This window comes from Cyanistes caeruleus, chromosome 6 (assembly GCF_971803275.1).
Source record: "Cyanistes caeruleus chromosome 6, bCyaCae1.hap1.1, whole genome shotgun sequence".
Lineage (NCBI taxonomy): Eukaryota > Metazoa > Chordata > Aves > Passeriformes > Paridae > Cyanistes > Cyanistes caeruleus.
The window spans coordinates 26417288-26489376 of record NC_141706.1 but is presented as its reverse complement, the minus strand read 5'-3'; the positions used below and the strand labels follow the sequence as shown (position 1 = coordinate 26489376).

Here is a 72089-nt window from a genome sequence, read left to right as displayed (position 1 = left end):
AGGTCCGCTGAAATATTCTCATCAGCCTCCCTAAATAGATGACTAGGATAATTAATTTCATTTTATCTACCGACTTTGTTAAGAATTATCCTTTATTACATCGTGCACTAGCGATAAAGCTGTCTGTGCTACCAATCTAACAAATTCATTTCTTTTAAGGCTTTCACTTTTCTCTTGTCAGAGTTAAAAATAATGGGGGAGATCATCCTCAGCACTATTCATTCTAACTGCCCAATCTGAAAGAACATTAATCTGCTGTTGGTATTGACCTGCTCTAGTCACAAATTCCAAAAAAGCCCTTAAATGAGACAATGGACAGCAGATTTTTAGGAAATTCCTAAGTCTTTGTGACCATCATTCCATAGCATAATGACTGTCTGTTAGAAGCTGAAATAAAATTCAGACTACCACCACAAAACCCCCATAAATCAGACGCTTGAGTTTCAGAGTAGGACAAATTGCAGAGAGGTCCTCGGTGAACTGACACATCTATATTGCACAGTATTATAAAATTTTATAGAACAATGGCTCTGCACAGCCTGCCTGGAACAAGAGTGTTCATGAATATTTGTTTTCATTCTGAAATGCCAGTTTTGAGAGATCTATTAGCAATCATCCAGACTCTCTGAGTGGTTCTTTCTTTAACAGTAAGTGGGCTGACTTATACAGATGGCAAGAAATTTGAGGCCTGGTCAGTAAAAAAACAAAATCCTTTGAGGCCATGATGGTACAAGAAATACTCAACATGCAGTATAGAACTAATACTTTCTCACAGCCAGCTATCCCCTCAATCTTTTTTTTTTTCTCAACACTAAATGCCTGAGTTAAAAATGAGATCAATCATTTTACTATATCAGCCACTGTCTATGTTCAGATGTTATCAGTTCTTTGTAAAGAAACCTGCAAGCGGAAAAAAGGCAGACTTCTAGAGAAATAGAGAAGATATCAAGGCAACAGAAGGATAGACAATGTCCTTGGACATGCCTGCTCAGCTCTAAACCTGTACAATATGTGAGACTTTGGGAATTCTTTACCCTGCAAAAAACAACTGGATGCTGATAAAAAGATATTTTGGGGAGGCCTGGAAAGAAACAGAGTCTGAATTCTGGAAATTAAAGTTTTAAAAAGGTTAGCAAATTATAATTAAAGCTTTCTAAACTTGTGGAAACTTTGACATTTCCCAATATCACCATTGATCACATTGACATTGAAGCAATCCTGAAATGAACGCAACAATTAACATTGCTTTAATCACTATTATAAACCTCCTGAGAGCAGTCACTGCAATAAAATTGGCATATTAAATATATGAAAAAATAATTGCAGGTGCAACTAAACATGACTAATGATCAGACAACAGCTTCCACACGAAAAGAATATTAAATAGTTTTGCACAGTTGTCAGAGCCAAGATTGTTAGCATAACGGCTTGCTTGTTAGAATAGAGCACAGGGCAGGAGGACGGAGAATCTCCATTAAAATAGTACTATTTGTGTTCTATTTCATAAAATTTGACATGCATGTTTAAAACATGGGTGTTTGCAACTTTGCTGGATCACAAAATATATGGAATGACAGAGCCTGATAGGGATCATCTGCAGTTCTGTGTGGCAGTTTTCTTATGAACTTTAATATACTACACAATTTCCTTTATGGAAATGAAGATCTTGTAGACTTCTGTTGGAGGTTATTTTGTAGATAATGGTATCTAATCTTCTTAGGACTGCAGACCGTGTTGTAAACTTGCTATTTTAGGGCTTGGACTTGAATGTTATAGAATCACAGGATGGCATGGGTTGGAAGAGACCCAAACCCAGCCATGGCCAGGGACACCTTTCACTAAAGCAGGTTGCTCATGGCCCCATCCAACCTGTCCTTGAACAGTTCCAGGGATGGGACAGCCATAACTTACCTGGGAAACCTGTCCCAGTGCCTCACCACCCTCACAGAAAATAAGCTTTCCTAACATTTAATCTAATCTGAAGTCTTTCTTAACATCTATAACATCTAATCTAAATCCTAACATCTATAACATCTAATCTAAATCAATCTCTTGCAGTTAAGTCATTGCTGCTTGTCCTGTCCTTCATTCTCCTGTAAATTGTCTCTTTCCATCTGTCTCATAGGTGCCCTTTAGGTTCTGTAAGGCCACAACAAGGTCACCCTGAAGCCTGCTCTTCTCCAGGCTGAACAAATAAAATTCTTTTAGCCTTTGAATACATGTCTGATTATTTTGTGGCAATCTTTTTTTTATATATAAAATGATGTAAAACAAAAAAATTAAACATTTCTGACAAAGGGTAAATCACAAATCATAAGAAGTTGTAAAGTTTGGGGTTTTTTTTTTTCCCCTCTTCAGAGTAGTTTACAGGATGAAAGAGAAATTGTCTTTATAATAATCTCAAAAAAAAGTTTAAACAAAAAGAAAAATATCTACAGAAGTAATTATTGCCTTTTTTTTTCTCAGTTTTTGTAATTCATGAGGAATTAAATATCTGATACATATTGTTTTTTAATAATTTTGTACAGCTATTTTCATAGAATGCTCAGTGTGTTCCAATATACATAGAAATATGAATACATTACACTGAGCTTTGTTTCAGGCATGACTTCAAAGTATTTATGAAGTTCCCTAGGCAGATATTACTTTTAATTAATATCACTATGTGGAAAACTTATCATAGTATGTGATAAATGCTTTATGTGTTTATCATTAGTGACATATAAGTTTTACAACTGAAAATAATTGTATATACTCATATTGTTATATGTGAATACAAAAGAAAATTCTTGTTAAGGAAGCCAAAATGTCAGCACTATTTCAAAGTTCTCCATTTTGATGTCTCAATGAGGAGCAACTCACTTAGAGTACCGAATTTCTGAATTTAAAACTGAAATTTGTGCTTTTATTCCATCTTACTCTTGCAGATTCTCTTAACCATTGTTATTCTGATTTCATTTTTGAACACAAAAGCAGATTTGAGTAATTAATATTTGAAATTTTGACTGAATACATGAAGTTTTAGCACTGTCTTTAGGCTACTAATATGTACAAGGGTAAAATTAGATACAGCACAAAATTTCATGCTGAAACTCTTACATTCCACAAACCTTAAAAATTATACTATATTGATAAAGACTTGGAATATGATTGTTTATTTCCTTTCATTCTCCCTCTCTTTTTTACCCCTACACCACTTCTGGAAGTGTGAAGTCCCTTAATACAACTTGACATTTTTAGAAAGTTTTGTCAAGATCAAGGGGGAAAAACTGGGGTTTTTAAATCAATATAGAGGCAAGCAGAATTTACATTATTGTTTTATTTTTAATTATGGTCTTAAATTCATTACCTTATAGATCTATTCATAATCCCATGTAATTTTCAATAACAATCTTCATTTACAGCTGCCTTTGGCAGTGAACCTGAACTAGTTTTAGTCACTTTGTAGGATGCAACTGTGATATGAGAGGTTATATTGCAAACATTTCCATAGCAGAGATATAGACTAAATTCTATATTTTTATGGACTCTTGCAAGTGAAAATAAATAGAGAACATAGAGCTAAAATACAGATTAGAATTCTAATCTAGCTTAATATTTACATTGTACATTACCAAACTGAGATTTTATTTACTTAAATGTGATTTTAAGTAATGTTATGTGGAATTGACAATCTGTATACTAATGACTTCTTCAGAGTCACTGCACCAGTGACTACCATCACTTTGTTCCACCATCTCTGTATGCTGTCAGTCACAGGTTTTGAGATATCAATCCTTGTCATTGAAAAACTGTGCTTTGTAAAATTTGTAAAAGGAAGAAATGTTGCATTTAGGGGACAGGGATAAATACATAAACACATATATACATATGAATATAAATGGAAACGGAAAAATTTAATATTAAAGGAAAAAAGGATAGGTTTAAATCCTTGTATGTGGGACAACTTGCTTAGTCAAAAATCTAGAAATGTTTAGCATTTAGAAGCATAGCTCACTAGTGTGAAGCAGAAAGGGTTTTTCTGTTGTTTGGTGAATCCTTTGTTCAAGGTATTGTCAAATTCCTCTGGAATGGTGAACTATTAAATCAGATTGGTACTTCTAGAGTGAGGGGTTCTGTTTCTTCTTTTGAAGGTAGCTGCACATCTTGATGAGGGAAGTTTCAGAGACACAGGACTCTCACAAGTAAGAATAAACAACTCATATAAAGGAGCTACAAGTCTGAAGCTCACAGTGAGACAGATTTTAGAGAAAACCAGTAGACAGGACTGAGAAGTGATATAAAGGAAATTACCAAAGTATTGGGCTAAAGCTCTTGACGCTATGAAAGTCAGAGCTGGCTGAAACCATGCTTGAAAACAAGGACCTACTTTAAAAGAATTTAGTAGGTAATGGGTAAATTACTTATAAAGTGGTTCTTTCTTTCTTTCTCTCTTTGTCTCTAGTCAGATTAGTCGAAATCAAAAATGTTAATTATTAGAATATGCTTTTTAGTAAAAGTTCTGTTGGATTTGTGGTCCTATTTTCCTACACGGTTCTGTCTACATTACTGTGAATATTGGCAAACTCTGACAGAGCTGTACATATGTAGTGTAGAGATTTTTCCTTCTCTACCACTGAATGCTTTGATCACTTTCTTTTCTTCTTTGGCCTGGACTTTGGTTAACATCCCAGCTAGCAAATACTTAAAGCCAAGGGGATGAATTTTTATTTTTATTTTTTTACTTTTTACTAATGTGATAATCTATGTGACAAATTTATATGACATTTATATAATATTTGAGAAATTTATATGACATTTATATAGTATTTAACAAATGTCCATAAAATCATGTTCCACAGCTTTGTGATAATTATGACTTTTCAATTTATTGCACTTGAATCAGTGATTATATCAAAGAGGAGATTTTTTTTCTCAGTTAATAATGTCTCTTTCACTAACTAACAATGATATTTGTAATTAAAAAGAAATACATAACCCTATCCCAATAATGTTTAAACAGGCTGTTATAAAATAGGCATTAATGGAAACAGTTTTCCTAAAGGAATTTACTAAGCCAAGGAAGGATCCACGCCTAGGACTAACTTGCTTCCTATGGCAGAAGTAACCATTAAAGGCCAAGCAGTATCTGATGTATTTGTTTTATCAATAATATTTTTCCTTTTTCTTCTTTTTTTTTTTTTCTTTTTTCCACTAAGATTTTCTCTTCAAAAGTCTCGTCTGGTCATATGATGAAAAGCAAGGTAAAGAATTACACATACAATTGCTACCAAGAGAGAAGATGTTCATTTACAACCCATAACAATTATGTAGATAGACTGTAGGCATAATAAACAGCCACAGGAGGGAGGGAGAGACAAACAATTACTCTAATGGAGAGGGAGATGTTGTGATTAACATTAAATGCTACCCACAGTGAGAGATCTGCAGGAAGAGTGACATACATGACAACTATATGAGACACACTTGCCTTCTGGGGAGGCAAGACAGTGAGAATAAGAAATAGGGTATTCCACATCAGTAGAAGTAGCTCCCTATATTTATGAAGTTGTAAGAGTATATCTGCTTTCCACCAAAGGCAGAGCGATTTCTTTCTGTTGAACTTTCCTTTTTAGTGTCATTTTCAGTTAGGAAATAAAAGTATCTGACACAGCAAATAATAATTGGACAGGGAGAGAAATAGGAATGGAGAAAAGAAGAAAATCCAGCACTAGAACTCCTATGCAAATTTGTTTAGGCTACTCATTACAGATCATACTGAAAATAAAAGCCCATAATTTTGTCATTAATCTGTAGACACAGATACATTTTTTCCATGGAAGTGTTTTCAATAATCGGTATATTATTAGCACTTCAGGTAGAACACAGTTGCTCTTAGAGTGAGGTTAAGTAATGAGCATACAATTAGGAAGGAAAACCTCATCTGTTTGCAAGTGTTTATAATTGTAGGCATTTCACATCAAATTCCTGGGCATTAAGACACTAAATAAATGCAAGATTCAGACAATGTACTTATCTAAACAGGAAATATATTTGGCTAAGATGCATATATTATAGCTTTATTTATACATTTTAATACAATTATGCACAAGTTCATAAATGTGGAAAGTAATCCATAACAAAAGACAGAGCTGTTTTCCTCTACATAATAATTCACCGTAAGAAATTAATGAAGTTTTTAAAAAATGTATGCTTGAAGTACTCTTCAGGTAAAATTGTTGTTATTTAAAGCAAAAAAAGTCTTCTTAGTAACACAGTTCACTCAACCCTGTGTTGTAGCTGATCTCACTCACATCTAATCACTCATTAATTTGGATTAAATGTGAACTAGCCACGGCATTCAAAGCTAACTTGGAAATTTAGACAAAGACTTTGGAACTAGATTTTCATTATCCTGAAAATGACACCCATACCTAAGACTAAAAGTGAAAATATGGGAACATGTAACCCAGCTGGCAGTATTTAACCATTATAATTTAATTAAGATTTGATTTGTGTTGATGATAGATTCCCATTTCAAGTGCTGTTTTATCAAAAGTTTTGCTAGTTCTATTTCTGTGCCTCTGGATATAAATAAAAGTCTTGTCTTCAAACCAAATAATGTCTAAAGACTGGTAAAAACAAGTTTGGAAAAATAAGGGGCTTTAAAAGTGTAAGGAAATAGAGAATTTTTTTGTTCCATTCTAATCTTCAACTATTGGACTCGAATTGATTAAGATGACTTCTCTGGCCTCAATGAATTGCTGATGCTGAGAAAAAGAGAAAATCTCAAAAGCAAATCAGAAATGAGTGCTAACTTAGACTGAATCATTTAACCTTACTTTCACTTCTGTGAGAACTCTAAAAGTCCCAGACAATGAACCTAGATGGTTCTTACTGTCCTCCTCTAAACCTGCAGGGTGCTTTTTTCCTGTTTTTATTGTCATTACATGCAGGTATGAAAAGAGCTTATTCTACACGTCCAAGTATTTTCCATTGTGTACCACTGGCGTGACAGAGTAGATGTCAAAAAAGGAAAAATTCATTTTCCTTACAGCTTTTCCACCTTCATAGATGTCTATGTTTGATGGGCGTGCACCTTCCTTGGTTTGTTCTGTACATTGCAGTGGCGGGAAAACCGCGACATGATGCTCTGACACAATTTTACTGCCTTTAAAAATCTCCTGGATTTTGGATCCCACTGCTCCTCTTTAGGGTATTATTGCCAGATAGCCTGCACATGTATATCCAGAGTGATCCAGATCTAACTGAGTGAAGAAAGCAGTTTTTTTAATCTCAGGCAAAGTGCATTTCTCAAGCTTTCTACAAAATGTTAAGTAAAGGCCAATACTGCCAAGACACAAAAGATGACAAATACAGCTTTAAAAACTGAACAGTGAGCATGTTATTGCCAATTTTGTATTATTTTCATCTTCAGGTATTTCCACAGTATCTGATTTTGAATTCCCTTTTTTAAAACAAAACAAAATAAGATAAAATAAAATAAAAAGAAATCTGTGAGGTTTTGTTAATTAGGAGTTGATTTATCAAATTTGCTGCAACTCATTTTGCAGATTTTCCTCTGGTGAAACAGATCTTGCATTTAATTAATGGATGATAGTGCTGATAACAAGGACATTTTAATCACTGAGTGCTGATCATAGATGGTTTGCCTGTTTAATTGAATTGTTACTTAACAGCATATTGTCTTTCAGAACGCTGTGATTTGGATTCGAAGACGGAAGGCACATTGTTGGGTGAAGTGAAAATCATGTTTATTTGTTGGAACTGTCATTAGCTTGTAGCAGAGAAACTACTGACCTTATTTCTCTATTTCAACTGGAAAACTGATAATTAAAATATTTTTCTCCCCTTGCTTATCTGGAATTTTATATGCAAAAATACAGAGAACAGATACTATTTTTTTTTATTAATTTATTAATTAATGGATCCTGTCAGTGTAAGCTAACTCCATAGCATAACCCCATTCCATAACTGATTCTGTTAATTTCTAAATTAACTTGTGAAATGTTTAAAAAAAATGTAAATATTACATATTGGTTAAATAATTTTATTCTAGTTCCTTATTACAATTTCTATTAACCATTAGTTGTGTTCTTTCATAGGATGTTTCATAGCACATTCTGATTTTAGCTCTTTTTCATTACTATTTAGCCTAATTTGAAGAGAGGGTCTGCACAGAGATAGGTAAATTTGTTAAATTAAAAATGAGAGAGACATTAAAAAGAAATAAATAATTGTAAGTGCAATAAAGGATCTGTATTAAACAATGTAGGAAATACTGAGAAAATACAACCAAAAAACCTCAAAGGAATGTGGCTTAGCTAAAGATCAAGGCAAAGTTCAAAAAATGTGGGGAAGGAATCCTTTACTTCGTATCTACATTAAGCTAACAAACAAACAAATAACTTGTTCTAAATTCAGAAAAGTTAAAAGCAAATACATAAAAGTCAGGCCCAAACCTGTTTGGCAAACAAATAAAATGAAGCATAAAATCTAATAAAAATGTCTTTATTGAAATATGCTAAAGCATGAAGCTTTCCAGAAAGTTTGTGTGAATACAGATACAAAATAAATGTACTACTGTGGAGAAAAAATGCAATTGAACTGCTTATATGTTTATTTATGGTTCAAGTGCTTTAAAGAGGTTCACCAGTCTTTATGAAGGACTCATTAGCTGATGATCCCTTCTAAATAAGGAATTACTGTGTGCAGCTTCAGAGCAGACAGACAGAAGTAGAACAGTAGTAAATAAATGGAAGCCAGGACTAGAGAGTATTTTACCCATGCTTTAAAGGAGCTGACTATAAAATAGATAATATACTACTATGTAAAATTAAACAATTGTTTTTCTAAGGTTCTGTCAGCCTGAATAAATGTAATTGAAAAGGCTGATACTTCTATCAGGAAATTAATAAGGTATATAATAAACAACAGAGTTGGGGTGCTCATAAATGAGCAGCATACTAGGCAAGGCTTGTCAGGATTTCAAAAGCCATCTCATAAGTCTTCAATTCATTCCTAGAAGTGAAGCAAATGTAAGGGAAAGGAAACCAGTTAAAAATATCACCTTTTGAAGTATGAGTTAAGTTTTGATATGGTCCTCATTACCAAAGGGAAAAAGAAGATATATTGAATAACAATGTCTCACAGTGCTCACACAGTGAAGGTCACCCATGAACTTCCCACAGATCTATATTGTGAAAGGCACAGGTTCACAATGTGAAAAATGCTGTGAATAGCAGTGCCAGAATTTGCCTATGATTTTGAATTATTTGGGAGAGTAGGGACAGAATCTGAAGAACTGAAGTATCTCCTTAGACTACTCAGTGGTTAAGTAATAAAATGTCAATGTGAAAATTGAATATAGTTAATTACAAAGTACCCCTCTCTCCACTCCATCTACTTTAAGTTTATACACACAATAATGGGCTCAAAGCCTAAGTCTCGCCATTTAGGAATGAGATATTTCAGTTATAAGTAATTCTATGAAAATACTCAATTGTGAGCAGCCAGAACAAACTGAATCATAGAAACTATTGGGAAAGAGTCAGGAAATAAAATAAGACAGTTATTATGCAGCTATATAAATAGATTGAGTCCATGAAACACATATACAGTAAATTTCCCTTCCTGGGTCTCAAGAAAGATATAGTAAAGCTACAAAGGATTTAAAGAAAATGCCAGGGCTAAGCAAAAGTATTTAGCATGTTCTGTAGGGAGAATGATTGAATAGATTAGGTTGAAAAATTCATGAATGAGGGAGATGACCATGAAAAGCTATTTAACAGTACAAACTCTGGAGAGCTGAACAGGGATAATGAACCATCACTCCTTTCACCACATGAAGCATCTTCTCACTTGACTCTTCCTTAAAATATTTTTGTACTGATTTTCTGCCACATAAACTGTGTAAACATTTACTACATAAGCCTTCAAACCCCAAGTTATAAGCCTGTGTGGTTTTCAAAGGCATATTAGAGAAACCTATTGATGACAAGTTATAGCTTCCTTTTTCTACCTTATTACATTATGACTGCTAATACTGTTTTATAATTTCACTTTTTTCCCTAATAATGAGGAAAAAAAAAAAAAAAAGGAGGTAAAAATACTTATTTACCCTCTTTTTTGAAAAGCAAGGAATGTTAAAGCCTTAAATATGTTGGAGAAACAATGTAATTTTATTCTTGTTTTCTGCATTTGTCCAATGCTGATTAACTCATGGAGGCTCTCTCTGATTATTCTGTGATATACTCAAAGAGGCATCTCACACCACAAAAGGACAAAGTACTTACATTTGTCTAAACTATCCTGACCAAAAGAAAAAAAGAAAATTAACAGAGTAAAAATATTTATGGACATGTAGTCCTAAAATGCAGCTATGCTGACTCAAAAAAGATAATATTTTAGTACAAACAGTTGTACTCCACAGAGCTGTGATTTATAAGGCTCTTGTTACTGCTAAATATAAAAGAATTCAAAGTACTGTGCAAGCAAGTTTAAGTTCAAGTTGCATTCATGATTTGAAGACTACAGCATCGTTCCCAGTGTTTTGTCACTTGTTCCTGTGTTATCAGCTTTGACTGATTTATTCCAATTTTGGGGGTTTTAAGCCAAGTAACAATAAAGCAACACTAACCAATAGTACCTACATTTACCACAATGGGCATTAATCTCCTAATAGATATTGTTCCCAAGACTCAAATGAAAATCTGTATTAGAATGTTTACAGTTAAAAAACAAAATAAAATCCAGATTCCAGATTCATTAAAAAAATTTCAGAGTTTAAAATTTGTGAGCATTCTTCATATGGGCTACTCTTGCAATTAGGTTTTGCTGAACTTTTTAGTGTATGAAGTACATATTAAAGGCAAGAACCAAGCAGAAATCTTCTGATTGCGGTCTGAAGACAATGAGGGCAATATTACTTCAAGGGACAGCAGGACATTGCTCCTCTTTTCCCCATCTTTTCCCTATCTACCTTAGCTGACAGTCCATTTCAGCAACCACTGATACCTTAGATCCAGTCTATTAAATAGTAAGTCTGCACATGCTGCTAGTTTTATCTGTCTATCTGGGATAAATCTACACTAATCCGTACTGTAGAATTGGAAACAGAATTTGGAAAGGGCCAGGAGAATTCAGCCTATTGATTTACAGGCCAGGGCTCACTGAAGTTGCTTTGCCACTAAGCAGGGCTGATTACTTTTCAGATGCATAAGGTTGAGCACACATTATTGTTCTTCTTCAGCAAACTTGTACAAGGATTTTTGGGGCTTCTTGAGATCTTAAAATAAAAAGACTGACTTTCTTGAAGCAGCTTCTTTGATATTTTTATTCTGTGTTTACAAGAAACAGTGGTTCTAATTACAGGATTTAGTATTAATTTATTTCTCAACCATTTCCTCATTAGTTAAGATGTTGGTGCAATTGTAAAGAAAGAGCGTAGATGCATTTATTATTTGGTATAATGTCTTAAAGGCAAAACATAAGGAATGCTAAAAATATGCAGCTAATGTATGCAGTTAATGGTTTTGCTAACCATAAAACTTTTAGCAAAGATTTGCTTTAATCAGAATCTTGGATCCAAACACTGCTAGGAAGCTAGAAGTCATGTCTGCAACCCTTGCTTGTGCTCATCTCTGCAAGGACAAGAAAAGCCATTCGAATTAAAGCTATCTGTTCTAAACTCATGGGTGCTTTGATGTTTGTTTTTTGGTGTGTTAACAGTGAAATGCACATATGAATTTGCAGACACCTCATAAGAAACTGTAACACATTGAACACATTGGCTTATATACTACCTTAATATCATATATTAAAATAGAATCTTGAAAGGAGTTACTACAAATAGGAAGATTTGACACCAATGTTGGAGGAAAAACCCCTGTTAATACTTAGCTAAATATGCAAGCAGAAATCCCAAACACATCCCATGGAAAAACAATCTCAAATCTGAAAATAGTATTTTATGGGAGCAATTATTCCTCTCTAAATTAGTGTGATATTTTTACTGACGAGTGTAGTCTCAGATGGCAAGTTTACTAATGTATGGGTTTTCCATTTTCAATGTGAAAAAAAGTTGTTTGTATCTAATTAATTTAGGGAATATCTTGTTTGAAATGTTATACTGAGTTATATGTATTTAGGGTAGTGTGAACAGAGGAGGAGAAAGAAAAATATGAACCTTGTAAGTAGTTTAAACATTTTAATTTCAAAGTGTTGTCATTCAAGGTTTGTATAAAAGTGGGAATGATTGCCAACTTGGACCTTTTTCATAGATCATTTATGGCTTTATATAGGATTTAACATGATGGTACTGCAACCTCCAGGTGTTACTGTCCTATTAGTACATATATAATCATAATATCATAAAAATTGATGAATGTTCTAGGCCCTAACCATTACTTGAAAAAAACTCATACTTTTGTTAATATTCTCTATGGAGAAGAGATTCAACCAGCAAATAAAAACTCAAATTGAAATTTCAAATATCAAAAATAGTACTAAGCCACGCATAAACAGTTCAGTTCCTGTTTCAGTTTGGGGAAGGCAATATAAATGAATCTTCCTGTATTTCTGATTTAGCATATCAAAAAGCAGAATCAACTCCAATGGCTTTTGAGGCTGATGAAGGCTAAAACATCTGAGATATTCAGTAGAACAGCTAAAGCTTCCAAACTTTTTTAATGATGGGGGAAAAAAGACAAAGCTTTTCAAAATCAACTTATTGCAAATGTGCTCTACTTAATACATTTCCAGGGTGGGTGAAGGTAAGAGTATTGAGGACCTCTTTTTTAAGATCATTTTAAATGGTTCCTAATTTCATTCTGTTTTTAAAATGCATTTTTCAGAACCCATACAGGTAAGGAAAGCTGGAAACCAGTAACAGACAGCTGTGTTCAAGCCATTAAAAGCCGATCGGGGCATATCTATGAAAGGGACATCCTGTTGGTCTAGAAATTAGTAAACTGAAGCGAAATTATAAGTAATTAGCTGACACACTTCCACAAACCCTGTGAAAATTATTTTAAAACATCTAACAGCTGTTGGCTAATAAAGAGAAATAGCATAGTTGCAGCGGAACATTTTAAGTGCCACTAACAAAAATGTTAGAATGCTATGAAGGGTAGCTGCTACGTGACAGCAACAAGGATGGAGCTGAGGAACAGGTGGCATCCAAATGTGGGTAGCAGATGTGTGAAACCAAACATGTGACTGTCACATCCTGGGCCTGAGTTTCTCTGAGACCTTGGGACACAATGACCGGTCCAGCTCAGCTGAGCACTCTGCCCTTTCTTAGCACCTTCTGAGGTGGACCACAGTATTGGACACACATATGATTGTCCCTTACTTTCTTCCTCCTTGAAAAAAAGAAAAAGTTGTTCTTTATGGCATTGATGAGACAGCCCCTCAGGCTGAAACTCTGCAGAGGACGCCAATATTCCATATCTTGATCAAGACTGGCTGGTTTTCATTCTTTTGTGCGAGTTCCTATGGAGTATTCTATGTTGCATGTTAGCTGAAGGCAGCATATAATGATTGCAATGTAATTGTTACCACTGCTGTTTTAATTTAGAGTTTGTATTTGTCTTGTTCTTGCCTTGCATGTGCTAACAGCATGTTTATATCAGGAATGTAAGTTCCCATGATGAACACCTAATCACATAAAACTTGACATTGCTGTCGAAATCCCAAATTAAAACAATTATTCCCACCATAGGGTTATGTTATTTTACATGTAGATCTTTAACTTAACTGTTATTACAATTTTTTGCTGTTTTCTCAATCTGAGGTTTAAGCAATGGTGCATTAAGAATATGAATCCTGAGCATAAATGCTTCTTTCTCATGATTTGATGCAGAAATGACTTTTCTTTTTCCCCCAATAAAATCAGAAACTTTTCTGTACAGCAACGCAGATCTTGAAAACAGACACAATCTACAGAGACAAAACTCTGTAATGTTGCACCAACAAATTTGAGAAGTGTCTTACAATGAAGGAAACAACACCAATGTTTAGAAAGGTTCTCCAATAACTTCCTAGTTGAAACTGTTAACATTTAATCTATGTTTATATATACATATATGTATATATGTAATGTTTGAAATTCAGTCAAAAAGTGAGGTGTTTACACATCTAATGATCATTGAAATGGATCCCCCTGAAATTAATCTTAAATTCTTAGTCAGCGAAATGCCATTCATGACCTTACTGATTACACTTCTTTCAAAAATTCTGCAGAGATTGATTCAGTATTAGAATTCACTGTTATGTAGGACCAAACTCCAACTCCAAACACCCCTCCGTTCTAAAGAATAGCAGATTTAAATATTTGTCTTAAAACAGTAGAATTTTTAAGGTTGGAAAATACCTTTAAGATCAGAGAGTCCAACCATTAACCAACATTTCTTTATTAATCACTAAACTGTGGCCCCAAGTGCCATTTTCACATGGTTTTTTAACACTTCCAGAGATGGTGACTCAATCACTTCCCTGAGCAGTCTGTTCTGATGCATCTCCACTCTTTCAGTGAAGATATTTTTTTTCTGAAATCTAATCTAAAACTTCCTGGTGAAACTTGAGGACATTTCCTCTGGACCTGCCACTTGATACTTTAAAGAAGAGACTGACTCCCATCTTGCTGCAGTCTCCTTTCAGGTAGTTTTAGAGAGTAATAAGATTTCTTAACCAGTGGTTTAATTGGGCTTTGAAGTCTTTGATACCATATTTCTTTTCAATCAATTAGTGTATAAAGCTTAGTTGATGTAATCTCTTATGAATATTTTAGCTGAAATAAATTGAGAAGAATTATGAGAAAGTGTTCTGTTAGTGTGTATCTGTTATTATGGAAGAACTGAGATTGCACACACTCCCAAAAAAATCAACTTTTGCATTTAGGAGAAAAAAGTTGAGACTGTACTTGCACACTTTCAAGAAAAAGAGAGAAGGTTAAAGATGACTTTGGGTCTTCTGTTCCTCCCTGTGTGTCTGAGCAAAGATGCAGTACAAGCTAGTCTGATATTGGCAATGAAGAAAGAACAAAAATTTTTTTTTGAAGGCAGAGTTCTTTAGAAAATTCTCAGACATAAAAATTCATCAGCTGTCTTCTCTTGCAGTTTTTAATGCCTGGGGTTAGGGAAATCCTGTAATCACTATTAATGACAAAATGCTTACTGTATTCTACCAAAATCCTGGTCAGAGTGGCAAACAAAATATGCTCGCGCTGTGACTGCAAGTACTTCTATTAATTAGATGTGAAATTTGGAAGAAACTTGCTCCTGAAATACAGGATGACAGTTTTTTCCAGCAGATGACACTGTATTTCTCTCTGGAGAAAACATCCTAATGTACTCAGTCTGACATACAGAGAAAATGAAACATCTATCTTGTTGCTACAGCAAGATTTAAAAAATATTCATCTCCTGCAATAGCTCTTCCAGGGACTGCAGTTAGGTGTATTGAGGTACTTATATACCACCTTTCACTTTGATTGATTTGCAATAGGGTTATATACATTCAGTGACTGACAATAAGAAAAGCAAATTTCAGTTTCTGAGAATTTTTGTCATTTTTTTTTTTTGAGCCTTTACACAGAGACCTGTGAAAATAACTTTAACAATCTTGAGTGGTTAACCAAGTACTGCAACCCCACCTACAAATCTAGCTAAGCAGATGATAAAGCAGGAGGCCCCAACTGAGGGAAGACTGAAAAGAACAAAAAAGCTTAAAAATTATCATTTCAATTTACAAAGCCTGAGTAATCCATAGTACTCAAGGGTACTTCTTTTTGTAGACAGAGGTGTCCTCCTAAACCTGTGAGCAGTACTGAAGGATGTTATTCTTCTCTTCAAACTTTAGTTTTCTCATACTTCAGTGGCTGGACAGAAAGGTCCAAGTGCAAGCAGGAAAATTGAGAATTTGACCATTGGTAAAAGACAAAGCAGCAATAAGATTATATAATAGATCCCATTCTCATATTTTCTTCATATCTACAGATATTCTGGATGTAGAAGCCATGTCATAGCTGGTGTTCTAAATGCTTGCTAGTCGTGCCTTTCACTTACACTCTAAATCTTGGGTTGAAGGGAAGTTTAACCATATGACTTCATGCTTTCCCATCCAGTGCACGTATAGGAGATTGAGCTCTCTTTTTTCTTCACAGATAAATTCCCTGACCATTCAATAAGCATTCAGCTCTGTAAAACTTATTAACTGACATTTAGCAAATAAATTTCCATTTTTCCCTTAAGACAGGACATATAACAAAAAGCCCCCCCAAACATTCATAAAACATGTGGAGTACTTCCAGTGAAACAGAAAATTATGCAACACTTCTGAGTACTGAAATTCGAGTTCAAAGTGTGGACTATCTGCAGAATCTAAGCTACACCTTGGAAATCTAAAATTCATGAGCATGGATCAAGATAGTCTGCCATAAAAGACAATGTTTTCTTTTCTTTTCCCCTAGTAGTAATATTAAGTGAAAGCCTGTATGAAGTGTCTACAATTAAATATCTATACATACATATCATTCTTCAACATCTTTATAAGTGACTTGAATGGAAGACCAGAAAGTATACTAAGCATAGGAAGTTTAACAAAGTGCCAGATTCTGTGCCTGGGACAGGGCAACCCTGGTTGTGTGTATAGAGTAGGAAATGAGAGGCTGCAGAGCAGCACTGTAGAAAGGGCCCTGAGGGTCCTGGACTATGGGAAGTTGGATCTGAGCCAGCAGTGCCCTGACAGCCAGGAGGGACAACCCTGTCCTGGGGGGCACCAGGCCCAGCATCACCAGCCAGGCAAGGGAGGGGATTGTCCCACTCTGCTCTGAGCTGGGGCAGCCTCACCTCCAGTGCTGGGGGCAGTTTTGGGTGCCAGAATATAAAAATGACAGAAAGCTATTAGAGAGTGTCCAAAAGTGAACTACAAAGATGGTGAAGGGCTTAGAGAGGAAGCCATAAAAAGGGAAGCTGAGGTCACTTGGCTTGTTCAGCTTTGAGGAGAAGAGGGGAGACCTCATTGTGGTTTATAGCTTCCTCACAAGGGGCACTGGTGATGCTCCTTCTCTCTGGTGACCACTGACAGCAGTAAAAGGAACAAGAAGTTGTGTTAGGGGCAGTTAAGGCTGGATACTAGCAAAAGGGTATTTACTCAGAGGGTAGCTGGGCACTCAAAGGGGCTCCCCAGAGAAAGTGATCACAGTACCAAGCCTGACAGAGCTCAGAAAGGGTTTGAACAATATTGTCAGGCAGTGCTGTGATTCTTGGGTGTGCTGTGCAGGAACAGAAGTTGGACTTGATAACTTTCATGGGTCATTTCCAACTAGGAAAGAATTCTATAATTCTATGAACAACTTATATGTTGCAGAAGTCTAAAACTTACTCATTTAACTTAAAACCCTAAATATTATTTTTAGATAAATTTAAGTTTTTGAGGTTTTTTTTTCTTAACATTTTTCATCAATTATCTTTGAATGAAAAAGCAACAACATCCTTTTTATTGCTTAAAAATCTTTATGTTGAAATATAGTCTTGATTAGATGAGGACAGTTCCTGATTTAATGTACACATATCTTTCACGAAAACAGTTGTACTTGCTTATAAGTAGTAATGTAGAGGTGTTAAATGGCAATATATTTCCTGAATGCCAGCTCTTTTAGTTGACTGCACAGTCCAGCTTTGACATTTGCTGTTTTATTAGTCTAGTACTGTTGAATGGATGGAAAAGGTCTCATCACAAGAGGGTTTATATGAAGCAGTTTATAAAAATGAAGGAAGAGGCAGGATTAGTTAGACCTTCCATTGACATAATTTTTATTTCTTTTGCTGGGTTATGAAGGCAATCTGCAGGTCACATAGCCCTCTCTATCCCAGAAGAGGGTTTACTTTACTAAATTTACTTGCATTACTCTGGATGGATTTTTATACAGCATAATCTTCAAAATTTCCAAGACTGGAAATTTCCTAACCATCTTATTAGTATTTAATGATATTAAATTTATGCCATTCCTGTAAAAAGAATCTGCCTACTCCTCTTATCATTCCCTGCAGCCTGTGGCAGATAGGTCCCTTTCTCCAGCTCTCCTTCACACTGAAAAGAACTCTTTAAAAGTTATCTCAACTGAATTAATATAACATGAGTGTCCAAGCATCCTTCTTCGTTGCTCATTGCGTGACCAGTTAACATAGCTAATAATAAAAAGCTGCATTTACTGTTAAAGAGCAATTTCTGATTATTATTAGTTAATTTTTATGCTGTGGTAGTACTCAGAATGTATTATTAAAGGAAGTTGCAAATGAGGGATTAATTCTTTGCAATGATCATTATTTTATTTGTCCATTTGTCCATCCTACAGAACTAAATGCAACCTTTTCCAAAGAAAAATGTTTTAGATTTTTTTAAATTATGTACTACTGTTTACTAATAATAGAATTTTTAAAAATATCCAGTAACTGACCTCTGCAGAATTTTGTCTCTTACATTATGTTACCTTTCATTAAACTTCTTTTAATTGCAATGAATACTGTTGTACTAAAGTCATAAAGAGTACAGCTAAAATCACTAAGCATATGTTTAATTCCTATTCTGGTTTGTATGTTGGACACATTCCTCAGAAGAGTTTTAAATCCCTGATCACAGATAATGATCTTCAAAAAAAATATTTGACATTAAGTATAAAATGTCAGTTATATTGTCGTGAAAGATAATATTCTTCATCATATCTGGACAAAAGACAAGATATTCATGTCTAATCACTGAATCATGCTGTTGCTAGAATTTTGAAAATACTTACATTCAATATCTTCTTTCTGTTTTATATGTGCAAGACTACATATTTTTAGTTTTCTGCTTCTTAGAATCTGTCTCTTGTGTATCTTTAGCTCACAAAATTTGACATTCAGTAAAAAATATTGCGCAGAACTATTCCAATGAGTGTCACTGGTCTTGGCCAAGACCCTGTGTATTGCCACAGGTATGTCCAAGTTGTGCATTTCTGTTGACAATCCTGTACTGCCTTCAGGCTCTCAGGAAAAAAACTGCAGCATATAGCTGGGGTTCCAGGCTCTGAAGAACTGGTTGAATAGACTATTGAACATCCTTCTGCTCAACAGACCTGGATAAAATGAGGTTTTAGAAAAAAATCAAGTTTTAAAAGAAATTATGCCCTGGAGCTGGAAACTAGGTCTGTAGAAAGGGTTTCCTAGAAACTCAGTTTGTACACAATTTCTTCAGGTATTGTCAGGTATCAATAAGTGCATTTGCTGTCAGAAACTTAATTCCCAAGCAGTAAACATTAAAATGTGTAGATGAATCTTGTGTGCCCACAATGGGATTTCTTTGCCTGAAATGTCTGATACCATTTCAGATGAAGTTGTTTCCAGACTGAAAGTGTTGGACAGACACTCCTTACAATGAAATTGCAAGGGAAAAATATGGATAGAGAGTTTAGTCTTCTGAAAATGGAAGATGAAATTTCGCTGTAATAACATGCTTCAGACCCTGAAACAATATGACATAAACAGATCTCCCTCTTACTTCCTTGTATTACTCAGTTTAGCATCAAACATATAAGTACAGTTGAATGTGGATTAACAGTTTAAGATAACACAGGCTAAAGTATACCAGAAAACAACTAAAAATTTGTTTCATCAACCATGATGAAATAAACTGAATGAGGATGTGAAACAAAGAGTATTAAAAAACAGACAAAATTTTGGAGATATGGAAATTAAATAAAATATAAGATCTCATAACAGGTTGGATGTAGGTGCTATGCAGGAACCGAGTATCAAAAGAAAAAAATCTTTCAAGGAGGATTAAGCCTAGGCAAGTAGAAAATCCCTAGACTGGGAAAAATATTTATACATCTGTTTTTAAAAATATTTATTGATCTAATTCTACTGCAGATAGAAACCTCTTGAAAATTTTTCATCTATCAGCATGTATTTTTCCCATAAGCATTAAAGGAACATCCTGACATTTCTGCTAGGAAGGAAATACAGATAACTGTCAACTGAAATAGTGGAATTTAAAAAGCAATATAATGAATATATGAAAAGGTTACTAAAGAAATGAGAACTAATTTAAAATAGCATTATTTAAAAATATGTAGACTTTTTGGGCTTCAAATGGGATCTTAATAACAGTAAAGTGTTCTTTGCATATTCTGTAACACGGGTGTTAAGGACTTAGAGCCAATGCTAACATTCATGGGATTTGTAGGTGAACATGAGTGTGCTTGTAAGTGTAGAGAGCAAGAGAAGGTGTTTTCTTTAGTGCATGCTAGCACTGACCCTCTGGACAGCAGCCCCTCTTTGTGTTAGCGCTGCTGATATTTACATTGGTGCCGACAAAGGCCCTGCTCTGTCTGTGGGGGCCTGTGTGGCCAGGCTTGCTGAACACTGTGTGGTTGTGTGTAATGTGTCATTCTGGAACACATTCTGGAGCACACACATTCTAGAACACACTTTCACCTTTGCTGCTGGCTGACCGTGCAAGCTTGAAAAGGAGCGGCATCCATCAGGCTGGACAGAGAGGCCTCCTCGGCCTCAGCGTGCCGCAGGCCTGGCTGCTGCAGCCCAGAAGAAGAAATGGGTGCTGGCACATTCTGGAGTAAATAAATCACCTAACACAATTAGCAGTCATAGATTTTCCAGAAAAGATAAACATCAAGTATTAAAGCTGTGAGGACAAGTGCAAGAATTGGTACCATATGTGGTTAAAATTACTGTCTGAATGGTACCATTTAACACTGACTATTCTGATGACTACTGCTACCCTTTTTATAATTTTTGTCTTTTGCTGCTTGATATAAGGCAGAAATGACATGTCCATCTCTTAAGTCAGCAGTTGTAATGAAGTAATGACCTTTTCTTTGACAATGCACTTGACATTGCCTATCTCCAATGTTATTTATTGGCTTTCTTGCCTTGAATTCCTTTGCAAGAAATTCTTCCAAAGACTGACTCATTGTGATTGCATGGGCACAACCTGTTTCATTTCCTTCTAAGCTGTTGTATTTTGACCTTTCTTGTACATAAGTCTGCATTTGGAGATGAAGAGGAAAATGGAAATGTACATGGGAGAAGTAGGAGATGCCTGCATTCTCTACCAGTTTGTGACAGGACATAACACTGGAACACAATACTGAGTGTGCAGATATTGATACCTTTTACATCTTCAGACAGTACACCACACACCAATTTCACAGCGATGATTGTGAGAATTGATCAGTTACTGTGAACAGCCAGGCCAGGGAAATACATAAAGCCTACCTTAGTTCAAATACTCTTCCGAATAATTAATGTCAAGGAACCAAGCACTAAAATTAGAAATGATGATACAGAAAACCATCTGTTAAACAAAAAAAAAATAACAACTTTTCAAGTACAAAAATATACACATCTCACCCACATGGAACCTGTTACCATTACATACTATTTACAGGCCATACCCAAAGCTCTATGGAGAATTTGTGTCTCTACAATTCCTCAGAGTAGCAAGATCTACCAGAACCATTTCTCTGAGATCATCAGGGATTTTGGCACTACTCTCACTGCCACCTTTCTTTACAGTGTCAGATTTATATCACTAGTCCCTTTCATTTACTGTTGCTGGGTTCTTCCCCATTTTGGGTTCTAATCTCCAGGAAGAGTCATTATTGCCTCATTTTTTTAGGCCATTACTTGATTTATGATGTTTAGTAGACTTAGAAAAATCCAACACACAATAAAAACCACATGTAAATTAGGACTGCATACAAAAAAAAGTAATATTAAAGACAGCAGAAATGCAAAATCAGGAAAGAAAAGGTAAAATTGATATCACCTGTATTTGGCCTTCAGAATAACAGCTTTGTTGCTATCTGCATAATGTTTCTTCAAAGAATTGGTGGTCAGTGCTTGCTAAATGAACACTGAAAGAAAATAAAATAATGGGTAGTTGTTCAAATTAAATTAAGCCTGCGGGTTACACTTCATTCTGTTAAAAACTTGCTCTGAATACAAAATGAATAGTTATTTAAATGTATCTTTTATGGTGTTCATTGCTGAAGTTGCAGTGTTTTACATCTCTGGTTAATTTATCTTCCAACACGTTATTTTAAAGATGGGCTATATATTCAGAGTACAAGTTACATGATCTATACTGGTTTTGTAAATGTTTCCTGACTAAATTAATGGTGTTTGGTTTAGCTTATAAATCCACTCATGTTTTAAAACTTGGACACTTGTAGGCAGCAGCAAGCACTTGACCTTGACACTCTCGATGTAAACAGCAAGGTGGCTGTCAGATTATCTGTGAGGGTCCTCGATTTGGAAATTAACTTCCTTATCAATTAATTGGTCTAGGACTCAGTTTCTTAGAAACCTAGATATGTTATAGAGCCTATCTGGGTTTTTGTCTTCCATTTTTCTATTAAAGAAATTGAGGAAATAACTAGGTGAATTCCATATAGTTAATTTAGGAAGTTATAGGCACTGCGAAGAGATAACAATAGTATTTATACTAATATTGAAAATAACCCCCATAAACTAATTTTAATAAAATTATGCTAACAACATTATGTAAATATTTATTCCAAAATTAACTATCTTTTTTTTTTGCTATATTTTTTCTCCTTTACATTAACTTGTAGTATATTTCAACAATGGGTTTATATGTCAGAATACTTGCTGGAAACGGTTTTTGCAATCTGTCATTATAGGACAACCACTTTTCAACCAATGTTTTTTAATATGAACCTATAATAATATTTGATACTTCATATTTCTCCTAAATAACAGTGCTCTCAAGCACACAGTGTGATTCTTGGGGATTGTTCTGGCAGTGTTCTCAGGCACATTCTGTGACTCTTGGGAATGTCCTGTGCATGGCTAAGGTTTGTACTCGATGACCCTTCTGGGTCCCTTCTAATTCAGAATGCTCTGTGATTCTGTAATAAGCTAGTTTGGGAAATATAGCAGGCCTGACTTTTGTTTACAACCTCAAATAAGCCTGTCACTGACTTTCAGGCAATGATCTTACATGTAACAGTAGTGCTGCTGCTGGCAATTAACACCAGAACAAGTAGCTTTGAGTACTTCATATAGAACACAGCAAAAATAAACCATTTCAAGTGTAGGAATGGAATGAATACTACCTTTCCTCTTCACCTGCAATAATCAGGTAAATTTCTACTCTAGATTGCATCTCCAGCACATCCTGACTCAACAGAAGCAACTTTGACTAGCTCTGGAAGAATTTAAATATATATTTCTTCATAGAGGTTATCAAGGGTTCTGAATTTATGACTCAAAAATATTTTTATTGCCTATATTATGAGATTCCTTCCTGTAGAAGGAATCTTATAATATTAATACTTTTAAGGGAAAATTATTAAGATTTACAACAAAGTTTGACTATGAAATTTTTCTCTTTTTGATGAGTTACTCAGAAATCCTTTTCTAAGTTCCTGTGGAGTCTGCCTGCTGAGCTGAGTGCTCTATACCTTTTGCACTACCATGTTAGCATGCTGTGTTCTATCCCTTTAAACTGCACCGGTACCATTCGTTGTCAAAACAACTCACTGGGAGTTCTTTACGCCCGGAAAAAAGAATAAAACTAATTGTCTTCTTACTAGTTTTCCTATTAGCTGAAAAATCTTCTTGCAAGAATGATTTCTATTGTTCCTGGTCCCAAACTGATGAGCACAGTTTCCTTAAATATAATCCAGAAATAGTCAATGTTATGTGAAGTTAGCAAGATAACGGAAATAAATTTATTCTTTGTGTTTCAGGCATGGATTTATGGTTGTTCTGTCTGGCTGGTGTTCCTGTGCTGACACACACCTGGAATTGCTTTTTGGGTGTAGGACTTAATCTTTTACTGAATTTGTGCTGGCTAAAAAGGGAAAAAAATTAAGTAATAATTAAAATTAACTGAAACAGGGGACACAGTGCATTTAAAATAATTTCAAAACAAGTTTTTACATAAAGGTTTGCTTGATTTGTTACCCAAAGTTGTTGAATGACAGCACTTTTTTGAACAAGTTATACAACAAAATAGAGCACTTCAAAATAAGTTCCTTACCTCTTTCTCTGCTGCTAATATCAAAAACACTGACTATTGATACCTGCTCTAGAGTCCATATACATAAAATCTGTATGGTTTAATCATTCTCGGAGATGTGCCTATCTCCTCAGACACCTGCATCACCATTTAAAGTATACAGTCTATGAACTGAGTAATCCCTAACTGCAGTCATCATTGGCATGTGAAAATCTCAGATAACAGTCTGATGATTTGGTACTTCCTATGCTCCTTCATCTTCAGATTGCCAGGACATTGTTTTTATCCATATTTCAAGCTTTGAGTTTTTTCATATTCAGAAAATGCTTTTAAGGATCTTGCAGTTCACATATAAAGCTGTGTAGGTCACACAGACATTGAACTTTGTCCCGTTAGGAATACAGGATCAAGACAGGAATACAGGATCAGCTTTCAAGAGCTGTCCTTAACATTCTGTGTCATTTTATGTGGCTGTAAAATGATGACAAGATAAAATTTTAAGATATATTACTCACAAGATGTTCAAGTGAAAGCGGTCCTAGAAGTGAAATATGAATCTAGCAATACTCATTTTGGTTTGTTTTTTTTAAAAAAAGTTTCTATTAAGATTTTAATCCATTTCTCACTTAATAGCTCTGCCTAAATACTGTTGTGACATTGCTGGTTTTGACAGCTGTGCTAGATTAAGCTCTTCTTCATTGCACTCTCAACCCAGTCCCCTCTATTTCACTCCAGATTCCTTTCTCTGTAGGTAACCAAGTTACTGATTCCATCAGCAATTATCTTCTGTTTTTAATATTGATTTAAGTATTTGAATGTTGAATATGTTATTTTCACTTTGTCAACCTCTGATTTTGTTGTTTCATTTCATTTCAAAAAAACAGTCCAAAGATGCTGGTCATGGCTTTTTGTTTTGTTTTGTTTTTTTCTTTTACCTAAAAAAAGATATGCAGAGAACCTGGACTATCAATCTCAACAAAGCTGTAGTTTCAATTAAAATGACTCAAGATAATAAATTGAAGTCAAATGTCCATCTAAGAAAACATGTCCAAAAAGACAAAATAAAATTTGCATAAAAGTTTACTGTGTGTTTCTTTATTCCTCTTGAGGGAAAACCCTCAACACATCAAGCATAGAATGTTATCTTAGTGTCTATCCAGAATAATCATTGATTTTAAGTGGGGAAAATACAGCCTTTCCACCTTATATACAGGTCCCAAGTTAAATAAGCTCCTATTTAGAGGAAAAAATACGATAGAAATTAGCCAACAAACACATTAATGCATAATTACCACTGAGTATATTTCCTCATATTTTTCTTTATTTCTTCTGTACATCCAAAACAGTGGTCCTCTCTGGGCCTGTGATGTAGGGTAATGCAGACTCTCAGGAGCAGTGCCATTTCTGTTTTATTACAGCTTTTCTGTAATGCTCAGAATCTTCTCTAGCTGTTTGGGTGTTTTCTTAGGAATGCATTCATTTTACAAGACCAAGCTTGTTCTCTTTGAACTTGTCCTCCCTGCTGCACTATTACAAGATGAATTTTTCTTCAAGTTTGTGATATTTATGACACCTTCCATTTACATACTATTTTAATTCATGCTATAGATTGAAGATCTGTTTGTTATCTTTTACTGCCTATGAGCTTTTTCAAAATCATGGTATCATGCATCTGATTTCAACTTCATTCAAAACATTTCTGATAGAGTTTACACATCTGTTCAGTGCTGTTTCATGGCTCCCATGAAGAATTTCTCTGAAGTAATGGACCTATTGCAATTTGTTGGTGCTTGAAGAATTGGCAAATGGAAAATTAATATTGCATGAGTCAGTGCTTTGCATAACACAACAAACAGTAAAACACTTCTTTCTATGCATCATTTTAATGTAGACAACATTATGTTTTGAAAGGTGATGGTGGAGGAAGAGATCAAAGCTGTATTACTTTCTGAAATGTCAGAGATGGAAGAAAATTTCTGTTTGTTGTCAGCAAAGGAGTGTGGAATTGTGCAATCTTCCTAAGAAAATTTAACCACTCTGAACCTTATCAGAGACTGTTTAGTTTACTCATGGAATGCAGCAGAACAAGTCCTGTCTAAAAGAAATGGACATTCAAGAGAATTCAAGAGGAAGATGTACAGTCATATCAGTCAGAGATTGTTCATTTAATCAACTATTGCATAAGCGAATGCTTGGATTTTATTTGTTTTATTTGTTACCGTCCTCTTTAGGCATACTTGATACTCTTCTAAAGAAAATCCTTGTAGGAAATAAGCATGGTAGTTCCACAGGTAAATCACTGTGTGTCAATAAGAAGCCTGCCTTGTATTATTGCCCTGCTTCATTAGCTGAAATTTTAAGCAATGACTAACATCAGAATATATTGTAATTCAGCCTCATTTATTTAATAACCTTCATGGAAAATAAGGAAGTATTTGGATAAACTGTACAAAGAAATTGGCTGGATAATATCATCCTTGAACAACATCTGTCTGTCAAGCTCCTAAACTTCAGGTTTCAGTCCCTCATCCAGGGAACCAAAAGAGACTTCACTGTTCTCCACATTCAGAAATCACTTGTGCAGTTATGCCAGTTGTACTGCATGATTAACCTCCTCACTTTTGAAAGGGTTTTATTCTGTATATGTATATGTATATGCTGTACCTGTGAAAGATCTGCAAGCAGTGCATAGGCAGACCATGCTGTTAGGGGAAAGAGAAGTCATGTATATTGATATTTGAGGAAAAATTATCTCAGGCTCAGATGACTGACATAAAGGACAGTGACACAGAGCACATCATCACCAGCTGTCCCAGATAAATATTTTATATATAGTGGTACTACATTAATATTGATGATATATTGATATTTCCCACATTTGCTGTATAAATTAATGAACTACTGGAGCAAACAGCCAGAAGGAGTGGGATGATTTGTCACTCTGTAGCTTCCTCTATTTGCTATCTTCCCAAGGCTGTACATTATCCAGAATAACAAATGGAATTCATATGGCTCCCTTCTAATGTGCATTAGCTGTATCAGAGCTGTATCAGTGCCTCATGGTTTACCAGGATCAGTTCAGGAGAACCTCCCTATCTTCAGGTAATCTTTCTCTTCCTTAAAGAGAACTAATAATTAAGACATCTCCAAAGAGAAAGCTTTTCAGTTTGTTTTTGGTTTCTTGTTAAATTGTGAAACTGGTTCAACCAATTCACTTGCCCATGAAATTCATTTTACTGACTACCTCTGTCAAGTGGATATTCCCTATGACACTTATATATAATTTGTATTTTCTAATTATGCTGTTTGAAAATACATTAGATCATCTATCACTTTTGGTTAGAATGGATTTCCTGACTCTGTTCTTTTGGTTAGTAATGTCCATAGGGCTCCCTACTTCTGAGCTGGGGTTTTTGTTTGTTTATTCTTTTGTTTGTCTGTTTATAGATTCTATGCTATGTAGTCACATGTACTGTACTAGGTGCATTGCAAGACAGGCTTTAGCTCAGTTTGTAATCTAGGGAAAAGGTGGAGAAAGAGAAGGCTCCAACTTAACACATGCATATACAGCTCAGTGTCACCTCAGAACATCAGAACACGACACACTTTCACTTGCTGCATTGCTAACCTCTTAGGAAAAAATTTTTGAGTGAAGCACTCATAATTTTTAATCCAAAATTATCAAGTGGTTGAAATGCTTTTTTTTTTTTTTTTTGCTTTGTTATATAGGGTTTGTTTGCTTTTTTGATTGAGGGTTTTGCTGTTTAATTAAGGAGATGAGGTTTAGTTGCTTGGTTTTGGTGTTTTTTTTAGTGGCCAACCCACCTTGTAATATTTAACTATAAGAATCAACTTATATTTCACCTCTTTCAGGCAAGAGTTGGAAGAATGAATGCTTTTACAAATGGTTGAGCTACCTGAAAAGAATGAACCGCACATACGTAATCAAGCCAAGCAATTCAGCATAGTTCTACTATTGGCTTGATTTAATTGTTTTTACAGACAACTTATGGCTAATGAAGATTTTTTTTAATTATAAATGTTGCCATATAATTTGATGTCTATGTGGAGTGTGTCAGATTTCTCTGTATTCTAGAGGTTTCTCTTATTCTGCTAAACATTTTCAGAGCTCAATAGCACATTGCTGTAGATATGATTACACTTTCAGTTGGCACAGCATTTTCTTGTTGATTGCAGGGTGGTAAACAGCTCCCTTTGGTGCCTTTTCCTCTCATCTGGAGCACAGAACCTAACTGCTGTGACCACTTATGTGACAAATTTGGCAGATGCAAGATCCCAGATGGAAAGCTCTCAAATTTGTGTTTCCAGTGTAGCATCTGGGTATATGATTGGCTTCCTGGCTGACTCCTTACAAGATCTCCTGGGCTGCCTTTACATATTTTCCAGTTATAGAAGCTGCAGTTATACAAGACTATTTGAGAAGACCTCCTCATCATCTATTGAAGTTATAACTTCCTTTAATTATAGTGCCCCCACATTCTATTACCTAAAATTATCATATTGACCAGAGAGTTAGGTTATTTGAATTTGAAACAATTCTGCTTCATTGTTGAGAATATACATGCCATTTAGAGGTCATATTTCATTCTCTGTTCTAGGATAGTTCACAGGATTAATAATTTTAAATCCACAGTAACTTCACTGAGATTAAAATAGTTTTTCCAGACTCTTGCTGATACCACTGTTTAGTGTCTGGCTCTTCTATTGATTAGGGTCTGGTTTATTATCATCTTTTTAGAGATTTGGTTTTATTCTTTTCAGTAGCTGGCCATCCTGCATTAATTGCATCTTATAAATACTGACATTTGTCTATATCCGATATTGTATTAAGGGCCATTATGTCGCTGAAAGTTTGGCTTTGCAGGTAAGATATAAAACTGAAAACTTATTTCTCTTACTAAAAGATCTCACAGCATTGTTTTGCAAGAATAATATCTTACCATCAGTTTCTTGTATAAACTGCAGTTAGCTTAATTACATTCTGTCTCCCTAAATTTCTTCTGTAGTACCATTTTGGTAAGTAATTTTTCATTTTCACTCTTAAAACTGTTGTGCAACACTGCTTTATGCAGTTAAACATCTGCTGTATTCCACCCCAGTGGTGTTTGATTCACCACTAGATGAAGAGATCACTGTGTGCCTGACATATAATACACTTTGGTATCCTTTGGGATAAATATAAATTCAATGTGTTATAACAAATCTGTCACACAGGGCTTTGTGGTTGTCAGTACGTTGCAAGTCACAGCATTTTGGAACATCACAAGCAGAAGTGATGGAACAGTAGAATCAGCTTTTAAATGCATCTGACTCTAAGAGAAAAGAATTCCTATTTCTATAGGAATTATGGCATGCAGTTGAACAGCTGTTATCCCAATGCTTAGAAGACTTTGCAAGATTTCCTGACGATTCTGATTCTTAACATTCCCCTGACACAAAATTATTCTGGATGGTTCTTGAGAAAAGGAAGTGGCTTGTAGACCATAGAATAAAACAGATCTGTCCAAATCCTCCTTCTTTTGAATACCTGAAGTTTCCATGAGCAAACTGGATGGAGAGTGGTGTATCCCCAAGTATTACACTAGGGAACTTCTCATTTTTCATTACTGCCACAACAGTGGCCCAGAAACTGGTTTAGCAATGTTATATCTATCCTGGTAATAAAAGGCAAAGATATTGTGGAGATGGTTGTTTGCCTTTGATTTTCATGAGTACTCTGAATTGGTGAATACCATTCCTAAATCATGACACTGTGTTTTAGGGAGAATGTGACGCTTATTCCTTAGTCCATTGGAATTCAAGTCACATGAGCATGGTGAAAAATTCTAGCTAAAAACTCACCTGCAAAATTGGAAATAATTTGGGATATCTTAGATACTCAGGAATGACGACAACTGGTTGCTATATAAGAAGATTGAACTACTTCTAAATGAAAAACCTCTGCAATACAGTGAGACAAATCCATAAAGTCTAGTACTTATCAGGGACTATAGTTCATAAAATTCTTTTGCTGCCCATTGAAATTTTGAGCAGTCTTGCTAGTGATGTGTTTCAATGAGAAACTTAATTCCAGCTGCTTGAATAAATATTCTTTCTTAAAACAGTTCATAAATTAATTTCAACATGCTTGCACACTCTATAGCCTACAGTTTAGGACTCGTAAATCTACATATGTATGCAGCCTAGTTACGGCTTATGTGTCAGATGGGATCCAAAGAAAAGCCAATACTGGAAAGCCAATAATACACATACACCGCTATTTATGTTAGGATTCAAATATGCCTATTAAACTGTTGGCTAAAGGAGCTCAGGAGATAATAAATGCCAGATAAACTATAGGCAGATGCAAGGAAATGTGTAAGAAGAAGGGAGGGAAAAGCACTGCAAAGTGTTACTTTATTCACAAGCTTAATGCACAGCAGAACTAAATGCATTTTATTTGTTATAATGGCCACATATTCTTTGTCTAGTACAATAAAATGCTGCATATAAATATATGCTATGATGTAATATGCTACAAATGTATAATACATCAAGGAGTATCTAGACCCAGTAGGTTGTTCAAAAGATATTAACCTTGATTTAAGGAATCCTTTTGGTCTCTTCAGCATTGCAAGAAGGAAAAGAGGGAGAGAAACCCCAGGGCCTTGGCAAAGACAATTTGCATTCTATTTTGTAAGTCTTCCTTTTCCATCTTCTTTAAATGTACTGACAGACAGACACTATGATGCATTGATCCATATGTTATTTTTCTTCAGCCAACATAAAAGGATGGGAATTTACTGATGATTAAATCTTCAAAAGTAGTACTGGTTTAGAAGTTCAGATGGATTTGGTGCAGCTTATTTTTACCTTTTGGGCTTCATAGGTCTCTCTAACCAAAACTTAGAGAGATCCTTTTATTTTCTTCTAAGAACTCCAGTCCTTTCCTACTGAATATATAACAGGAACAATGGCTCTCATTTTCTCCCTAATTTTAAATGATTCTTACTGAACCAGGTTACAACTACTGCTATAGAAATAATAATATGTACAATGAGTAAAGTTTGTAACCTAAAGAATAGGACAAGAAATAAAGTTTTTATGTTTTAAAAGTGTAGTGGTTTAGATTTGCCAATTTCATTTTCCCAGCCAATGCACCAAATACATGTCGTGGTGTTAAAGCAGTAACTAAAAAAAAATTACTAGAAAACTTACTTATTTCTTGCTGTGAGATATGGATTAGAACAAGAATAAAACAGGCTTAAAATTTAAAAGGAATAAAGGTTTATTAACGAAACTACAAAAACAAGAACACCGGAATAAACCTCCAGAAAACCCTTTTATCCCTCACTACCCACCATTCCCTTGTTCACATGACAACATAGAGACAAAAAACTTTGCAACTTTGGTGTTTTAAAACAGTCCCAATTTTGCTAGAGTCTTTTCATCACCTTTGTAGAGAAACAGAAATCTTCTTCTGCTAAACTATGGAGTTTCTCACAAGAAAACTATAGCTTTCTATTTCTCTGATGCCAGCTGCCCGGAAATTCTGCCATCAGTTCTCTCTTCCCATTTCACATCACTCTGAGGTGTGTTATGGGTCAATGAGTCTAGGGATATCATTTTTAAGGATGAGTTATTCAAAGGCAAAAGTTCTCTTCATCTGTCTCTGTGAGCTTCTCTGGAAACAGAAGTTTTCTCTTTGTCTCTCAAGGCCCCAGATCTTCAACTATTACTTCGCCTCACTCTGTTCCAGCACCTCACTGTATCACAATTACTCTACCTTTTGCTCAAAATCCACACTTCGAACACTCCATTTCTCCCTATATACTCTGTTATGTATTAAAGGAGGTTTTTTTCAGAACATTATTGTCCATCTCCATAGCTTTAACAGAAAAATATTTCAGCTTATAAAGCATCTCCTTATTCTCTCTTCCCCATCTAAAACTTAACTCTTTTCTTCACTGTCTTTGATGGTTTTATGATGTCTTCTTCGTGTTGATTGTCTCTCCCTCTGTCTCTCTGGGAAAAAGGAGTAATCTGTATGTTTTATCCAGGCAGTAAAAGAATTAAAGTCATGGAAAGCTGCAAGTGTTCATGGTGTCAGGTTTCAGTTGAGCAGAAACTACAAACCAAGCCAGGCCGGCCAGCTCCATTTCTCTCCCCCTGCCCTCTGCGGCCTTGTCCGGCCTGGAGTTGGAGGAGGAGGCCGAGACAGAGCCTTGTTACCTTGTCAGAGGCAGGAAACCCAGAGAGAACAAGAGAGCTCTGGCTTTACATCTTAAGGTAGGGTTCACAAGTTGATCTCACTTTTCAATGGTCAAAACTGCTGTCAATTCTTAGAAATGACTGATAATTGGTCAGAAGGAAGGACTCCCATCAGCCACCAGCAGCTTCAATTTCCTTAGCTCCCAAAGCTATCTTAAAGGTAAAGTCACCCCATGACAAAAAGTTATTCTTAAATACATATATATCGATTACAGGAACTTAGCAAGCTTTGTTAACTAATTAAATGTCCAAGGAGACATTGTTTTCTTTATATTTTTCCTGGCTTACACCTAAGCACATCTATCTACACACAGAGATGAGCCTTGTACATACATTTCCTATTTTACATGAAAAAGAGAAAGAAATTTTGTGGATCTGCTTTCTCTTTAACTCTCTGCCATTAGGCAGAAGGTACCTCAGGGCCACTTACTTGCTAGCAATGATGGGAAGAAACCACAATCTCCTTGGAGAAAGGATAATGGAGTTGCAAACAGACATAACTTAAGAGGACTGCATATCTTATGAAAAAAAAACCAAACCACTATCCTACATTCTTCAAATCTTATGGGCCTATAGTTCATTATATAATGTACCTTGTCAAACAACTCTGTTGGATGTAAAAAAGGTTCTCCATGGAATTTCTCTGTAAAAGCAGCCCCATACTTATGGCTTGTTTTGTACTCTACTTAGCAGAATGTTAAATTAAAATTTGGTTTTAAGGCTTAATTCAGATTTAAGTGAAACAACTCTTGTGATTGCAATCTAAAGTGACAAATTTCACTTTAACAATCCTAGTTCTATCCTAAAAGATTCTATGGCACAATAAAGAACTTGACTTCTGTGAAAAGACTTTTTTCCAAATGAAACATATTTTTTAATGATTGTCCTGGGGTGATGTTATGGGGAGAGGCCGCTTGAATTTACTTTCTGGAGGGACCCCATTTGGAAGTTTTCTCCCAAATTACCCTAAACCAGGACAATGATGAATTAAACAAAATTAATACAAACTGCAGAATTTCCTTGCACAAAACAAAGTTCATAAACATGGCAAGAAGTCAGTTAGAGGATGACAATCCTTTGGTATTAAAACTAATCAGTCTTAATATGATGGTTATATAATTAAATCACAATTGATAATAAAATGTGCATAATTCATTATTAGAGAAACAGGATGTCCTTGCAAAGATGAGCATTGATGAAAATTATTTGTGTGTGGATAATGGAATATCGGCTCAAAAAATGCCTTGTGATGCAAAGCTGTGACTTCAGGCTTTTTTTTTTTTGACAAAGACAATTTTGAAAGCAATGCTGTGGTTCATAATTCATATTTAATAAATGCATCAAAGCAAGATAATTAATTAATACCTTTTCAGTTAGGTGAGAGGAGGTTACTAATTTTTACCTACAAATGCAGAAGAATAAATTAATCAGAATATGAAAATAAATTCTTATAATTGTTTTCTCCTGACAATTTTTGCAATTTTGTGTTTCTGATGAAACAATTTTAAATCAGCATATCTGCTGTAAAAAAAAATAAATAAAAAACCCCCAAAAAATCAGATGCCTCTCAGTATTAAAAGGCTGGGAAAATTAGATTCTAGTAATTTAAGAAACTCAGAAACTATGAAGTCAAGAAATAATTCTTATTTTCTTTTAAATTATCTTGAGAACATCATGAAATTTTCATTATTGTGAGAAATTTTCCCAGTCCAACTGTGATTCCTGAAAAGACCTCCAATATCAGTTTCTCATGACAATTTCCATCTTTCTTCAACATTTCATTTTATATCTTGCTCCAAATGTTCTCCTATTTTTCTAGAATCATCCAACTGTTGCCAATGGACTGTCTCTGTGACATGGGTTTACCTATGTGTATCCATTTCCACTTTCTGCAATTTTCCTCTGCCTGACACTAATTTATTGGGAAAAACTTCATTGATTTGTTCTTTGCAACCTCTGTGAAAAGATGATTCAATATTACTGTTACACAGAGTGGTTCTTCTAATAATTTATATTGTCTACAATTCTGCTGAAACCTCTTTAATATGTATACTAAAGAACAAAATATTATGGGTCTAAGTATGGCTTAAATGCTCCAGCCATATTTTTTACTTAAAAATAACAACTGAACCACAGTGGAGTAGCAGGAAATCCTCTGGGTTTTTTTCTGAACCACAATGCAAAAGAAAATTTTGAAGCAGGGGTGATATGATGTTTATTACTGATATATTTAAGTGCAAGTGTGGGGGTGTGTGTGTGTGTCTGTATGTGTGTGTTTGTGCATTGCCATTCCATTTCTAGAGTGACTCTAGCTCTGGGACCAACCTAGCAGCTATAAAACATTTTACTACCAGAGACTACATGAGGAAAAGAACCTTCTTTTCTCTTTCAGTTCTAAAGGTATCTACAAGCACAACTTCCAGTTGTGAAGGTTGAATGCTGGTGGAGGTTTTGGGTTTTTAGGGAATCTATTTTTAAGGGTAAGTCTCTGCCCTTCTGTAAAAGTTGTTTAGAAGCCCACTGTTTATTTAAAGCAGTGAGTCTTCCTGGGTAGGCTGGATTTTTTTCACCTGAAAATGTATGGCAAATTTGAGCACGTATATGTGTAGATGCAAAGGAGCAACATTATCTTTCTGGAGAAACAGACTGTCACATAGAGGCAACCTCCTCTGAATGGTTCACCAGGAAGCAGCTTTCTGTCTTTTGACTTAAGCCAAAGCTTCACTATAAATAAAGAAAAAATCATGCCTATAAAGAGACTCCTATGGGCAAGCTAAAATCTAAAGAAATCTCAAAAAATCTCTATGAGGACTAAACTGGTAGTAGTTACATATTTTGGCAGTTACCTTTAGCTTCACACAGCAGCCAACCTTTCAGCCTGCATCCAGCCATAAGCAGACAGGCGCTCAGCAATCCCAACACTGAGTAATCATACAGTGAGAAATCAACTTGGGAGTGCAATGTGATGCTTTGCTAGGAATTGGATGACAAATGATGATGATCAACCAGAAGATAAACAATAACAAGTGGGCTTAATGACAACATTACAAGATTCGTTGGCACCAATATTTTCACTGCTCACTGGCACAGTCCCCTGGCTATGCTGCATTTCTTGTGCCAAATTGGAACCCCCTCCATAATTACTTTTCTCTCTCAGTTATGTTTATAATCCATTTTGCTGCCCAAAAAGTAAATTTTTATCTCACCACCAAAAAAGAGACATACTTTAAAACTTACTTTAGATGAGATAGTAAGATATAGACAGACACATTTTTAAAGAGACTCTTATATTTCTTTCTGCTTAAAAAACATACGTATACAAAGTTTTTAAAAGAGAAGCAGGGCTGAATTAGCAAATATGTTTGATATTGAAATTTCTATGCTAAAAATGGCACCAATCCGAGTGAGATGTGGCACTGTGTCCATGCCATCGCAGTTGGCCAGAAACTTGGAGTGATAGGCTGAGATTCTTTGGAAGGGAGATCAAGAACTCAAGAGTGAAAAGAGACAGATAGCAGAAAAAGCTGGAAGACAGCACCCATATGGCAATGTAGGGAGAACTGATGCATTAGTGCTTTTGGGCTTCATTTGGACTTCTAATCAATCTTCAGTTTAGTGCCCTGGCTATCCATCAAATTGTTAACCAAAAAAATCACTAGATACAAATGTGAGCATTATTATGAAACATAGATAAAGTTGAAATTGCTGACTATAAACATGCATACATCACTGCTTTATGTTTTGCAACATATGCTTGTAAAACTAATAATAAAGCTATATACAGTAAATACACAAAGAAGTATATGCGCAGAAGAAAAGAAACCAAACATAAAAGTTCCTTCTCAGCTTTGGAGACTGGTTGACCACCCAGCAAAATAACTTTTTAGCTAAATTTCTCAGTAGTGCCTGCATTAAAAATTTTGCACAGAATCTCAAACCATTTGAAAGTTTAATTCTTGAAAAGTTTCTCAAACTCAGTCTAAACCCATGAATCTCACTGAAAGGGTGATGCTGATCACAGCTGGGAGCCTGAAGTTCCTTTCTATTTTTCTGATTGTTACTGCCTTTCTTATGTTTTCCTTACCCTGAAAACCATAAGAGCCTTGGACCATTGCCATATTTATATTGTCTCTAACTTTTTGAGGCCAACACTGGTTGAGTTTTGGCTTATTCTTGTGATCACTGTGGAATAGAATAATTTCAGGCTTGTCACCCACCTAGCATATTACTCATAAAATGCCTGAATTTTCCTAATGTGAGTTGCATGGTATTTCATTGCAAGGTATACCAGATGCAGTGAAATGCATGTATGAATAACAAGTCCTTCAAGAGAAGCTTGGTTCATATTTATAGCAGAAATATATATCCATATATATGGATTATCTTCCTTATTTATTTTCCTCTGGGAAACATACATTTGGTATTCTGTGTTAACTGGGAAGCTGTTTGGTACTCAGGGTATAAAATCAACTTACTCAACATGGCTGACGTTCTAAATTTTAAACACAAGGTATCTGCCAGTGTCCTTACACCAAAGGGTATTTATAAAGAAGGTTTTCTTAAATTAGCTTAATTTTTGAGGTTGCTCCTGAGAAATTGTTCCAAATGAATTAAAAATTGACTCATTAGAACAAAAAGAATTCAGAATAAATCAACTCCGTTCTGTCTCTGTCACTTTCACTTGTAAGCATGAAGCTTCTTGCTATTTATTAACTTGAGTCTTTTCTAGGGATGACAAATGATTAAGACATATGATCCTGAACTACAGAAGCCTGCTGTAACATTTCACAAAATATTAATAGTAAAAAGTACTGGAATAATGAAAATGGAGAGATTTAATGCATCAAGTTATAGGATAACATTCTTTTATAAGCTGTAGTGTGTTTAGTTGAAAAGGAGAGGGCAGAAATAGGTGTACTAGCTCACCAGAAGTTTATGAATTATAAATGTGATATACCTGAGAAAAAGGTCAATATACTTCTGATATGCTTGAGGCAAAGTGCAGATAGGAAAACAGAAGTGTTGTTGTACAACATCATCAGCAAGACCTTATGTGGCAGGCTGTGTGCACCTGTGATTACTGTCATAAAAAAAGATGAGCTCACCCTTGAACAGACATGTTAAGTGCTATTAGGGTAACTGAGACATGGAGACGCTGAAAAGAAATGCACCCAAAGAGAAAATAAGAAAATTTTATTTGAGGGGTCTATCGGTGGAGCAAGCCATCCAGTTTTAGAAGAGCTCTCCAAATAACAGTGCAGAAAAGATAGGCCTGTTGTATCATGCATGTGTTGCTATATACAGACAGGAGGTGTGTTGCAAATGCTGTGATGCACTTCACTCATAAGAGAGGAACTACGATGGATTTTACTGATATAAACCAGTGTGTTAACAAAGTTCAGTGTTAAATGTGAATGTGGTTTAACAAGACTTGATGACAAGGTGTAATAGAGTATTTATTCTACTGTGTAGAGTATGGGTCTGGATGCACTCATGCTTACGGCTTAAAGTGGGAGAGGAGGACAGCACACTTATTTTTGTGAGTTTGCATTTGTTTAATACTGATTAAAATAACATAAACCAACCATTAACCTTTGAAGTTTGTTAGCATGTGCAAATGTTGTTCCCATTTATGTAAAGTCTGACCATGTCTTTATTTGCTTATATATTTATTTCAGTTTTACATATATTACTGTTGATATTTCCCGAAAGCAGAATTCATATACTTCAACAAATGGTAAGGAGTTAAAAAGTTAATATCTTTCATGTGTGGATCACCAGTTTTCAAAGGAACTTGAAACCATTATAAATGATGCTAATTTAACTAAACTCACCAGGGCAATATTCCTCCCTTTGCAGAAGACTGAGTTTTGCATTCAATAATGCTAAATGACACAAAATAAACCTAATGCCAAAATATAGAGTACAGTCCAAGTAAATAGTTTTCATAAGTTTTCATTATAAAGAATTAATGATAGCAAAAGTAAAAACTGATGCTCTATACACTACAATTCACAAATCATCTAATTTCCAGACTTCTCACTTGACATAAATTATCTTAGGAAGGGATCAGCAAGAGCACTAAATACTGATTTAATTCATAAATATCAGAAAATAAACAGAATTGTAATATTTTGGAAAGCAGCTACAAAGGTAAAGCAGTTTGTGCTTATTGAAATTAGTTTTCATAATAATATACATGATATTGAAATCCTGCCTTTTTCTCCTCTTGTTCCATACATATTTTTTTATACATACATTTACTTTATACAAAAAATTAGTTATTATTTATCAATTTGCTATTATTTATATATGTATTATCTTGATATTGTTATTATAAATTAATCAATTTTTATTCATGCATTTTATTTTATACACACATATAATTTGCTATACCCACACCCATATTTTTTTACTGCAACATACTAGCCATTAAGTAAGAGCTGAAAGTTTATCCAAATAAGCCACAAATAAGGGTACATTAATGTTAAATGAGCAGTAAAATACATAAATGTGGTTCATACTGTTAGTTAACAAGAATATTAAGTGCACTTTTTTTTCTACCACTTCAGACAGGGATTTTAGGAATCTGTGCATTGAACACTTTTTACACTGAAATGTTGTATCAGCAGCACAGGATATGGTCATCAGGTAAAAAATCTCTGCCTTTTTGATCATAACCAACAGCAGTTGCAAACAGAAAATGTTAATTTACTGACAGTATGCAACAGATAATTGTGATGAACTCTTTCACAATTGTGCCTTTCAAACGGTTCTCATTTGACTAATATACAGTTTGGCTGACATCTGCTCTTTTGACATTAACAGCTTTGTTTCAGTTAAAAAGAAAAAGAACATATAAATCGCTTATCTTCATGTACAAATGTCTTTTAGTCCACTTGAATTTGTGAGGGGGAGCCATGAACTCCTGTGCTGAAATCTCAGTTTTATCTGTATGATATAAACCGGCTAAGTGAAATTATGTTTGGGTTCAGATTTCCAGTTAGAAAAATTAATAAATCTAGGTGGTCTTAATTAAGTATTGTCCTCATTAAGGTGTGGATTAGAATAGCATTTAGCATTTCTAGAAAAGGGATTTCTGTTATAGGGTTTAATTAGAATGCTATCTGTGTAATAAATCAAGTGAACTGACTGAGATATTTGTTATTCATATAAACAATTCCCTTAAAAGATCTATGACTACAGATCAAAAATATTAAAATCAGAAAATGAAAAATTTATGATAAGCCCCACTTTATCCTTTTTTCACATACATTAGGATAAAATTTGCAGTAAGGGAACTGCATGCTACTGAACTAAATCTTTATTTTTATGAGTGTGTAAATGGGAAAACACCTACCATTTATCTCTGTAACTAATTTACTGCTAGCTACCCAAAGACATCATTAAATACAAATTTTACATACTTTCTCAGACCTATTTTTCTTTTTTTTTTTAAAGTCTCTTGCTAAAAGTAAAAATAAAAAAAAAAAAATAACAGCATTTTTAAATGCCCTGAGACAGTTAAAATATGTCAGTGTATAAGCATGTTAATTATTCCCATTTTCCCAGCTGAAACATAGGTTTGTAGTTGGTTTTGATGTACTCCTAAATGCCATGTGCTAAATGCTAAAGCAACAATTCTCTTCCACTGTAAAGAAGATGGAAAAATGCTTTTTTGTAAATCATTTGCAATTTAGTTAGATTAAACTCTCCTTTATTCCTGTAGTTAAGCATCATTTCAAGTATTTATTGTGAGACAAAGAGATGCATACTGAGAAAAAAACCCTAGGAGATAGTACAGAAAGAAAGAAAACAAAAGGACTAGAAAAATCCTGTCTGGTGGATTATGGTCTGTCAGATTCTTGTCCCTGTTCCTCTTAGAAGAGTGCAGCTTTCACTGTTTTAGTTACCAAAGAACAGCTGGGACTGGAAGGTACCTCTGGACATCATCTAGTCCAACTCCATTGCTAAAGCAAGTTCACCTAGAGCAGGTTGTACAGGATTGTGTCCAGATGGGACTGAATATTTTGAGAGAAGGAGACTCCACAATCTCCCTGGGCAGCCTATTTCAGCACTCTTCCACCCTAAAAGACTTTTCTCCTCATATTTAGATTAAACATCCTATGCTGCACCTTTTTGTCCATTGTCCATTATCCTGTAGCTGGGCACCACTGGAAAGAGACTGGCTCCACCCTCCTGACCCCTGCCCTTCAGATATTGTGTACATTGACAAGATCCTGCTCAGTCATCTCTTCCTGAGGCTGAACAGGCCCAGCTCCTTCTAAGAGAGATGCTCCAGCCCCTTAATCATCCTTGTAGCCCTCCACTGAACCTGTTCCAGGAGCTCCAAGTCTCTCTTGTCCTGAGAAGCTTGGAATTGGACACAGGACTCCAGATGTGCCTCACCAGGGCTGAGCAGAGGGGCAGGATCACCTCCTGAGAGCTACTGGCGGTGCTTTCCTAATGCACCCCAGGATAAGGGTGCATAAGGGTCCACCATCCTCTGCAGGGCTGATTTCCAGCAGTTCAACCCCCAGCCTGTCTTAGGGCATGGATTTATTCTTCTCCAGGTGAAGGACCCTGCATTTGGCTTTCTTGAACTTCTTTAGATTCCTCTTTGTCCCACTCTCCAACCTGTCCAGATCGTCCTGAATCTCAGCCTTCTGGTACATTACCTCTTAGCAGTACAGATTTCACTTGCTGTTTTTAGTGTTTGTGTGGTGTATCTGGCCTCACAGGAAGACCTGTGTGGATAAATGAGTAGTGGTGATACCTTAAAGCAAGTAAATCTAAGTCTCTCTGCATTCACACATCAATGTTTGCTTTGAATTGGCAGCTCTTGTCAATTCCTTCTAAGAGAGTCTGCAGAGCGAGAATTATTAGAACTATTTGTGGTGCTATTGCTTCTAGACTTCACTATTATTTTAATGAATGTATTAAAATCTGGTTCTAATCAACTCTTAGTGCTGTTCCATTTAGAATATAACCACTATTAGAGAAAGGCAATTTAAATTTATTTTGGTGTCTTCTTACTACGTAGCAGACAGAAACATGACATAGTTCGAGGCCTGTATTAGACAGGGGGTAAAAATAAACCTTGGAGGGGGCAATAAACACCAGAGAACTAGGTCTGGCATTAGAAAAATGGAATGAGAGAAGTTTTATCTTGACCTACAAAATTTAATGACTGCATCATTCTATTCAATGCATTCATTCAATCAATGTTCTCTCTGTTATGATATGAAATCTTTGTCCTATTAACATGTTTTCTATTGTCCTTTCCACACTTTCAAATGCAATACTACTCAAAACCAAAACCATTTAAAAGAAGAATTTTTTTCATAATAAATGTAATTTGTTTTTGAAATGGCTCAAATTTTCTAATGCCTTAACTTTTCAAAAGCAATTATTCAATTTGTCTTTCTCAAACAAACCAAAGTATAAAACCTAAACTGGAAATTGTTTGTTGGGGTTTTTTTTTGCAAATTATATTAAAAGAAAACAAAATTAAAAGATTGGTTTAGTTTGTTATCATCCTACCTAATGACTTCTATACATAACTGTATTTGTAATTTAGGACTCACTCAAAACAAGTAGGTTATTTGGAAATGTTACAGAAAGTGCAGTGAGATGTATCAATCAATAAGATGTAGGAAAGATCTCAGAAGAATATTATATCACTCAGATATTTGAACACAAACAAATGTAGTATAGTTTCTATACTAGATATTTTAGGATCATGTTTAGACTAAAAGTCTATAGCAGGCTTAAAACCATCTAGCAAAATCAAAAAAATTAATGAGGAGTTTTTAGTCCTAAGGAACAATGCAGTTCCAGTGAAAAGATGTTTTGTTGGAAAGTTCCAAACAGTCACATTCATTCATCCATATTATTGTAATAATATTTTATTTTTTGATGTGCCTATAATTTCTTACTGTTTCAAAAAACTTATTTAAGTAAAGTTTTCAAATATGTAGCTACAAGAGAGGAAGAGCAAGTCGAGTTGTTTTTTTCATGTGAGACTTTAGAATACATAATATAAAGCAGGAAAAAAAGAGTTTTCATATGCAAGGCTTCATCATTTTTAGGATAAATTAGAAAAACATTTTTCTTTGGAGTTGGCTCCTTCAGCCCTTGGTTTCAGACTATGCTTTAAGCTAGTCTCTTAGGTTAATTTCCCAGAAAGTGGAAGTGCAAGGTAAAGAAACAGTCTTTACAATTGGTCAGAAAAATAAACTCAGCCAGACTTTTAAGCAAGCCAAAAGTCCTGCATAGACAGGGTCTAATCCTGGTCTCCTCAAGTGACTTCCAGTGTTTCTTTGGCTTCACTGAGATACACAGTGCAAACTCAGCTTTCTAAAGAATTCGGAGAAGGTCCAAGCACTTTTTTTTAAAGCAGAGGATTTCATAAGCAGAACTTTTATCCTAGGCTGGCTATTTCAATAGGACTTATATGTACAAAGACTTTCTGTGCTGAAGATAGTCCCTAAATGTATAATCCCTGCTGAGCAAGCTGGCTGGGGGAAGCTGCCACCCTGCCTGTAGTTCTCAGCAGGCATGCAATTTAAACACTGGGGAGTTTAGGTTCTCTTTGTAACTCTGTGCATTCTCCTCCAAAGAGCTTAGAAGTGCAAAGCCAGAGAATGTAACCTGTCTTCTGTTAATACTGCACTTTGCTGTGCTTCAATTGCATTTTACTTTTCCTCCCTTGTTTTCCCTTCAAAAAACTGAAGAAGTAAATCCCTGTGACTATAAGAAAGCTTCCTTTTCATAGACAAATAGACCCATGAATAACAAAGGTTTGAAATAAATTTCTGAAAATGTACCATGCCAGAATTTGCCAGAACACTTCAAAATGAGGCAAAATTACTCTTTACATGCTGTTCAGAAACAGACACTAAAAAATAAAATCTATCTTTCTCAAAACTTCTGTGTCTCTGTAGAGGTAATTGAAGATGATGAAATTGTGTTACCTAATGAAGAAATTAACAAAAATTGTCATGGGATACTCACCATGCTGTCATTAGAAAATACAATAGAGTTGTTTCTGCTAAACATGTTATTCCTACTGTTTTCAGTACACATGGGTATTGTAAAAATCCATGTACTATTTCTTTGTCTGGAAATTATAACAAGGTTTTTGGTATTTGTTTCTTCTTTTATTAGGAGGGAAAATACCCTGAAATGTGTGATTCTAAAGTCAATTGCACTTATTTGGAGTGAGCTCTTTAATTTGTAATATAACTTACAGCAAATCTTTTTAATCACCCTATAAATGTCTAAATAAAGACACTACCCCTTACAGTTTGCTAGCCAAAATGTAATCATAATTACCATATTTCATTTTTTCACTTTGCTTATTCAGTGTCCATTGATTTCATACTGAGCCATCATCTCTGGATAATTTCTCTGTGTTTAGCTAAGAATAAAGAGGTTTTCTTGGGATAGATCAGCAGCAAAGGAATCAGTGAGATCTGCTTGAGGCTAGAGTTTGCAAGTGAGAAATGCTCTGACTGCTAGTTGCTTATTACTAAAATATCTTTTTACCACATGTATTATATTAATGGTATGGATTATATGCAAAGATTGCGAGTTAAGTTCTAGGATGCACAGAAGTCCAGACAACTGGGCTTTTGCATCAAAAGATGAAGATATGATGTATTATATTTGGTGATACTATAAACAGTAAACATTTAGTAGTTAATTCAATTTTTCTTTAGAAAATTGAGGCAGACTAGATTTGTGTTTTGCTTTTTCCAAACACCTTCAAATTTGAACTTTTTTCAAATTTGCTTTTTTGAATAAAAGTCCATATTATTATTTACATTGACACTAGTAACAATCACTTCTCATTTCTTTTTGAAGCAGATATATTTGTATTGTTTGCCATAAGCTAGATTCCAGAACAGAGGTTCAACTATCACAAATCCGTGGCATGTTGATAGTTATACCAGTGTCACAATTTACCATGCTGCAAAAAGAGGAAAATTGCTAACCTTCAGTAAGGCAGCAAGAAGATTGCAACAAATATTACCATAAAACAAGTCAGTAATAATAAATAATAATAAAACAGGTCTTTTTCATAACTAAAAACAAGAGAAGGAAACGGAATTCTTGTATATTCCAACTGTTAGTACTAGAGGTCTATTAGGTAAAAAACTGTTTGGTTTTTAAAAATTGAAGAAAATTAACAATGTTATAAAAAATTACAGGATACCACAACCTTGCTTGCACTTCTGCATGCTTTTTTAATTAAGAAAGAATAAAATCCCAATTTGATTTCAGAAGAAACAGTCAAGGAAGCATGGATGGAAATACAGTACAAATTCCAAATTGGTAGGTCTGTCCATGTGCATCCCCATCTTGTGAAAACATAAGAACACAAAAATAGCTGCAAGATAGAGCTCTAAATGTATATATATTATAAACCTTCCTTTTTACTGAAACCTTAAACCCACTAGATCATTCCTGGTCTTGAATGCTGCTAGCTGACTACCAGCTGTAGCCAGTCACACTGGCTGTGTGGCTTAGACATCCCCATGTTTATTCTTCCTCATGGAATTGCTTGTTCTAATATCTGTTGTACAAGATGAATCAATCCCTTGGAACAGATGTGAATATTCGTGCTGTGCACCAGTGGGAGAGTGTAGAAGGGGTTGGATTAGCTGCAAAGGTGAGGGTAAAGAAAGAATTATAGTTGCCATGGACTCATTAGTAGACCTATTTTTATTTCTTATTTCATCTTAGGTAGTTTAATCACCAACTTTAATTTTTGCAAAGAAGCAGAAGTGGACCCTCCTGTTTTCTGCATAAGCAAAAGAAAGCCCAACTTGCAAAAGAGTAATGAGGAAATAGTTTTTTCCTTACTTCTGCAAATTTAAACAGAAGTAGAAGGTTGCTAGGTAGAATAACCAGGTGCCATGACAACTTAGAAAGTCTTCACAGGTGAGTCACACTGGTTTATCCAATTTGAAGCTTTCAACTTAATCCTTCTGCTCAGGGATTCTTAACACAATGTGACTGCAAGCTGTGAAACATTTACTTGTGCTTCACTTTTCCAACTTATTTTACAGTGCAAAAACCAGGTCTCTGATACATAATGCCCTTCCATTTTGATTTAAAAAAAACAAAACAAAAAATCCCCCCAAAACCCCAAAATAAAAAAACGAAGGCCACCAACAGGTTTGTGCAGGAATTGGTTTGGACATCTTTTGGGTTACAGTGGTGCAAATTTCCTGAATTTATCATCCGTATAACCTATAACTGAGGTGAATAATTGACTGTGTTTTTAATCTAGACTTGACTCAACACAAATATTAATATGTAGGGAAAATTAACTATTTTGTGCTTAATTCACTTTCTTCCACTAATCTGTTTGGGAGAAATGGTGTTTTGTTAAATGACTGCATTGTCCCTCATCTGAAAGCATTTCCCTTCTTAAAGTCACCTGCCAAATCTGGAAGGACAGAAAATATATTGTCTTATTGTAATAGTTTTGTTGTTGCTTATTTTTTCTGGGTACATCTTTCCATGTTACAGAATACACTCTCAAACTTTACACTAAAAAATTCTGCCTTTTACCTCTCACCACTCTAATGTGGTGCTACTCTTATCAGGTCTTAGATGATTAAGGTTGTTCAGCCTCATTCTGTTCAGCCTGACTGCCTTTCACATGAAGATGTTATGTGTAAAGGTCAGGTATTATTTACTATTTAACTACACATCCTGCATTTGAATTTTATCTCTGAAATCTGTGATTGAAAAAAATCATTTCAATCAGGACATTTACCCAGCTAATCTTCATTCCTAGGTCATTTCCTGTGTATAAAATTTATTAAAATTTTCACTTGCAAGCAGGATTCTCCAGCCTCTTCCAACTACCTATGTCCTGATCCATAATAAGAAGGTATGACTCTTTTCTAAAATGGGACCTCCTACCTGAATTGAGCAATTCTAATTGATGATTAGAAGGTGGTAGCAATCCAGCTTGTGCACTGACACATTGCAGTCAATAGGCAAGGGGGGAAAAGAACAGCTTGAAGGATCCAGATTCTGCTCTCACTGACATGAACATGCCTTCAAGTGATGTGCAGAAAGGCAATTTTGATACAGGATGCTCACATAACGTCACTAACATATGCTGTGCCAACAGCAAATAGATTATAGCAGAGTCTCTTTCATATTTTTTCCATCCTGACATTACAGATGACAATTTTTAACAGTTGAACACTGGCACAATTCTAGACATACAGTCTAGAATTCCATGACACACAGTCACAGGAAGCAGCTACGACACGTAAAACTCATTGTGTTTGCAACAGTGAGCACATTCCACTCATGTGCAGATTAACTTCTGATAACAGTGTTATCTCTACTTCATGTATGCAATTTAACTGGATACACACAGTAAAAATTTTGCTGCAGGCCAGCAGTCTGAGTTGCCAAGGATTGGGAAAAGCAACCTGTTCTCATAAAAACAGATGAGAAGCTTCATCCTGTTTTACAAATCATCTTGGTAATTGCATTTGATACTGGACAATGAGTATCTCTGTGATGACTTCAGTTTTCCTCTAACATAGGGGATTCTCCATGGGATTTCCCCAGAAGATTTTTAGATTCAATGGACTAAAGATGTAATATTGTGCTTCAGTTTCCACGTCCATATCAAATGAAGAGAATAGGAGCTTGACGTGACTGTTACTGTTTCTGGCAGAAATGTGGAAAACAAATGTTTACCTGTTAAAAAAATTGCAGGAAATAAATAAACAAAAGATTAAAATCAAACTTCAGAAAGCTGAAGCATCTCTCTGGATTCTGATCTTCTTGTTACTATGCCTTTTGCAGCCACACACCAGAGCTTGAAATATTGTAAGCTACTGATCTCTTGTTTTCCACTTCACCTCAAAAATTAAAATATTTTCATTATCATTACTTCCATTCAGGCAAGTAATCCTTATGTGGGATAATTTAGCTTCTCTGCTTCTGACCTTGCTTGAGCTGGGGCCCAGAGCATATTTGGGGGTTGCTATACCCATCTGGGAAACGTCTCTCACTCTACCTTAGCGCAGGGTTAATGAACTACAAAGAAATTTAATGGAGGGTGAGGAGTCAATATAAGTCTCTTTCTACCCAGGAATTAAATAATTAAACAAATGCAATGATGAGCTAAGTTGATGAGTTGCACTGCTCCACTCCTTGAGGAGCATGTGCAGCCCATTCCTTGGATGCCTCTCAACAACCTGGAGGTTTCTTCCATTAGCCTGGCAAATGTATCTCCCCTTCCTAGCCAGTTGGCAGCTTGTTCTGTCTCTGTCTGTAACACATTTGAGCTGGAGTTATTCCATCCACCTGCACAGAAAAATGGAAGGGGAAAAGAGAAGGTTCTCACTCAGTCATTCAAGAGCTACTATGTCCAGCTTACTTAATAGAGAAACAGATGCCTGAGACGTAGGAGAGTCAGGGTTTTAAATGCTTTGTTGCTTTGCAGCAATCTGATCTACTGGCATGATAGCTGAGCCTCCTCTTGTGGCTGAAAGCAGTGAGGAGATGATGGTTTGATTTTTTTTCGTAGCTTTGAAATAATTGTGTTATTTTTTAATTCCTGAACTACTTATTATCTTTGCATTTGTCCAAACCCCAGAAGTTTTTGACAACCATCAGTTTGCATCCCTAATTGCTTGCTTCCCTTTCTGAAGCTTTCTTACTATAATTACAGTCTTCTGACATTAAATTTTGCAATTACTTATATTTCTTCTGATGGCAATACTAAGTATTGGTTGTATATTCTAAATGCAATTATGATTGACTATTTTTAAATTATGCAGGCGCACCTATTTTACTGAAACGTGGAACAAAAGTTGTTTTCCTAGAGCTCATGCAACCCTTCAGGCCAAAGGTTTTCTCTCATACATACCCATGAAATCTCATTAACAAGTGAAACTAAGACTGCCACAACTCCTAATTCTGTGCTTCTCTCCATCCAAGAAGGTTTTAGAGACTTTTATTTTTCAAGAAACCTTCCCACATCACCTCTAGGAAAACAAGACATCAGTCAGCATCTGAAAATTCAGTCTGTTGAACTACATTAATTTTGTGGAAGGCTGATATATTGATCAGTATGCATCGACTTGGGGAAGAAAATAAATTATGCAGACTCTTTAGAGCTAACACTAAAAACCTATGCAAAACAAACAGCCAACCTCTTTCTCCACCCCTTTTTTCTGTCCCCCAGCTAAAACACCATGCAAATAAAAATGTGTTGAAAAAAGAAGCTCAAGAAGAGAATCTCAGTCATAACATTTTTAGGAAACAAAATTAAGGCTACCTAGGAAATCATAGTTTCTTAGCTCTAGTTAATATGAAACAACTGCACGTACATGGGTTTCTTCTCTCTCTGAGAGGTAAAATGAAAGACTGATAATAACAAGAGAGTCAGAAAGTAACTCCATCACTTATGGAATATGCCCGATGGAGAAGTATCAGGTAATGCCTAGTAATCTCTGAATCAAATAAAAAGCTGTGCTGCCACAGAGAAACCTTAAGTGGGAAATTAATTTGCATATTGCTACAAAGAAAATGCTGCACATAACCATTAGCACAAAAAGCAGATTTTCTCTTTTTCAATTTTTAAATGGAAGTTCTTCAATGTTATTAAAATGTAAGCATTTAAAAGTCAAATTTTAAACCAACCTTTCATTTGTTGATTTGTATTACAGTAGCTTAATCATTATCTTTATAATGTACGCCTTCTTAACAGTTCTTTTCATTGTGATTTTATCCAAAAGAGGAAATTGATGTGATAAGACTATTCATATAATCACATTCAGCCCTTAAATCTGGAAATCTGTTTCACAGTCACTAAAATCCAGAGAACAATTTAAGCAAGCTACTCTGTGAATGAAATACTGCTTGTTCATGCTTCCCAGACAGACAGAGAACTTCTGGTGTGGGACAGCCACAATCGACTGCCTTTCAAGTCTATGAGAAATTGGTTATAGAATGACATCTTACAAACTTCATGGCACTGCATTATTAGTGTGAGCAGAAAGAAAAGTTCAGAGATCATTTTTCCTTTCTTCCTCCTTCCTGCCAGTCTCATTTTACTCCCACAAAAAAAAAAATCATTATTTGAGGCATTAGAGGTCAGTTTTAATGTACATAATATCATATTGTAATTAATGAAATTATATATTTTCAGAAATTTCAGTAAAAAATACAAATTTTATAGGGAAAAATAAAATACACTAGGAAAGATATATTTCCAGTAAATTAAGTTTAAATATGCTTTTTTTGGTTATTTCAATGAGACATTTTTATTAATGTGAATATGATACTATTTAAAGCAAGCAATAAGCACAAGCAAATTCAGTTACAGCTGTTAAAATAAAAACAGCTACAGCTATAGACATACAGAAGTAGCCCCTCTTACTTAGTCACTCAGTTTGCTGGACAGTTTTAGTTTCTTTACATAAATGTTGCAGTGGTGGTATTTACAAATATTTATACAGAAAAGAGCAATTTCAGAACACAGTTTCAGTTACAAAATAATTACATAAATGCTTCTCTTAAACAGTCTGTTATGTGATCCACCCAAACATCTCAATTAATTTACACCCTGAGTCGACTCATTTTGTGTATCTACACAAATCCTTCTATAAAGAGAAAAAGAATATTCTGTTTACAAGAAATGAGCTACTGCTAGGGGAGCACATGGAAATGGTTTCTAAAGGGAAGATTATTGTTTGAGTCAGAAGAATGCTTACCTCTTCCCATTCTAGAATTCTGCTTCTAAGTTTCATCACTTTCTCCACTTCCACCAGAAGAAATGTAAATCAGAAAATGGAATGGGGGGATGTAAATACCTGTTTAATCTTTTGTTACTCTGAATATGCACTTGTATTAGCATTTACTGCATATTAGCTCTTTTTTTCTCCCTTCTTTTACACATATATTTGACTCTGATTTTCTTGGATTTATAACTGTTAGCCTGGAGAGCACGGCAAGATCTTTACATGTTTCAAGGTTACTGACATCGTATGCTCCATTCATCTTAATATGTTCCCTTTTCAGTATGCTGTCCCTGAAAGCTTGCCTCAGAGTTTGTGCAAAATAAACATTTGCCTGGCAATACAGATGTAACTGGTCTGTACTACTCAGTAACTTTGCTTCCTCTCACATTTTTAAAATGAAGCAGAAGTCTGTCACTGCATTTCACCAGGAGTCAAAAGAACTTATGCATATGAGGTTTGCTATAAAGCTGTGAACTCCCTCCAGACACTGAGATTTCTCTTGTTCCTGATAAGCTTAGGTGGACATTAATTCTGCACATGAAAATTAGTATGTCTGTGTATTTACGGAAATCCACAGCTTTGATTAGCCAGTGGCTGAGCTTAATGATCGCAGTATGGATCCAGAGCTCTCATTTCATTCAGTCCTAGGGTGCTTATCTTTGATTTGAAACATTAAAATCTCTTTTGATAGGGACATAAACATGAAATTTGGCAGGTATTTCTTAGTCTCAATCTGAAAATAGACTGAACAAGTAGCACTCTTCCAAATGGCAACTCTATGTATAAAAAAGTCTCACTGAGATCAGATGAATTAACTAATTCAGGTAAAACTATCACATCCAGATAACATAAAGCAGCATCAGATCTGGGAATCTGAGTTTAAGCTATTTAAGTTATATTTCCATTCTCTTCTTACTTGAAGAATGATAATAGCTCTATTTTACCACTCCTGCGTAATAAAGCATTTTAACACTGCTCTTGAACAGGTCTCAATTAGTGGAAAAGTTGCAGTATGAGGGCATCAGGAGCTCTTGTGAGAAAATAACTGTTTAACTGTCTTCTATGATTAGGAGTTGTGGGGCAGAAAGATAATTTCCATCCTCTTTTGCATAGCCTTGAGGACATTGCAATTACTTACAGAACAATAACATTGCCCTGGGCTCTTCTAGCAAGCCTGGTGGTACCTTAATGGACAGCAACAAATAGTAACAAATAAGCAAACAAAGAGCTGTGTGAAACAGTCTCTATTAAAAAGATAAAAGGAAGGGGAGGAAAGGAACAGGCATTAGAAGGACTGCATCAGTTGCTTACCAAAGAAAAAACATGTTGTTTTCTTGTGACTCCTTTTATGGGAAATAAGGCACTAAGAAAAGTAAACTGAACTTGGCAGTGCTCAGCACAGGACTTGTCTATAAACTCTGTGTCTTATAGTTCTTCCTGAGCTTTGGGAAAACTGGTACCTTTTTTTATATATAATAACAAATTAAGCAAAAACAGATTTTTTTTTTTTTTTACAGATTTTCCTTTCTTGAACTATGTAGGAGTGTGTGCTGATACATGGAGAGAAATATGAAAGGCTGGGCACTATCATATTATACTCGTTAGACAGTACATATTTTACTTGTTGGCATGCTGTGAAGCAACAAAAGAAATTACACATTACAGATTGGAATAATGGTATCTCTGAAATAGTACAAGGCTACTCAACAAGAAAAGATGCCTCAGTGCCCCTGCCTCGGTTTTCAGTTTACTGTATTCAGTGTGACTTTCCTCTGGAATATTAAGTGCATCAAGCCTTCTGTCTAATTCAGCTCTTGCATTCCCCTTATGCCAATAATAAGCTGGAATTTTATTGCAAGAGTTAAATCAGTTCCCATGTCACCTATGTTTCTCATTGCCTGGGCAGCTTTCTACACGCCCCCCCACCTGAGCTTGGTAGATTCTTGAGTTTCTGCCATGTTACACAGACAGCACAGGTGGTTTAATGGCATAACCTGAAAATGAAAGGTTGAACAGAGAGCATTGTTCATTCAGCTATTAGCTGGGGACAGAATTTATTCACCTTGTTTCTCTTGTGTATATTAATCTCATTAGAGTTGCAGTCTGGAACTACTGCTATGGGAAACATTGCATTTAGAAAAACTTCCTTATGAATTATTAATTATTAGGTAAACTGTCTTATCTCCTTTTCTTTTTTATATTTTTAACAGACCTTTTTGATCTGTTGAAGCACATAATAGAATGAGTTGATAGCATTGTCATGCTTTGCCAAACTCTTAAACAGCAATCTCAGTTCTAGTCTTTCCTTTTGGTATCTCTTATTGAATTAACATCTCAGAACAAATCATAATGTAGCATTTCTGATATTTCACATCTTTCTCAATATAGGTAATTTTCCTTTGTTTTCAGCTTGTGACTGGAAAGTACAAGACTATGTACTTTTGGATCTTCTTGACTGCAGCTTTTGCATTCATTTTCCAAAACCTGTGTGTTGTTTGTTTGTAGATGGTTTTATGTTGTTGTTTTGGGGTTTTTTTTGTATTTTGTTTTTTTTTTTTTTTAAATTGGAAGGTACTAAATAATTTTATAGTGGTTCCATGATGTGTTTTGTTTGTTAAAGTGTTGACAGTGAGGAGCTTCTGCATGACTCTGTCTACTGTGAATCCTCATTCACATAAATGGCATTTCTTGACAGTAAATCAAAACAATCTCAAATTTGTTGGCTTTTTTCCTTTAATCTGATGCCAGCCAAATGCACAGGGCCTAGTCAGTTCCGATGCATTTTTCATATCCCAGAAATGTCTGCTGACATTTACCACCCATGCTCTGCTCTCACAAAGCAGCTTTCAGGATGTCCTTGTATGGATTTACTACACAGTTCAAAGTTCTTTTGTTCTGTTCATACGTCCCAGAAATTCAGAGAGTCTCTAATACCAGAACATTATTTGAAGAGAACATCTAATATTTTACTTCTCTGATAAAGGAGCCTGAACCAGAATCTTCTTTGTTCAAACAATAGAAGATGACTTTTATCCTGAATACATTTAATGATAACTCTGAGTCCTGCAAAGCTGAACAAAAAAAATAAATTCTACCTAGCTTGAAGACAAATTTATGATTTTCTGGCTGTAGTTAACTTTCTGGGAAATTTGTGACAATATCAGTAGGGCCAGGATTTATTTTTAATCATAGATCTCAGTGTTTTAACCTTCAGCATTCCCTTTTCTATCTTTTGAACTTAGCATGTCATATTTTCAAGATGCTTTAAAATCTCACAAAAGTTTATTCAAAAAATACAGACATGCTAGAAAATCTCAAGTTAGAAGTTGCAAACAACAGCTGTAACATCTCTGCAAAACTCAGCTTCTGCTCTGTTTGCTCCAACTTTAACTGCTTCAAACTAATCACTGTTACAATAACCTTATTAGTCTCTTACAAAGGGTAAGGAGCCAAAGGAAGGGATAGAAAAAGGAAAATTTCTATTATGCAATACAATCAGGAGCACCTGTGCTGGAATTCATTAACTCCATTGAGCAGGCAGCTGCATATTTTCAACATCCTGATGAGGCAGGGGGAAAAAAGGAGAGCAGTTGACTGACTGTACAAATTGGAAAACACAACAAATATAAAGTGCCTCATTTTCTTAGTCAGGCAGTGGATTATGCTGTTCCCCTTTTAGAATTGCTGTTTTCCTTGTATTTATGCAATATATTTATATCTTCATTATAAATACAAAATATTATTGGAATGATGTATTCCAAAAAGTACAACTTACACTATTGGTTCTGCAAAGTCAAATAACTGAAGTATTGCTGAACACCTTTATTTTATAAGTTTATCATCTAGGAGAGATCACTCAAGTTAGAAATCATCCTGTCCATATTTGACAATTAATTGTTTTTATAAATATATTTGGTTTTATTTGGGCTTTTATCCTGCTTCTATCTATTTTGTTTTCTATCCCAAATTACTCTGTTCTTTATTACTGACAGGTAAGTTTATAGTTCTGTGAAATTTTACTTGTAGCTCTCTGATTGTTTGCAGCTGTGGAAGTCCCCTTTCCTCATTCATAAACCTGTTTGTAGTTAAGGGTCACGAGCTGGATCTCACCCTCACTGTCTTCTTCTGGCCTGTGCTAACAGGGACTACAAAAGTTATTTCCAAGGTCTTATTGGATTATTCAAATGGAAATTCTGAAAACACCTGATCATAGATGTCTCCTACAGACAAATTCTCTGATGTTGAGGGAATACAGCAGGTAATCCTCAATGCCTCCTCAGGTTATGTTCAATTCTACTCACATTTCCCAAGGGATAGGCATGGGTGAGGAACATGGATTGGAACAATGGCCTCTGAAAGCTGGGGCACCGTAAAGATCCTGTGAACAGATTTCCTCATGTTGAGCAAAGGAAAACAGGTGATGTTATTGTGACCTAAGCCTCAGTGGGATTTTCCACTGGCATCTTTATAAATGAAAAGTATGAGCAAGTCTCCCTGAAGCACTGGGCCTTACCCAGATTTTTTCTCTTTCCCAGACACTGTGTTGCAGGAGATATGCAGGGAGCACTCAAGGTTTTTGATTGTGGTATGTGACAGAGGAAGCTTTAATCCACAATTTAAGCCTTGTTAACAGCCCATCTAGGTGACCCTGTTTTCCATAACTTGTCAAAATATTTGCAAAAGTAGGTTGGTACACTATATTTGATTTCCAGAGTTATTTTTTAAAATTTAAGGTTAAACAGGCTGTGCTTCTATGACACAAGACAGATGGTGTTCTTTATCAGTTGGTGAACAACTAATAAAGGACAGAAACAAATTTAGCCATTAGATTCTTCACAGAAATCTGCAATGTGACCTCTTCTCTTCAAGTTTAAAATAGTCAAACCCAGAGGTGACTGACCATGAAGTGAAGCAGGAAGATTTGAAAGCACTAAATGGATTGGTGATAAAACGACAGATAAAATCAACTGTGAATTGACTGCATATGGAGAAAAAAAAATCTCTAACAAAACTCATACAGTTATGGCTCTGAATAATGTATTGATACTCAGGAAGGGGATTTGGAACTCATGGATAGTTCTCTTAAAATGTCAATCAATATGCATTTGTAGTCAAAAGAGATGGATGTTGAGAGTTACTAGGAAAAAAATTTGACAAAAAAATGTCACTCCTTAAATCCTTTATAAACTGCTAACTCTAAACCCTGAAAAACAGTTTAGTACCTCTTAAAATTCATTTTAAAATAACTAATTTGAACTAGGAAAAATACAGGAAAAAAAAGCAAAAGATATCCAAAGGAAAAAAATGATACTGACTTAGAGAAAACCACATATACTTGGATTCTTCACTTTGGAAAAGGCATGAAGAGAGATATGTATAATATGAAGAAGGTAAAGAGAGAATAGCTATTCAATTTCCCTTAAGACTGAAACTGGCAGGCACCTCATTAAATTACCAGGTATTTAATTTAAAATAAGTAAAAGAGAAGGGATTTTTTTTTTTTGTCCTCCATCACTCAGCTACACAGTAGAACAGTGTTATAATATGTAAAAAATTAAACTTTAAGGAAACCCACATAACTAGCCAAACTCATGAAGCACAGATCCAGCAACTGTTCCTTTGTTGTTTTACGGGTTGTGTTCTTCTACAGTTGCATCCTCAGAAGTGTTCAGCCTACTTTTTGCCCAAAGGAGATTATAGTCTCCACTGAAATGTTCATTCTGTGTCACAAATCTGTCAAAGACTATATTCACTGCTTTGAGAAATCAATTTCATGCATAAATTTTAAAAAGTTTCTCTTGCAGGAAACAAATGCACAAAAGCAATCTCTTCAGGCTAAGTTTAAATCTTACTTTTAATGGGTCCTAAAGCCCTTAAGAAAGACTCATCTGCTGTTCCTTCACTCCAGAATGTTGTGAATGTTAATTGGCCTCTTGGTGCATGTCAACCTGGTACCACTGAAGTGTCAAATGTAGTTTTCATTCATTTTATACCAAATTATGCATACAAGCACTTGCCTTACATTAAAGAGGGTAAGGTTGCAATGTTGATGATTTAAAAGTTGCCAGAACAAGTGCTCATTGCATTCACTGGTCCCACACATCATAATGAAGTCTTGATTACATGCTTACATTTTTCCAAAGTACTCTGTTGCAAAGACTGTGATATGATATGAAATTCTTTGGTATTAAAAAACATAAAACAATTAAAAACCCCAGTGTATTGACAACAGATGTCATCATGTGGTATTTTCAGGATAAGTCACTATCATTGCTGTCTCCAAATTCCCGTTCTTCCCAGCCAAACACTTGGGACTTAAACTAAATTCTGGTGCCCATTCTTATTGTCAGTATTGTTTCAGGGAAATTTTATATGGAATTATAATTGCAGGGAAATCATTTCAGCTCCTAAATACTAAAAAAGCAGCTGTTGAAGGCTGGTTTTCAAAGTAAAAACATTGGAATAAAATGTCATGAAATAGCAAAAGATACCTCCCTGACACAGGGATGATGCCAAGTTAAATTTCATCTGCCACTTGAAATGCCAGTTTGGTCAGAATTATATTTTGAATTGTAAGACTGGAAAACTGATGGTTTTCCAATACAAATATACATTCATCATAGAAAATTTCATCCTTAGCATGTAGGCAGTGTTCCATGAAGAAAAAATTTGGACGACTGCACTGATTTTATGTATTAATATATGTAAATGTATACAGCCAGTAATAACTAAAAACCAGGAAGGTAAACAGTTTACTCATTTACTTGACAGATTCCAGCATAAAGCACTTATACAACAGATAATATTTTGAAATACAGTTACTGTTCTTTATATGGAAGCTACTAGGAAATCAATGTGACAAAAATAATGATGAGATGTTGGATTGTTTTATGTTATCATGTTAATTGTGGCAGAATACTGATTATTATAAAATCGTATTTTATTTCATATGAACATGAATATTCTTATGGTGGTTATGTTATACTGATTATTTCTTTGAGCAGTAGAGGAGGTACAATTTTTAAATGGTAATTTATTAATTCTGGATCCCTCCTGTTGTTCCTGAGGAAACTCTTAAAGAACACAGATATTTTAAATAATTGTTACAAAAAGGAATTCAACTGAATAAAATTGGCTAAAATACCTACCTGTGATATTTTGCAGTGCTCTGCAGGCAAACTTTTGCCTGCACTGCCATATGAATAAGTAAAACAAGATTAAATGTTTGCTTGTGCTTATATGCCAACCTACAAGAAATCCAGAGGAATTACTTTTCCTTGAGAAAGCAATATACACCACATATAGTAAGAAATTATTCCATTTCTTGGAAAATGCCCTCAAGTGGAGGAATAGATGGTTTATAAACATGAATGATTTTTTTTTTCCCCTACATAGATATTGTAACTTCATTTTATTGAAAATCCTAGTGAGGTTCTCCCTGCTGACACCACAAGCTCTGTGAAAGTTGTTTACAGCGTCACAATGAAAGTTGAAATGATGAAGGACAAAATAGTTATATAGCTGCCAATACCTGGAAGATAAGCAAGAATAAGAACAGCCCTGACTGAATATTTTTTTAATTTATTTTTATTTTTGCTGAATTAAATTGCCTTTTTTTTTTTTTTCCTGGCAAATATTAAATTTATTTTTCAGAAGCAAATTCTCTCCAGCTGCCTTTAGACATTGCTGCTGAAGAAGAGTGGCCAATGCTCCAGGTCTGTACTGACTCCTGAGTGGTGGCAAGTGCCCTGCAGGGGTGGCTGCAGCAGTGGCAGCACAGGAACTGGCAGTGCAGAGGCAAAGCCTTCTGACCTGCTGGGTAAGCTGCCCAGAAAGAAAATATAATTGTAAGTTATGGAGGAATTCAACAGATATTTTAGAGGGATGGCCTGTAGACTATAGGAGTGTTATCTGTGGATATAAATTAAAAGACAGGAGAGGTGGTGATGATAAACTGGGGTCTTTTGGAAAGTATGGGATGAGGGTATGATGTAGATGGTATAAATGGCTGGACGTTGTGCTGAATTTGGAAGAGATAGATTTAGTTTTCTTCCCATAGCTGATATAGTACTGAGTTCTGGATTTATGGATGAGGACAATTATGAGAATACACTGATGTTTTAGTTGCTACTAAGAAGTGTTTAGATTGAGTCAAAGAGTATTCAGCTTCTCATGCTGCCCTGATGGCAAGGAGGCTGGGATTACACAAGAAGCTGGAAGGTGACAAAGCCAGAAAGGTGTTTCATATTGCATGACATCAGGTTTATCATGTAAACTGGGGGTAAAGTTCCTGGGGGCTGCTGCTCAGGGAGAGGCTGGGCATCACTTAGTTATGGTGAGCCCTTTGTTTTCATTTGCATGACTTGTTTTTCTTGAGTTTTGACTTTCTCTTTGTTTTTTTTTTCCTTTCATTATTATGTTGTTGTTGTTATTATTATTGTTATAGTTATTGTTATTATTATATTAAACTCTTCTTATCTAAATCCACAAGTTTTCTTTTTAACCTTTCTTCTTCTCATCCCATTCCACTGTGCAGGAATGAGTAAGCAGCTGTGCAGTGCTTATTTGCCAGCTGGGGTTAAACTGTTTTATCTGCATTCTAACACTTGTCCTGCACCTTTGTTAGAAATACCATCAGTCTCCAAATACCTTTAGAGACAATACACTCACTTCCCTCAGTCTTTCAGATGAGACAGAAAAACATCCTATCCCATGATTATTTTCCCATGTAATCCTGTTTAAGAGGTCCTCCATTTCTTCACAGGGGATACGTAGGCTGCAGTGCAAAGCTTTCCCACTATGCACATTTTCATTTGAAAAAGCTTTATTTTTCAGATTGTACTACATCATTAAATGTCTGTAAACAGAAATGCTAAGATCTGAAGAGGTTATTTGTCTGAACTAAGGATCTCTTATGCTAGCAGCGTGTTGAAGAGAGACAAAGTGCCATCTAGTGAAAGCAATAATTTAACATAAAGAAAAGGTTAAGATCTTACTGAAGATTAGTTTGACAGCATCAATTCCAAGATGTGGATGAATATAGCCAGTGTTTTATTAACGTAATATCACAATTTAGGCAGCAAGGCAATTATTGCAATTATTCAAATCTGTGAGTACTCTGTGAATTTTTGTAGGTATTTTTAAGAAAAAAACCGAAACATATTAAATCCCTTTTGTGTGTACAAAGTGAAGCATGGCTAAGTTGTGCCAGAAGTGCACAACTGTGCACAGTGAAGGTAATTCTGTAAGAGATTTTCCTTCTGAGACACCAACAGTCCAGTAGGATGCAGAGCCTGTGTGGCTCCAGTACGATGCAAGGGCTACACAGGACTGAAATGCTGAGGTCAATAAGCACTTGCTTTTTAGGAAAACAGGGGAAATTACATTGGGAACTTCTACCTCTATTCTACCCACTCTGGAGTTTATCTGGTTTGATATACAGATACTTCTTGAAAACAAATTCCACAGTGTGATTTCTCTGAAATCAGTAATGTTCTGGATAATTGCATTTATGGTATTTTCCCATGGTAAATAAAATAATTTATTTTTTTTAAGAAATTGAGCAGAATATCCACTGAGTCACTATGAAGACATTTGGGCTCATTAAAATATCATATTACCTTTTGATTTTCAAACACCAAAGAATAGCAAAAGTTTGCCTCAGATTACTGTGACACAATACACAAAGTATATTTAATCTAAGGATTTGCATACCTGCTTTTTTTGAAATACTATTTTCAGGGAAAAGAGAGGGAAATGGAAGTAAAAGTTTGTGTTCTTGTTCTGTAATTAATCCTAAATTCCTGATTATTTTACAATATGTAACTACTTTGTGCCAGCACACCTGATTTCTAGTGCCTCTGTCTAGTCCTGCAGCTATTAAAGAAACAAAACACTTCAAGGTCACAGTCTGAGTGTTGTGACTATCACTTCATTGGACAAGTGAAACAGGCTGGGGAAATACAATCACGGTTTTGCTATTGTATCCTTTTCAATGCTAGCACGTTGCTAACAGCCCAAACTGCTTGTAACCAGAGTGGGTGATGCACCTGTGTTTGTAAATACACATGTGAAATTACCAGCAGCAGAGTTAGGTGGCAAAACTTGCCTGTGTGAAAACTATTTTGCAAATCTTCCTACCAGTTGTCCATATTTCAGAACAGAGCCTGACCCCCAGAGTTAATGCTACTGGTATTTCCCATCTCTGAAGATGTATTTGATAACTACATCCTGGGAGAAGGAATCTGGAAAAAAAACTCCTTTTCCCCTGTTTGTGACAAACATTAAAGATTTTGAAGTTATCTTAATTATAGAACATTGGCACATTTTGTTAAATTTCCCTGGACCTTTATTCTGCATCAAACACACCACAGTATTATTTGGATTACCATGTCTTTCTTTAAACTAGCCTGTTATTTGCTAGTGTTGCTTCCCATTCTCATGATAAACTTACTTTACCTAACTAAAAGTTACTTTATTGCTAATTTGGTCTCCCTTAATTTGGAAGCAGAAAGGGTTTATGAACACTACATAAATCTTTAGCATACCCAACTACTATGCTTTTACTTTCTTGGCAAAAAGAAACAAGTCCCTTTTCATAAATTTATTTAGGATTCACAGCACTGGGGCTTAGAAGGAGTTCAAAAGCAGAGTAGGTACTGTAAGCAAATAGTTGCTAAATCCACATGAGGAAGGATTTGGAATGGTTCTGTAAATGGGAATAAGTAATAATAAAATTAAAGCCAGACCACTACAAAAAAAAAGCATTGTGCAGAGCACAGTGGGATGAAACAATCCCATTTCCACTGTTTCTAGGAATATATCCTGTTAATGCATCCCAGGACATTTATGTGCCCTAGCATGTTGGAGCAATGGTACAGGAACAGTGCCAGGCCTGTTAGTTCATTTATTAATTTATTCTACCTGCCTTCCAAGCACAAAAAGAAACAGAACCTGACACTTTGGGGTTAGCTGATTTATTTAAATTCTTCCCTACTTAGATCTTTGTTTTATTTTATTTTTAGTTCCCTCTTAGCATTACTTTTGAATAAGTATGCTTAATCATTGAGAAGTTCCTGACAGTTTCTATAAAAGCAGTAGCATTTTCTTTTATTGTAGCTTATGCTGCAGAAAGAGTAGACTTAGAAGTAATAAATATTGACGCTCATGGAAAAGACTGAGGATTAATTTCCTTGAATGATTTCTACGTATGCTGTAGAGTTTCAATACATAACACTAATCCCTCAGTGTTTGATACAACAGAGCTGGTAGTAAATCTTCTTATTTATGTGGCATATATTGCTAATTAAATAGTTCTGTCCTGCCCAAGTTTTCTTTTAGGTGTTTGCATATGTTTCCTAATTTTCTGCTTACACATTCAGTCAGTGATGTATCCCCTATTTCCCCTTTCTGATGTACCTAAAATTAAGCTGAGCCAGAAATAAAAGCAGTAGTTTAATATAGTCTGGTATGGAGAAGCAGTGGGGAAAGAAAGGCATTCCACCAATGGAGCCATCAAGGCCAAAAGCTCAGGCCTGAGCTCTACTACAGCACATCATAAAACTTTACATCAGGAAAGATGTAAAAGAGTCCTGTGTACTAAATATACTGTGTCTGTTTGCCTGCTGGGATCAGGATCTAATTTCAAGCTATTGCGAGTAAGAATACTCACATCTTTCATAGAGAAATATAAAATCCTAAACTATTAGAACAGTATAACACCTAGAAGTTAGCATGGCAAATTTACTCTTCTTGAGCAACCTTCAGATCTGTGACTGTATTTTAGGATGTCGGTAAAGTTGTCTGGATTTAAAACCTTGTCAGATGTAAATCGAAGTAGGTAATTTCACTGCAAAGTTTTTGAAAAAAAAAACCAAAAAACCAACAAACAACCACACCAGAAAAAATAAATAGGTAAAAATCAAAAATGGAACACTGCAAGGGGTTTTGTAATTATTTTACAAAAGTATATGTCCATAATCTATATTCAGGAAGAGATGTGCCCATAAATTTTTTACATACAGTTTCCTGGTAATAAAAAAGTCAATGCATTCTTAATATTTATGCACTTGATTTGAAAATTTATGTCATCTGGAAGCAGGAAAGTAGTCAAAATATTAGGTAATGGAAAAGACAAGTCATTGTGTGCTTTCTTCACTAATGTTTTAGAAAATAGTTCCTGTGGGTTTCTTACCGAGTGTTTTATAAAAATTATTGAAAAGAGAAATCTACTAATGGAAACAATTGCAATTTAAAATAAAAATCTTTACCTTTTCTGCTGAGGAATCAGTTGGTAGGTTATGTCAGGTCACATCAGCAGAGCTGGACTGCCCATGTAATGCAGCGTGACTGATGCAGGCTGACAAGATATGCAAGCCAGTGACATATTAATTGGGTAGGGTGTGGGGTGGGGGGACAAAAGAAGAAATATTACTTTGTCTCTGAAGACAAGATGTGAATGCACATAGGCAGAATCCCAACTGGCCTCAAAGGTTGTCTTCCTGCAGTTTCAGCAGGGAGCTATCCTTTCATTTATGGAGTTAGACCTTTCATTGTAGACTGGAGTTGGACAGAGGAGGTACTGAAGTAAGTCTCACTTAAGAGAGCCCCACATAAATCTCATCATATCCTGCTTCAAAACTCATTTGAAAGTGCTTCAATGAGGCACCAGTCAGTGCTCAGACCTTGCAGAGGTTCTCTCCACAGAGGAAGTTTGTGTATTGTACAATCATGGTTTTACATTTTTCAGTGTCTCATTTAAAACCACATTTTTTTAACCAACAAATATTCTTTAAGATTAGCACCCAGAGAAGCATAAATTAGCATATGAATCGCTTTACTCAAGTTCAGAGAAACGCTCTTAACCTTCAAAGGTGTTTTATCATTTGCAGAGAGCTAGTTTCACACCATTGCTTATGGTCTGGTGAGTATCAGTGACTCAGAAACACAGGGCTGTTGAATACGAAGCCTACATGCAACAAGCAACCATAATTTCATTTTCTTGGCAAATGAGCATTAATCCTACTTAGTACAATTTCAGTAATTCAAGATGAAGTGGAGACAAGGGGAGACACAGCTAATGAGGAGTGTTGGTCCATCAGGATAATGATTCTCCTGTCAGTTATTCTGGGCATGACTCCTTAAGTTTCTAAGAATAACTCCACATGGTATTTAATATGCCATCAGAGTGCATGAAAAAGCAATCATGCTACTTAGACACCAGGTTAAAACAAAACTGCATCTGAGTTTTATGTAAACAATGCAAGGAATATCTTTATCAGACCTGCACCTGCTCAGTTTATATGGCAGTCAAAGCTTTTAACAAAAATTTGCTTTTAGGTAATAAATGTTCCTTTACTGCAGAATATTGGGCTGCTTTACACAACTTAGCAAAGCTCTTTAGCCTTCTGACTCCTGAGAGACTGATTTGTTTTTCTGTTTCTCACAGCTCTGCAACATCTGAATATGTCACAATAATTACTGAAAACATTGCCGAAAACCTATACAATAGTACCTCTAATTGTCTTTATTTACATGAAGTAAAGAAAACAAAGCCATAGTAATAAAACTATGAAATGACTGGGACCTCAAGCATAGAACAAGAAAAAAACACCATGGTTTTTCACATTTTAGGGGAAATTATCTTCAGCAGAAAACTCAGTATAGCTAGCATCTCTTCTTATAATTGCCTGCTTTAACTAATAAAAGTTTACTCTATCAGCCTCATTTTGATGTGGGCATCCTATACAGCTGCAGTACCTACTTAAATATTGTAAGGATGTCTTAAAACATCACAGCAGACACAGATTAAATTTCCCTTGGCATTAGTTATAAAGTGTTAAGGATTCTTAGGTAGCTCTGAAAATATTTGACAAGGTGATGGTTTAGATCCTAATATTTTCCCCTTCTTTCTAGCTAATTAAAAACATGCTTAGAAAACATTATTCACAGTAGCTTGGAATTCACAGGAGTAATAAAATTACTTCCAACAAAAATGTACAAGGAAAGCAACTCCTACAGTCTGACCTGAAATATCCTGCAGATTTGTAATGAAGGTTGCAGCTACCAAAAGGATTATAAACTCTGACATGATAATCCATATTTGAAATCTGCTTGATTACAGTCCAACAAATAATTTGTAATTGTGCTTTTCAGTGGTGCTTTTCTGATTTGCCTGTTGATTTGGAAAGGATCTTTAGGGGTTTGCATGCCTGCTACTTTTCCAGTAGATACCCAGATACATGTCAAAGGTATTTTACTTCAATATGCGATGACTGACCTCAAACTAGTTTTCTTCTGCCATCCTGTTCCACTGCTTAGAAGTGTCTTTTTCTGCTGTTTTGCTATGTAGCAAAATAATTTGCTAGAATTTATTACACAATCAAATATTATGACAGGAGGGACAATATCAAGGTAAATGTAAGCACACTAATATAAATTAAAATAATGTTAAAGCAATAAAAATAAGTAGTGTGATTGAATACGTGTCAAATGCCTGAAATACTGCAGGTATTTTTCTAGACAACGGGGAGACATATTTTTTTAAAATAAAAGTGTGATTCTTTAATTTTTCTTCTAGCTGTTGTGACAAACCTGTTTTTTTAAACTTGTAATACCATCAGTTCACATTAGTATAGTTTGTCAAATATTCAAAATATTTGTTTTCATTTACATTGTGAATTTGAGTTTTTACTTTATTTTACTTGAATATTATCAAGCAGGATATTCAGGATATCGAACAGGAATTCATGACACACCAAATGCATCTGTCCTACTCTTCTGTTGTAAATTTTGAGTGATTGAGCCCGAATTTTATAAATGCTGCTTAAATTAAATAAAATTTGCCTATGGCACACATAGTCTCTGCTTTAACAGGAAAAATACATGCCCTTTCTACAAGGCAAAGGATCCTAGCTGCTCCAGCATTAGCTGGCATCATTAGAACACTGCTAGGTACAGCTGAATAAGCTTTGCCTCTGTTATGTCATCTACATTCAAGCCATTTAAAATAACATTGTAAGCTGTTATGTAGTTGTCATATCAGGAGGAAGTCTTATTCTGATTTAATTAAATTTTTCTGGCAACTGATAAAGACAGGGAGTGGAAATAATTAAGACCACATAGGTTATTCTTTTCATTATTCAAGGAGAAAATCTCTAAAGTTTTATCCTTCACTGGGCTTTTTTTAGGGAACTGTTTTCTCAGGTCCTTGCCATTTATTAATGTGTTGATTCATTTTAGCAGGACTGATCTCTCTAGTGGGTTATGACTCATTTCTGTTGAAACACCAACATGCAGAAGATGTTGCAGAGAATTCTCCCCAAATAGTTACAGACAAACTATCAACTGAAATCAGTCTGATTTATTTAAAGTTGAAGACAGCTGCAATGCATGAAATTTGCTTAAATGGCTTGGCCACTGCCCAGACAGATATACCTCTGAAAGGTTTTCACCCAGAAGTGCTATGAATAGGCTGCTCAAGAGTACTCGAGGCCAGATAAAAGAACTTGGAAATCCAGTACCCTATTTTAAGGCAGATGCAGCAAAAATGGAGACCAGAAAACTCTGTTAAGCCCTTCTGCACTGGATAGAGTGTTCAACACCTCCACATGGTATTCAGAGCAGCACAAAGGGCAGCAAGATGCCTTCAGTCAGTCCTGTACATATTAGCTTCCTTCTGCCAGCTCACTGGGAAATGCTGAGTCCCAAACCCTAGCTTTATTCAGCTATGGAAAATATTGGATTCCCCACTCTTGGGATTTATTTCCTCCACCCATTGGAACAAGAAACAAAATTCAGTCCCCAAACACTCTTGAAGGTACAGGCCCAGATAGTTCCTCTTAAAAGTTTATTGTTAAACCACAATAATGAAATTGGAAAATAAGTTGATTTGCTGGAGCTTTTTATTTTTTTCTTTTGTCTCTGCATGTTGGAATTTACACTCATTTTTTTTTTTACACTCGTAGTTACCTGAAAACATAAAAAGCCCAGTCTGTTCTTTGTTTATTTTTATACAGGAAATAATGTTGCTACACTGTAGGAAACTCATAGCAAAGCTCCAGGGAGAGGTGGAGGGTTGGTTGAGAAACCAAGACAGTTGCATTTACCTGCTTGCCAAATGCCTGCCTTCTCATGGGAACCACAAAATGGGTGTTTGAGATGTTCAGATGATGCCTGGTCTCCAGCCAGGAGACGTCTTCAGGGGATTTTGCCATGATCTCATGTAATGGACTGTGTGACAGACACACCAGCTCTCCAGTTCTGGTTACAGATTCCTTCAGAGGTTCATAGCATGCTGAATTTGGATATGGCTTTCACCACCGTGGAATTCACAGAGATTTTAATCTGCCATTGCATCCCACATGGGTGAGTCATTAGGAATTACCCATTGTCCCCTCTGCTGCACAGGATGTCCTAAAAACAAGAACAATGTCACCAGCATGCAAAAATGCTACAGCTCTTCATCTCCTTTGAAGTGACATTTCCACACCCTGTCGGTCTTGGCTGTTCCCTGGCACAGCAATCCTAATGTTCCAGTCACTATTTCCTGCAGCTGCAGGGATATCTGATGGGATGGGATGGGATGGGATGGGATGGGAAGGGAAGGGAAGGGAAGGGAAGGGAAGGGAAGGGAAGGGAAGGGAAGGGAAGGGAAGGGAAGGGAAGGGAAGGGAAGGGAAGGGAAGGGAAGGGAAGGGAAGGGAAGGGAAGGGAAGGGAAGGGAAGGGAAGGGAAGGGAAGGGAAGGGAAGGGAAGGGAAGGGAAGGGAAGGGAAGGGAAGGGAAGGGAAGGGAAGGGAAGGGAAGGGAAGGGAAGGGAAGGGAAGGGAAGGGAAGGGAAGGGACCATTTTTGTCTACCCTACAAGTGATAAAAAAATGAAAATTAAAAAAAACCAACAAACTATAACAACAGTGACCAGGTTCACAGCCTAGCAGTTAGGGCACTTCACTTTCCAGAGTTTTTCTCTCAGGACTGCTGGATTTCAGACTGGAGACACAGTAATGGACCAGTTGTTTGCACCTACTGGACACTGTGCACAAAATGGATATGATGGTTATTAATTTGTGACTTTGGAAAAGCAGGTAATATCATGTGAGCTGTCTCTGCAGAACACCTGTTCCAGGGCCAAATGGGAAAGGTTCAGCATTACAGAAACTGACAAGGGCCTACATTAACTTGTATGCCAGATAAACAGTGTGCACAGTCAGATTGCATCTGTTTTGATTTCAGGACCCCTTCCAGAGCAATATTATCACAGCCAGGAAGAGATCTGATCTCCTGTGATGTGTCTCACTGCTATATGATCCCAGAGCATCACTCCCATTTTTCTCCTCCCTCGGGCACACAGAGTATTAACATATTCCTGCTAAATATATGAAAAGGAATTTATTTTCACATCATAACCTCGGTGTAGATGAAAATGAGCATTCCTCAGTCTTCTGTCAAACAAGCTATTGTTCAAACAAATGTTTCTCATTATGAAAGATAATATTTGGCAAGAAAATGCTTGGCTACTTTGTAGTACTAAAAAGTATGTGGCTTTGATCATCTGATTGACATAGAAGTGCTGACTTCCTCTCTGTCTACCAGCACAGTTTCTAAATTGAAAGCTTTAACACAGTACTCAACAATCCTGAGTAGAGTCATTAACAAAACATAGTCTGTGAGATGTTATACCACTGAAGTAAAAGGTGAATGGAAAGTAACAATGACATTTTGTAGTTAAGTACAGTTTTTCATATTTGTGATATTGAGATGTTTGATAAATTAGTACACAAAAAGTAGGCATCCTCAGCTAAAAAAGAGAGTATAGCTGGAGGACCAACATTACATTTTGGCAAAACTAATGCTCTTTTGAGAAGTTCACAGGAGTCCTTTAAATTACTTTTCTTTGAAGCAAGAGTTACAGAGCAATAATTGTAACTTTTTTTATTCTGTTTACAAATTATTCATTCCAAAAGATTGTTTAATTAATATATGTATTCCCAAATATTGACAAGGTATTCTTTTTCACTGCATTTTATCTGATACAATATTTAATGTGAGCAGTGCCAATACAGTATCTTTCAAAAATTAATCTTACTGTGTATTTGAATAATTATTAGCTAGTGTAGCTGTCATTTTGAATAAATTATTTTAACCTCTAAAACCATAGAATTATGAGTAAGGAATAATGACCTTCTTGAAAACTTATGATTTTTCTTTTAAATACCTTTGTTTCAAAAGTTTGAGTAAACAGCTTTATTTCTTCAAAGTGGGAATATTTAGATTGTTAAGTTTATTTTTAAAATGTGCAATTGATTTATCTTCATTTGGAAGCATTTTTAAGGTATAATGGGTTGAAACAGAAATATCTGGCTGACTTTCTCTCCCATGTTTTCTGCAATAAATAAAATTTATTTAGGTAATTTCTGCCGCTGTAATATGAGTGCAATAAATGAGCAAGACCTTTCATTTACCCCAGTTGTTTCGCACAGATAACTGTTATGAAGCATGTTTGGCACTGTACATGAATGCATTTCCTCCATTTCTCCAAGAAACTACTAAGTCAAGGGTTTGATTATGTCCTTCCCTACATTTCCTCTTAACAATATACTTTGGGCCTATATTCTCATGAAGCCACTGTCTGGGCTGGATTCAGAGCCAAAGCTTTGTCTCCTGGCCATCCTGGCTAGAAGCCCACCTGTTAAGATTTTCTGGCTCTGGGATGTTCCCCTATTTCCCTGTGCCAGGAATAGGGCAAAGAGATAATCTCCACTTGTACATGTGGCTGCCCTGAAGCGTGTTCCCCTCCAAAGCAGTGAAACAAATTTGCCCCAAGGTACAGTGTGCAGTACTTAAAATTATTCATTAGAACTCTCAGCTATGCTAGTCCAGCATTTTAACTGCTGATCCAGGTTAGCAGCTCTCCTTTTTTTTTGAGAGAGGCAATAAACAAGAAGGTGGCATTTGAGAGGCATCGTTTGAGAAAAATATTAGGCAGTGCATAGCTTAAATTAGCTTTTTTTGTCATATACAAACTTGCTTTAATAAACTTTCAACTTGTCAAGATCACAGTTGAAAAACACTTTTAAGGTCCAGTACTCCAGTGCAACTAATATTCTTTTTGACATTTGAAGCATTATGTATGGAGCTTCAGGTGTAAAGTGCACTGTAGACAAAAGACTTTCTTGCCTCACAAAGAAACTCATAAAATGATTGAATTGTCAGGAAAGTGACAGACAGTAAGGGACAAGAATGTAAATGGATTTAGAGCTGTGGTAGCTCCTGAAGGACACAGGCATTATGTGACAGTCTGGAAACAACTCTGGACTTTTGTTCTCCCCTCCAATAAGCTCTAGTCCTTGACTGCACCCTACAGACCACCAGGCTAGAAGAGAGCATGAGGCTTGAGCCGAGTCATAAACTAAGCCAAAGGAGGAGGGTACAAACTGATTTACTCTAGACCTGATGTAAGCAGGCTGCCACCTTTGTGTTTGGTGGGAAGGACAGCTGGCAAAGCAGTGGTGGCTTCCAGCAGCTCCCTTAGCTGCCCATATCGATATCACAAGCTGGAGGACCAACTTTTCTACCAGCCATTAATAATTATGGTGGGACAAAATGCACCCATTCTCCAAAGTAGGAAGTGAAATACAAACCACACTATGCTACCACCACCTAAAAGCACAGAACAGTTCTGATTGTCTGAGTAAATTGATAAGTTGATGTGGTTGCATGACCTTATGGTCAGCATGATCTTTTTATCAGAAGAGGCTTGTTAAAGTGGGGTCTTTATTGCCACTGACAGCAGCAGGGGTGCTACTGATTCAGCTGAGATTGGGACAATCAAACACAAGTCTACATGCACATTACTGAGAAAAGCTGGGCCTTCATCCAAATCCCAGATCACACTCAAAGTACCTGTGTGAGATAACACCAGAAAATTTCAGTCATTGACTGCACAATCTTTTCTGATTCTACTCAAAACTTCATCCTCTTTCATCATGGACACATTAGTCCAATATTTGACCCACTAAATTCAAAGACAAAAGATGAAATAACTTATCTCTATTGACATATTCCAGTTCTAAACTGGAATTTATTTGGATTATTTTTCCAATGAAGTAACTAAAATAAAGGTTACTGTGACACCATTCTAGTGGAGAACAACCTTCCTCATCCCATCAGCATCACTTCACAATTGCAGTGGCAGAGTGGTGTGACTAAAGGGTGCTGGAGAACAATTAGCTTTTGAAAATCACACAAGTACCTGTTACAGCTGTCCACAGGAACCTGTTCATTTCCTTCTCAGGGGGAAGGCAGAAGACTAGGCCCCAAAAATCTTACTATTAAAGTCAAGCAGTGAAAAATACCTTTTTTGTCTCAGGCACAAAACAACAGATACAAATGTAACTGAGCTTCACACATAGAGAACAACTGTGTATTTTCCTTCATTCTGCAGTAACATATTTTCTCCCCTCTAAACTAATCTCAAAAGACTAAGTAAGAAAAATAAAAATCTCTTACCTTAAAGGCAAGACAACCCACAAAGTGGATACTATGGATGAAGGACAAACAAAACCAGAACTCAAGCTCCTGAACAGTCTTGAACTGAATGCCCAGAATTAGTTTAAATGGCACCTCAGGATCATGTACAGGAAGGCAGAATGCTAAAGAGTTGTATATATGTGTCAACACATATGTGGGCACATCTATTATATGTTGTAATCATTCTGGAACATGTTGTCGCTTTAAAGTAATTATAGCATACACAGTGGGTAGGAAAAAAACCACTGAAAGTGAAGCTCAGACTTCTGAATCCATAATAAAACACCATAATTACCTGTTCTTTTTAGCTGGTGAAAAACTCTAAAGATATAAAAGTCAATATAAGGAGCAGGTGTTCAGGCACTACTCTTGAGCATTTTTAATACACTTTCAAGTAGGCTTTTTCCACTCATAGAATGGTGATCATACCACGCTAGCTATGTCAGCTATGCAGGCTTCTGGCTAATTCTACTGCTGTTAAGAAAAGAAATGTAATTTAGCAAAGCATGGTGAGCTGCTGCCAACCTGAATGGAGCTGCCTCTCCATTGTGTTGTCACCCAGCACTTTTGATAGTGAAGACTTGAAAAGCAAGTTAATGGCTCTTTGTGTGCTTGGTTAGGCTAAAAGGAGTTCCACTTTATACCTCTGTCTGGGAAGGACATATCTGATATTTGGTAGTTTTCCTTGCTTTCTCCCTTCTTCTGGCTCTCATACTACAAAGATTAAAACAGCAACCAGAAAATACCATATGTTCTTATATGGTAATCTCCATTACTACCATTTACTCCTGTGCATCTTTGTTAGACTGAAGAAAACTCATCAGGACAAACTAGAAAAATATTGATATAACAGAGCCTTCTTCTGATACTGTTCCTTAATCTGCTATCTTCCTCTATCTTGTCTATACATCCTTAGATATCCATTTTCCATACTTGCTTTAGTTTCCAGCAGCCCTTGAGACTATTACATTAACATGCATAATTGGATTGTGATCATTTATGTTTGCAATTCACTGTGCGTTCCAGGTTTGCATGCTCTGTTTTTGGCAAAAGCCTATAGCTGCATGGATTTCTTTTAAAAAAAAACCCTTAATTTTCAAAAGATGCTTATATACAGTTTATGGCTAATAGCATGCTTTAATGGTAGATAGGAATTTCAGGTCTTTTGATTGCTGCCTGCAAAATTACTTTGGGAGGGCACTGACAATGAATTATTTTTGTAATTTCGTGGAAAGCTCAGTGCTCCAAAACCAAGTGTTGGCAGAATCATACCAGTGTTCTGCTTTGAACTCTGCCAGTATTGAAGTTCACTAAATTTTAATGTGCCAGGAAAGAATTTTTATCAATCTGTGTTAGAAATAAACACATGAATGAGGACAACATATTAAACAGTAGGATATGTTTTTATGTTAATAACTCCTTAGCAGATACTGTCAGCTCATTCTGTT

General features: G+C 35.6%; 2 long non-coding RNA genes across 2 annotated transcripts; both read left to right on the top strand.

Moving 5' to 3' along the window:
• Positions 1-32175: 32175 nt before the first annotated feature.
• LOC147652537 (uncharacterized) lies at positions 32176-68573 on the top strand. The gene is made up of 6 exons (XR_015287782.1): positions 32176-32340; positions 38001-38059; positions 38895-38973; positions 66131-66479; positions 67085-67196; positions 67345-68573. It is a non-coding gene; the product is annotated as an uncharacterized LOC147652537 (long non-coding RNA).
• On the top strand, positions 53065-62024 carry LOC147652538 (uncharacterized). Its single transcript, XR_015287783.1, has 2 exons — positions 53065-54372; positions 57768-62024. It is a non-coding gene; the product is annotated as an uncharacterized LOC147652538 (long non-coding RNA).
• Positions 68574-72089: the final 3516 nt, after the last annotated feature.